Raw genomic sequence first — 72,089 nt, 5'->3', positions numbered from 1 at the left:
ACAGACTCATCTATTAGGAAAATAATTAAATATTGAAATGTAAGGTACATTTATTATTTGTACATTATAATCCTTTAAAGACTAATCTACCAAGTAATCTTCATTAATAAATATGATGTGTGAAAGAATGGATCATCTTTGAAATCAATACATGTAAACTATGAGCCCTCATCATACACTGAAAATGACATAGAAGGAAACATAGGGAAAACCTTAGTTCCTTCATGTGTCAGTCCTTCCTTACTCATCAGTAAGTTGAAGGAAGAGAGTAGGTATAATGTGCATGTGTCAAAAAGCAAAATAAAAACAGGTGAGTTAATTTTGAGCAGTATTTTCATTCACTTGGTAAGAACCAAATATATACTTATATATAAGCTATGAAATATGAATTGTGTAATTTCAGTGATTCTGCAAATGAGTTAAATGCTCTTATATTTACATCTAATCTGGTATTGCATAATCTAATGACGAACGGTAAAATTCTTTCTAATAATTAAAAACATTTTGTTTTCTTTACTTAGAACACCATTACATAGGAAATAAAAAAGACATGATAAGTCAAGGGAGAGAACACAGAAGAAAGTTAAAAACTTTATAGTTTAGTATTGGTAATGGAACTTCTTCCTGCTTTTTGAACAGGAGGCCCACATTTGCATTTTGCATTGGGTTCTGCAAATTATGGAGCTATCTCTGCCCAGTTTAACGAGGCCCTGGAGAGGATACCACAGTGGCACAGATGTCAGTGATTCTGTCTCGCAGGTGCTGCAGCAGGTACTTTGACCACCCTTCCTGGCTCCACTATTGTGGCAAATCTCTCCAGATTCTCTTTGAAAGCTTGCTGGGGCCAACTCACTCAGACCCACACCATTGCCCTGGCCTGCCCTGTTAACTTGCTTTGCCAACCATGGGGCCAGCATTTCTAAAATGTTTTTTTCACAGCATTGCCAAGACAATAGAGCTCTTTTCCTTTGCCTAAGGAGCCTGGCTGAGTCACAGATGGAGAATGTAATTCATCCCCTCAAAGTTCTGAAAGATACAAAGAACCTGCAGTACTTGCTCGGCACCTGGCTCCTCCATTGGACCCCGTGATCTGAATGAACCTGCTGGTTACTTTTCCGGCTGTCTCTGTGCCAATGACTTTGCTGATGGCTCTATCTGTCCTTTTTATTTCTAATCCATGCAGAAGCTCATTATAGAAGCCATGAACTGAGATCTATGGTGTTTGGAGTCTAGAAAAGGAGGCTGAGAAACTGCAGTAGACTCTACTTTCTTACACAGACTTTTAAGACTAAGCCTAATCCATCTGTATATTGTCTCAAATGCATCCCATCCCACTTTTTTTCAAGTGGAGGCTTTATCTTTTGTACTGATTTATTAGTATTCTTTTAATATTAAGGGTATTAATGCTTTGTAGATGATACCCTGTACATATTTTCTCTCAATCTGTATTTCATTTTTCATCATGTAAATGTTTTCTTTTAAATTTTATATAGTTAAAAATTTGTGACTTATTTTGATCTTATTGAATACTCTGGAATTCCTATAGTATTCTGCTGTTAAATATATTTTTTTGTTGTTGCTAGATACCCATAATTATACAAAGAAAGTTTCCTTCTATTCCTTGCTTACAGAAAGTTTTTGGGTTGTTATTATTTTAATAGAAAAATGGATGTTGACTTCTTATCAAATACCTTTTGAGATGTATAGAGATAACTATATAATTTTCTCCATTAATATAAAATAATAAATTACATGAGTAGTTCCCTAAGGTTGAATTATTCTTTCAAAATATACCCCATTTGACCTTGTGGTGTTATTGCTAAATTGCTATTTTGGTATTATTAGTGGTATTGATAAATATTCAGTGTTTACATTATTAGGTCTATATAAAATATTTCACAGCTGATAATTTTAGCGTATTAGGAATATTTTTGTTTTTCCCCCTCCTTTTGTTTTTCTCGTGTGTGTGTGTGTGTGTGTGTGTGTGTGTGTATCTGTTGCTATTTCCCTCCACCGCTTATCAGTAGTAGCCTCTAAATACAATTTCCAACAAGGTCAATCACATAAGGTGAACTTAGACATCTCAATTACTTTCCTGGAAACAACCCTCCTGGAGACCCTCTTTTTCCGGTCTGAGCTGGTTGTACTCTGGGTCTGAAGCACAACGGTCATTCTAGGACTCCCCTTTTCCTTCATACTTTGAATTCTTTGTCTTTTTCTGGCTTGGATCTATTGTTTATGGCTCCCATCTTCCTCTTACTTGATTTGTTGCAGAGGCAGGGGGATGAGAGCCCTCAAAAAGTTACACTACTCTAATCTGAGCTGATGGTGCTCTGTGCCGGTGCTCATTTATCATCCTGGGATCTCCCTTCAATGTCATCCTGATGATTTCTGTTCCTGTATCTCCCCCTTTCATTTGATTTACTCTCTTGATTTTGAGGAGTTCCTTCTTCAGTAGCTTGCTGAGAAAAAGTATGCATGGGAGATAAATTTTTTGAGACAGTTCATACTTTAACATGTGTGTATTTCATTCTCAAATTTAATTGACTTTTCAACAGGGTACAGAATTCTAGGTGGTAAATGTTTTCCTTCAGAATTTTGGAGATATTTCTCTTCTGTTAAGACCATCAAAACTATTCTATTTTCTGACCAGTTCCATATCCCTTCCCCCTTCTATGGAACCTATAGAATTTTCTCCTTTTCCACAGTGTTTTGAAATTTTACAGTGATGTGCCTTGGTGTGGGTCTATTTTCATTCATTTGACAAGGAACGTGGTGGCTCCCTTCAGCCTGCATTTCCTTCAGTTTTAATTTTTGAATTGTTTCATTGTTGATTTCCTCCCTTCTGTTTTCTCTGTTCTATCTTTCTTTTATTTGGATGTTGAGCCTCCTGGACTAATCATTTAATATTATCTTTCTTCTCTTCTTACAGCTATCTTTGTCCTTCTGCTCCACTTGCTGTGGGATTTTTCTTAACTTTATTTTCCAAAACTTTCATTTAGTCTATCATGTTTTAAAATCTGATCACCTTTTTCTTTCTTAAATGTTCATTTACATAATAACTTGTTCTTTTTTTCATAGATGTAAAATTGTCTCTTAATATGAGGGTTTTTATGATAGTTTTCTATTGAAATTTTTTCTCTGTGTATATTTTTTACTCATAAATGATGTTTCTTCTGTTTTGGTTTCTTTTTCCATATTAAATCTTTTCCTTGGGTGTTTGGAAATCTTTAGGTGTTTATTTTGTTTAAGACTGTGGGATTAAAATTTTATTTTAATCATTTTGAGTGTATTGGACTTTTTTGACTTTAAACTTCACTTGAAGATTATCTTAAATAATATGTTTTGAGGGATCCTTGGGCTGGTCATATACACTTGAAAATATTCTTTCAATCTCTTATCTGGAGAGTAAAGGTAATGGCCCATTAGTAAAGGCTTCTCAGTGTTCAGCATACACTACGTGTGTGGACACTGACCCTCCTATCTTCAGTAAAGTACTATGTAGCCAATTATATGGGGGCAGAACCAAATTGTACAGTCACATTGAGCCCTGAGAAGAGCCCCACATTTGATTTGTCTATTGTAATTATCTTGAAATTAGTAATTTTTGAATAATGAACCCAGCAAGTTATGTATCCAGTCCTGGGTATCCACACCCTCAAGTCTGCAGATCTAAGGCCAAAGACCGTCAGTTTTATCTTCTCCAGTTCTCTTTAAGGGTGGAAGAAGGGCATTTGCCCAGCAACGTATAATTCAAGTGGGCATCTAGGGATCTAACTGTTTCTAAATTGGACTTCACAGAATTCTCTAGCACTGCCTTTCATCCTCCTCCCTCCCTCAAAAAGTAGCTATGCCTAAATCTAGCTTTCCATGGGCACCAAGGTCACAGACTGCTAGTAGCTGATTTTTCTCTGCCACTCCTACATGTGGCTAGCTACCCAAATCCAGAATGCCTGTTGATAAGTAATCTCTTATTCCTCCACCAAAAAGGTTGCTCTTTATTAACCGTGGGGTAGGGTCCTTCCTGTGAATGCTAACCCTCCCTCTGTGTCCAGTAGAGCACCCTGGCCCTAGAATACTTCTCTGTGTGATAAGGGGACATACTGGAGGACCTGTGCATTTCTTTCCGGTGATCATGCACTTTATGCTTTGCCAATAAAATCTGTTTCTTAACCCATTAGAGTGACTTGGTAGCGACTTCAACAAAACACAGCTCCAAACGGATGCATTCGACACTGTGGGGGAGCAAAATTTGCCACCCCAAAATGTGTCTCTTTGGAATAAGGATTAATTTAGGCTGCTTATTTTTAAGAAACAGAGGACTCAGAAGTCTTTCTTTTTACCTCCCCCTTAACTGCAGAATGTATATAAAGGGCCTGTTTAATAGCGCTATCGCTAGAGATATCTGCAAAGAATATGGGCTAGGTGTGGTGGGCAGACTCAGCAAGGCCTGCAGATCAGAGTCCACTCTGTTTCCCATTGTGTCTGTTTGGCTCAGAAACCATTTATTTACCAAACATTTGCTTTTTCATCTCCATGTCAGTTGCCTTCCTCCCCTTTGAAGTCCCAAACCAGTACCCCCAACAACCTCTTTTGTCTTTAGCTAAGGATGGTATTAAAGATGAGGGTTTTGGCCATTTTGGCTAAGTTACCTAGTTTTCCTGGGTCTCTCCCACGTATAGATGTTCTTAAAATTTTGTTTGATTTTTCTCCTGTTAATCTATCTATCTCATGTCAATTTCATTCTTAGACCAGCCAGAAAAACCCAGAGAGGTAGAGAGAAATGTTTTTTTCCTCCCTGACACCACAAAACTAGAAAAAAATATAACTTTTGTGAAATCTACAATAATAATAGGAACAACAATAAACGTTCACATATTTTGTTTTATCATTTGCAATACTGCCAAAACTGTTTCTTTCACCTTTACGACACTGGCAGATACGTATTATTTTCCTATGTTATGGGAAAAGAAACTGAGGCTTGGAGTGGTTAGGTGATATTCCCAAATTTACAAAAAGATTAAGTGGTATTGCTCAGTCTCCAAACTGCTGCCTCCAAATATCTTCTTAATCAGTGTGAACATGCAAGGCTGTCTCATCCACAGGCTGAGTTTTCTCCTTTTTTATATGGCATCTCCATTTTTGCTAATTTTTTCATTGAGGAAAGCTAGTCTTCCTGTCTTTCCCTCTTAGTCAAGAGCTCCTTAAATAATACCTTAGTTTATTAACTAAACACTTTCCTTAGCAACCATTAATCTTCCAGAATGACTACAAAGCTGCTTTGTATCAGAACGCAAATCAGGGTTACAAACGATAGATCGATTGATTGATTTCTTATGCCACATCTTCAAAGACATTTATAGAGCACCTAACAGCTTGTAAAAACTATGAATATGTTTTCTGGGCAACAGTTTAATGAAAAAAAAGAGGACATCATTACAAACGGCCAAATATCTAGTTGTTGAGATCAATCAGTTTTATTTAATTTCTCAATCTTATTTTTAAAAAATTTTAACAAAACAGTTAAAACGTTATGGGAAATAATATATTGGCTCTATTTTGAGATAAAACTCTCTGCATAAAGTCAAACATTTGGGTAAAAATTGAGAATTTGAAAGCAGTTATAGTGGAAAATGTCCTTTCTCGCCATCCCCTCTTTCACCCCTCACTCCTATTGTAAAGGTTGAAATAAAATTTTATGGATCAGGCTTGACATCTTTGATTTTGCTTTCTGTAAACTGCTTTATCTCTAAAATGTGAACATGAACGGGATCTCTTGAGAATCAGTCCAGCTATGAAATCTTCACTTCCATCAGTCTAAATAATTAGATAACTGGGTATAATCAGGTTATTTAATTTTCCTTTCTCATTCATATATTCGGTTAGCCCTCTTCCCCATAGTTTTAATTAAACATTGTCACTTCCTTGAGCTAGCATGAAGTACGAGAAACAGTTAGGAATATTAAACAAATAATAAATGAATAATTCATTTAAATGAGTGGATTATTTTATTGGCCCAAACGCAGAAGCAAAATGAAATTCTAAAATAAAAGATGACTGGATATGACAGGAAGATGAGTCATAACTGTTGTTTATAAATGCATCAAAAAAATCAAACATAAAAAGAGAAAGCAAAAAATACTAGAAGAATCATAGATATTTTTATATTTTTCTTAAAATAATGAAGGCTTTTTCTAGCTATGACAAAAGCAGAAGTCATTTTTCTTTTTTTCTAAAGACTGGTTAATCTGACTGCATAATACATAATTTTTGGTGATAATGCCGAAGACAAAAGGCATACTGGGAAAAGTTACCACCAGAAGTGAAATAGACAGTGACAAGTGACCCAAGGAGGCTTGGTTTCTCCTGAGGCCTCTTACCTTGACCTGTAGATGGCCACCTTCTCTCTGTGTCCTCACATGACCTTTTCTCTGTATGCACATCCTTGGTGTCTCTTCTATAATCTTGGATTATGTCCAAGATTAGTCATATTAGATTCTGAGACCACCCATATGACCTCATTTAACTTTAATCACCCCTTTAAAGACCTATCTCCAAGTACACTCACATTCTAGGGTACTGGGGGGTTAGTGCTTCAACATATGAATTTTGGGGGAACACAATTCAGACCATAACACTTTGTGCCAAGTGATCATAGGGTATCAGGCTTTGGTCTTCCACTATTCACCTTTATGTTGGGATGCCCAGAATCTCCTCAGTCACAGTGCTGAGTGAGTCCCACAGCAAAAGGTCTGTATACCTTTAAGTCATTTCTAGACTAGGTGGCTAGCAATAACTTGTCTCTATACCAAAGGGACTGCAAAACACAAAATTATATTAGAATAAATCTCTACCAAGTATATCCTTAACTCAACTTCCTTTTAGCAGGACCCCCAAAACAGTCACAGCATGCCATCTGACATGTGGGAAAGTATGACGCAAGAGAAGTTGGAGTAGAAATAAATGGTCATATTGAGTAGTTCCAGTTAAAATAGCTTACTTTAGCAAACTTTACAAAAAATCAGATGGAAAGTGAACATATTACTAGTTCCTGTCCCAGAGCCTTAGAATGCATCTGTACAAGTCATGGATCTGACTTCCCCTTCTAACAAGACTTGCCTATTTCTGGGGTTAGATGGAGTGTCTGCATTTGATATGAGTAGAAGGTATATTAAGTTGAAGGAGTATCTGCTTTTGTTTCAGAGAATAAGTATGAAGAAGGGTTGCCTGTCAACAGTGAATAGGACTGGAGAGAATATTTGACATATTCAGGACTTCTTATATTCTGAAAACGCTTCTGTATTTGGGGAAATTTTCACATTATGAATCCTACCTCCCCCCACTGAGATCAGAAGTCAAATACTAGCCTCTCTTGCAGCTAGCACTCAGGCATGTGCCCTAGCCCTTCACACACCCAGGTGAGTGAGACCAATTCAGAGATGAGCCTGGCGGCACTCCTGTTTATGCAGGGTAGCTCTCCCATTTGGCTGGTGCAGGTGGCAGCAGGAATTGCAGGAGCAAGTTCCTGACACACAGGCAGCATCAGTGATGGAGGCAGTAGTGGATGTGGGGCGCTGAGTCCCTGGCATTTCATGTTTGATGGAGGAGGCATCAGTGGTATCCATTGGTGTTCCTGGAAGTTTATCCTTGAGTTTGTTTCTTCAACAACCCCAAGTAGGACCTAATAAACTTCAAGAGGTTATTTTGCTGGTTAAACTAGCCAGACTGGATTTTGTTGTTTGCAATGTTTGTACATCACATTTTAACATATAAAAAATAAACATCCCGACTTACAACTTCTTATAAAGAAGTACAAATTGTAAATACATGCCATTTTTCAACTGTCAGATTGGCAAAGATCAAGGATTTGATTTCTTGGCATTAATATAGGGAAACAGGCCCTTTCACTGTTGGTGAGAATGTAAACTAATAATTTTGAAGAAAAACAATGGTACAGTATCTATCAAAGTTTAAAACACAAATATCTTTTGATGAGGAAATATTATTTCCATGATTATATTCTATATGTATACCCTTGTATGAACCACTAAAGAAATGTACAATGATATTAATTTTTAAGCTGCTTGTAAATGGAAGTATTTAAAACAATATAAATGCAGTCAAGTGAGACCTGGTAAATACATAGCTGGACATTCACAGAATGGAATGATATTTAGCTGTTGAAAGGGGAAAGCTCTATACAGAGGAAATAGATATATTGTCAAAGTAGAAAAGTTAGGCACGGAATGCCGCCATCCATGTGAAGAGGCATAGGCGTACAGAAATGTTTTGCATAGATTTGGAATATCCGTGAAGAAGGCAGCACAGATAACTATCATCTCCGGGGAGGGAGTCTGGGTGAGGGACATGCCAAGAGATGGTTACTTTTCAGAGAGCATCTGTAGATTTTGAGTTTCATTCTTTATTCATCTCTGTGACAACTGTGTGCTGCTTGCTCTGGCACATGGGACATGAAGGTAAACCAGACACTGTTTCAGCATTTAGGGAGCTAAACGACATAACTACACAGATGATTATAGCATAATGCATTAAGAGCTGGGATAGGTGTGCACACAAGATGCTGTGGAAGCCAGAGAAGAAGCTCCTGAAGTGGCACAAAGAGAACTTTCTGAAGAAAAGGGCACGCAGAAATTGAAGTGAGAATTGGCAGTGGAGCAATAGGCAAAGCTATTCCAAGCATTAAAAAAAGAGAAAAGAAAAGAAAAAGAAAATAATCAGAGGTAAAGTCAGTGAGCAGACAAAACAGTCAACTTTGGGGGAATTCTAAGTATTTCAGGATGAGTATAGTTTGGGTGGGGGAAGATGTCGAAAGGTAAATTAAAGAATTATTTAAGGTCCTTAGATACTGGATATTATCCTCACAGAAAAGGTCAGTAATTAAAGCTAGGAGGTGAAAGCAGAATCCTGTGTGGAGACAGAATGGGAGTTCCAAGGCAAAGTGCAAGGCTTTTAATTTAAACTAAGGAAGTACTCGAACAGATAGGAATGCATTCAACTGCTGTGAACCAAAAAGAGTGCTGTAACCAGTAGTTATTATTTGATACAGGTCTGGAGGGAGGCATCTCAGGGCTGGTACAGTAACTCAGAGATGTACCAAGGACCCAGGTTTCTTTCTTCTTTCTTCTCTGCTATTCTTGGAAAAGTTGCCTGGTCACCACATCATTGCAAAGTTGCCACCGCTGATACTGGTATCATGGTTATATTCAAGGCAGGAAGAAAGAGGCAAAGGGATGGGACAAAAAGCCTTCTCTACTTAAAGCTTTTCTCTCTTTGATGAGGGAAGCCATTCACAGCAGACTTGCTCTTGTATTTCATCAGCTATGCTCCCCTTAGACACACCATTGCTAAGAGGAATGAGATTTTACTCATGGTTTTAGACCAATTATGATTTATCTCCTAGCATGTACTAGAGGACTTCCATCCCTGAGATCAAAGGATCTCCATACATTGCATAAATAATTTAGCAATTATTAAATATATATACATATGTGTATACAGTATATATATACATGCATGTCTATACATGTAATACCCATGTATATATACACACATGTATGTGCATATATATATATATATACACACACCTATATATCAATGTATCTATATATTCTTTTTCTTCCTTCCAGAGAAGGAGAGCAAATGACTGTCAGATGGTCATAGGTCCCAATTTAGAAATGGTATAAACTTCTGAGTAGCTTTGGAACTTTTTCATCGAATTCTTAATATCTAGAGACAACTAATGTGGTTTCTTTTTCCTTTCATATGCATTCCTGACCTTGTTCAAGTATAGGATCATTCTTTTACAATGTAACTAGAATCACATCTGATGGGATGCCCTGTATTAGTTTATTACCAACAACTTAGTGATTTAACACAAATTTATCATCTCATAATTTCCATGGGTCAGAAGAGACAGGCACAGTTAATTGCATCCTCTGCTCAGGGTCTCACCAGGCTGCAAGGTGTTGACTGGGGCTGTGATGTCATCTGAGGCTTGGGGCTTCTTCCTAGCTCACTGGTTGTTGGCAGAATTCAGCTCCCTGGGGTTGTAGGACTGCCATGCTCAGCTCCTGGAGGATGCCCCTCTCCATGGGCAGTTAGTTCACCATGTGGCTGTTTGCTTTTTCCAGACAAGCATGAGGGTATCTGCCTCACTAGGAATGTCTCCCTCCAGCCTGCTGAAATAGAGTCTTATCAAATGTACCCTAATCAAAATAGTGACTACCCCAACATATTCACAAACCTGCCCACATTCCAGGATCACCCCATGTGACCAGGTGTCAAGAATCTTGGGGGGGCCACTGAAGAATTCTGCCTACCATTATCTCATGACTTGAATTTGTATTCTACTAATGGGCAGTAGCAAATTCCCACCTTTATTTTTAGTACTTTACATATTACTGTCTGACATAATGCTTTTTTCTAATAAAATTTTAAAATTAAATATTATTTTCAGTAGGAACTAACCCACTCCACATCCCCATTCTCATTTTCAGAGTTTCCCAGGATCATGTCATACACTTTTCACTCAACAATAGCTTAAGGAAAAAAAAAAAAAGAAAGATTTTATAGCATTATTTTACTATAGAAAAAGGGAAAACAGAGTTTTAGGAAAAACAGAAGAAGAAAAGAGATGGTTTGCCTATACTGAAAAGAGTTGTAATGTAGTCAGGAAAGAAGATATAATCACATAAGTTGAATACCAATAAAATATTTAAATGGGGGTTGAAACCAACCATGAAAGTCAAGTCACAAGGCTGTAAATTGTTAATTGTCAAATTAATCCTAGGGAGATTCAGAGGAGAGTGGTTGGATAATTTATTGTGGTGACACAAGCTACCCTTAACTTCAGTGTCTTAAAACAATAGTGTTCTTACATCTCACAATTGTGTGGGTCAGGAGTACAGGCAGGGCTCAGCTGGACAATTCTTCTGCTTCAAGGAGCATCACGTGGCACTCAGCAGGCCTTGTCTGAGGCTCCAAGAAGGGTCCCTCACAAAACTAGAACACCTTACTGCCCCTCAGCCCCTCTTTCTACATGGCACCTCATCCTTCTAGGCCCCCCATGTAGTTTGGGCTTCTCACAGCACGGTGATCTCAAGGTAGTCATACTTCTTTCCTGGCAGCTGTCTTGTAAGACAAGAAGGAAGGAAATGGACACTCTTGTCGTCTGGATCCGGAAGTAACACAATGTTACTTCAGCGATATTCAATATGTCAACAGGAGTCACCCAGCTCAAGGGGAGGAAATACAGGACCCTCTTTCTTCTTCAACATACCTCATGATGAGGACAGTGTCAAAGCAGATGTGGCCATATTTAATTCACCATGGAGGGAAAGGTCAATCTGGACCAGAAAGGTCAGAAAAATCTGTACATGGAAGGTAGTATATAAATTGGTTTTAAAGGATACGGATCATTTGAAAAAAATGGACTGGGGATAAGGCTAAAAAATATTAAATATATAAATATAAACCAGTACTAATGGGGAAAACTTTCAAAACGCTTAGCAAAACAAGAATTAAATTTCTTCCTCAATTTATTTCGCCCTAACAGCAAGAGAGAAGTGGAAACTTGCCTCAACCTGGCAAGTCACTTTTTTCTGTTCATAAACACGTTGATCTGACTGGGAAGATAATTTTTCCTTAAATGAGATCAGCTTATTTGAAGAAAGGTGAATCTGAGCTTAAGGATTTTATTGGAGTAATTGGGGAAGGTCAGTCAGAGTCCAGTTTGTTTTGAGAAGTGCTTAACTGTTAAAACTCTCCAAAGACATAGGGAAATGCTTGTAGTTAGTCTTGAGACAGGATGCAGGGCAGGAAGACAGGGGTGTGACTTAGCGACAAGTGATCAGGCAGTTTGGGTTTAGCAAGTCCGCTCAAGGTCTTAAGAGGGTCATGATGTAAAATGTTTAGTCCTTCAGGGTCTCTCATAAGGCTTTGTTCAGAAAGGTTTAATCATTATAGCCATAATTTTCTGACTGAGACGAGGCTTTCCTTAGATTTGTAGTTCATAGATAAATAGCTCTCTAGGTGTGTGTGTGTGTGTGTGTGTGTGTGTGTGCGTGCGCGCACGCACGCATGCGGGCACTCCTTGCAATACAAGAAATGAACACATTGCCTGGCACTTGGTGGAAATTTAATATTGCTTAACGAACTGTATTATTCATGTTCTCTCGATACAAATTGAAATAATCTACATTTTCCCTCCAAGTTTTGCCTATGTAACATTAAACTGGAAACAGGAATATTTTAAAAATACACACCAATTAAAAATCATTCCTGTATGAGGTGAGCATAGCTCTTGTCTTGCACTTCAATTTTTAAAATTCGTATCTAACATTTTCTTTCAATCCTTTTTTTGACAGATATATTTTGAATTTATGACTATCAAACCTGACATTGCAAAGACAAAGGCAGAGGGAACAAACTCATGAGAAATACTTTTAAAATATATCTTTTAATGTGTTATAACAGCCTGGAGAATTATCACATCTTACTACTCCTTTATATGGTAATTAGATTCCTCCAACCCTCTCCGATAAAGCAGTAGCTTTTAGCTGTTTTATTTTATTTGGTCAGGAGCACTGAAAAATTCCAAGCTACAGTAAGGGATAACATCTTAAACGGTGTTGGAGTTTGACAAAGGTCTACAGGCTTGTGCATTTTACACAGTTATCTACTTTCCGTAGTTTTGTTTCTTGAGCTCTAAGTGGCTTCTCGGAAACTGCTAGGTTAAGCAAACAAAAGAAAAAGGAAAACAGACTGCGGGACTCTTGAGACTCTGAAACCGTAATCTAGAGCGAACCGGTTAAGCCTTCAGAGACCGGAGAGGAGGCTGCGTGCGATTGGTAGGCAGAGCAAAGACATTAGTCCAGGATGCCGGGCAGCTGGATAGCGCCTTCCACCAGCACACACATAAGCCTTCTTAACCCAGAATGGCCGGGGGAGCTGAAACGCGTTCCCACCCTCTGTCCCACTAAAGTAAATAAGTGAACCTTGCTTCAGATGAACTGCAAAGGATAGTCTGCAGATATATCTATAGATATATAGATATTAGGTGTTTCGACCTCTCTCCCAGGAGATGGGCTAGGCGCCACCTGCCAGCGTCTTCAGCTGTCTCCCTCCCTGACCTGCTGGGGCGGAGAGGAGGCGGGGGAGGATGCGGCGCGGGGGTGGCCACCGCACATCCGGGCGCTCCTGAAGCCGGCCGCTGGCTGCATAATTGATGGAGGGCCGGGCGCAGCTCTGGGTGTGCTGCTGGCGCGGTCAGAGTGTATCAGGGGAGGAGGGCAGGGCGGCCGGCCCCTCCCACTCCGCCTTTTCTCGAGTGTCCTGCCCCCGGGCCTGGCAGCGGGCGCCGGGCCGCCGGCGAGTGTGCGCAGCGACTCCGGGCACCGACGGCGGTGGGTGCGCGAGGACCGCGGCGGACCTGCTGGCGCCATGCGCTCCCTCCCCAGTCTGCGGGGGCCCCGGGCGCCGCCCCTGCCGCTGCTCCTCCTGTGCCTCCTCGCCCCGGTGCGCCGGAGCTCGGAGGACGGCCGTACCCCAGGTGTGATGGTTTCTGGGCCAAGGAGGGGGCGGAGAGCGCGCGGGGATGCTGGCTACCGCGGGTGGGGAACGGCGTCCGCCTCCTCCCGTTTGCCACGCTAGGGTTATCTAAACTGGCCGAGAGGTCGGTGCGGTTCGGGCTCCTCCGCTGGAACGAACAGCGCCCTACGAGACGGGGTCGTGGGCAGTAGGGCAGTGTCTGGGTGTTCCTAGGAAAAGGGCGTGAGGGTACGGGCAGGAACAAGGCAGCGACTTGGCCTCCGCTAAAGTGGCAGGATTTCTGAAAGCCACATTTCCCAAGGCCCTTCACTTAAATCGATAGTGAGGCTTAAATATCCCCTCCTCCCTTCCTGGCAGGTGGGTTGGCTTTGATGATGTTTTTTAGAGCTGAGCTGAAATAACACAACAACAACCAAACAAAGCCCCACGACTTAAGGATAATAATGTGTGTATCTTCTCTTCTACCTTGGTCTTTGAAAACAAAGACCATGGGTTTTTCTTTGTTTGTATTTTTGGTTGTATTATTAAGACACTGAAAGAGGGATTTTGGTGCAAAGCATCAGGGAAACGAACACCAGATTTGCCATTTTAGCTTCACCTGTTTATAATTACTTTTTATGGTGAAAGTAGTCCATCTAACGTACTTTCTAATGCAAGTTCCTGTGTTATAAATTTCAAAGTATTAGCGGCTGATTAGGATAACAGACCACCTCCAAGTTTGCAAATATTGCCCATCAGTAACTAAAATCAGGATATTATTCTACACAAGGTTTCGAACCTTTAATAGGAATTCATTTTTTATGAGCTTATAGCATGTAGATTTTTTGTAACATACTTTGAAGATGGAAAGATAATCAAATAATAAGATTACTCATTTTTAAATAAATGTCCTTTAACAGGCCTAGCTGTTAACAACTTGGACAAAACATTTTGGGTTGCCTCAGTTTCTAAATTTCCTCACCCCGCTTTGCAGCCACCTTTCTCTTTTTCATTCACACCACTTATAAAGAATGGTCAAGGACGTTTTCTACACCCTGGGCTATCCCTGATTCACCTATCATTCACCTGAGAGTACTACACTTCTGAGGACCAACGCATTCTAGGTGTGTCCTAGAACTTTGGTTCTCGAGTTGGCTGTATGTTGGAATTACCAGCGAGCATTAAAAATGCTGATAAGTGGATCCTGCCCTCAAAAATTCTGATTCGGTTGGCCTGGGATTCAGCCTACACGTGAGGAGTTTTAAAAGCTCCCATGTGATTTTAATCATATGATCCTAAGCAGGTTGAAAACCACTGCTTTGAAATGATATGGCCTAGAGAGTGCACTGTTGGATAGGTATTCCATTGGTATCAGGGAGTCAGGTTTAAATTGACACTTAGAGCAGACTTCCAAAGAGAAAAGTAGGAAACAAATGAAGGTGGGATAAATTAACAAATAAAGTTTTAAATAAATAGAATGATGTATGTATGTACGGCAGATGTCTGTGTGTGTATGTAGCACAAGTCCTGTCCTTTAAGCTCCACTTAAGCTAAAATTATGGAAGAATGTGACATATAAAAGGCATGAAGTTACTTAACATTTCATTTCAAGGCAGAATTAAAACTTGTGAGGCAGCCTCATCTCACTTTATAGATACTGTATCGATCTCGGTGAGGTTCAGTTTCCTCCTTGCTAAAGACTGGCTATTTTTTACCTAGGTGCTTTTGAACTACTTGGAAGTAGGTGTTCTATAAACCTAAGATTTGGGGCCAAATTTTAAAAATAAAAATGTTTATCATTTTTTATCATAAATATATCATATCTACTATGTAACAACTGTGTGCGAGGCATTGCACCATATAGTTTATAGCTCTATGGGTTAGTTTTTATTATCCCTGACTTTCAGATGAGGAAATTGGAATTTAGAGAGGCTAAATAGTTGCCTAAGTACAAATGATTAAGCAGTAGAGCAGGAAATTTAGCATGTTCAGTCCGATTCCAAATACTGTGTTCTTAAACTCAGTTGTCTCTCTGAGATGAGTGGGTATGTTTATGAAAGTTTGGAATCACTGACAGCAGAGTGTGGATACAAATGCTAGATTTGGGTTGTAGGGCTTCCTGACTCAGTTTGAGTCCTGGAATAAAGTTGGCACAAGGACTCACCTTAACTCTTTTAGACTGTTTTAATTAAATAAGAAATGTAGAATATCTTTATGAAGGAGAAATATTACATAAATGGGAATATTTAAAAATCATTATTATTACTCTTATGGGGGAACAAATTGAAGGAAAGGGTCATGCTTATCTTTTGAAAAATGTTTGCAGGGGAGTCATTTGAAAGGATCATTTTTAACTTCTAAAGGATGTTGCTTACATGCTTCCTTGATCAATGCCTCCTTCCTTTCTAGAGACACACAGAGCAACTGCCCGGTAGTAAATATTTGTTGGAACAAATATTCGAGTACCTACATATGCCTTACATTGTTAGTCTATATCTAAGCAGAAAACTTTAGCAGTTTTTACCTTTCATGGCATTTAAACTTTAAAGGAACGGATGGGATATAAGCCTGTCTTTAATAGGGTTATATCTGAGGCATCAAAATTTTGACCCTAAATTACCATCACATTTGAAATTACATTATATACACTTTTGTTAAGAATTAGTTCAACTGGCTCTTCCTCGTCCTGGTCTTTTATCCCCACCTCTCATCCCCATCTCCTTCCCTTCCTTCTGGGAATGAGTCCTGTAGTCATTAGGTGGGGAAATGCGGAAGCATCTCCCCCGTTGAAGGGACCCAAACTGTTTCAGATCAGGGAATTAGAAGCTGAGCCCAGTCAGGATGGCATCCAGGTAGGAGGGCAGCCCCGTGTAGAGTGTTAGAGCCGAAGCACATGAGGTGGGCGTTCCTGCAGAAGGGTGGTCTGGCGAGAGGCCTCAGCGCTGAGCAGAGTGACAAGGGCTTCTACACAGCTATGGCATGCAGGTCTGATCCTGATCACAGGATGGAGGTAAAGCATGCAGGAGCAGACAGTGCAGGATGCTGGAGCCTAAGTGGGTGAGGAAGACATCTCTTTGGGGCCAACAGGAGATTAGTTATATATGGGGGGATTGATCAAATAAGTAAAGCTGGTGAGGATAATAGAATCTAGGTTTTTCTCTAGAGAAGAAGGAAATAAACGGGGAAAACTAAAATGAACCTTGTGGTGTTGGACTGCAATTGGCAGCATTAGCGTGAATTCATGACTTTAAATATCTATCTCTATCCATGTCTTATGTCTATATATATCTATATAAATAGATGCATAAATATAAATGTGTATGTGTAAATATATGTATAATGCATATATGTGTCATATATATTGACAAGTGATCCCTGAACACAAAGGTTAATCTATGTATAATTTATAGTCAGCCTTCTGTATCAGTGCATCTGAAGATTGAACCAACCATAGACCATGCAGTAACGTAGTATTTACTCTTGAAAAAAATATGCGTATAAGTGGACCCTTGAAGTTCAAACCCTCATTGTTCAAGGGCCAACTGTATATATGTATGTATATTATACCCATTATATATATGTTGTGTGTGTGTGTATGAATATGTACACATGTATTCTTAGGTCTGCCCACTGCGATGGAGCAGTGATGAACATACTTAGTACCCAAATCTTGACTCTAAATACATTTTTTTTCACTAATAATAACTTGGACTTTTTATAGAAATGGCTGATATCAGGACTGGAGTGGGGAAAGGATAGGATAAGCCTGGAACATCTTATGCCAGAAAGCAGTGAAGTGTTCAAAGAATAATGGGTGATGTCAAAAGGATACAGAAGCCAAAATGAAGTGGGTACGAATGGACAAATAGAGCGGAAAGTAAATAATAACACTAATGGACTAGTATCCATATGCACTGAATAATGTCCATTGAATTATATAGGTATTCATGAGTACATACTGAACTTAATTAATTAAATGAGTCAGTTGAAAATCTGATGAGGCACAAAATATTATATAGTTTCAAAGTAACTTCCCACAAAATTGGCATTAATGAAAAGGGAGAAAGAATAACTTCTAAGTGGAGAAGCCTGGCAGACACCACTTTAATCAAATGATCAGAGTGTAAATCAATAAAGAAAGAAATAAAATTGTGTGTCATCTGATAGGATGCAGTGAGAAGAACACAACATCTCCTCTGTGATTTTCCTGCCAAAGATGTCTACTCTGAATGTAATCGTATTACAACTTAACTATCCTGGAACTTTCATAAGCACCAAGGTCATAAAAGTCAGGAGAGACTAAAGCTGTTTAGAGTGAAGAGAATAGAGGGACATGGCTCATGACAGCTCATGTGATCCTGAGCTGAAACCTTTGACTAAAAAAGTACATTATAAAGACTTTTGTTGAAACTTAGATAAGATGTGGGATGAGATGATAGTGCATAAATGCTAATTTCCTGATTTTAACAGCAGTATTGGGGTGAAGTGGACTATGTCCTTTGTAGGAAATAATGTTGTAATGTTTCCGAGGTCGAATGGGTCATCAGGTGACCAACTTGTTCCCCAGTGGTTCAGGGGAAACATTCTTTACTCTGTACGGAAAACTTTTCTGTTAGTTTGAGATTGCTTGAAAAGCAAAAAGAATTTCAACTCTGAGAAAGCTTGAATTAACAGACAAACTACAAGGATAGCTGAGAAACAGTCATCAGTTTATGTAATTAGGTACGATTTTCCAAAGGGGTATTTGCCCTCAAACAGATACAGATTGTAAGTGTTGAGGCCGTCTGTCCTAGATTGTAATCTTTTCAAGTTACTTTTGTATAGCTGGCCTCACATATTTCACAATATTAGGTGAACCTCGGAAATAACTTAGGACACACACATTGACATAGAAGGAAAAAACCTCACAATGGTTTACTAAAATTAAACTCTCTACTCCTAATAAAACATAGTCACTATTCGTGCACAACAAAATATCTCAAATAATATATTGTTAGTATAGAATTAATAGATGTTATATTTAAAAATGGTGTTTCTCTTTTAATTGAAAATAATATTTTTCTGGTATTTTTAAAGTTACTGTGGTCATATCATTACTGATGTATCCCTACTCTCAAGATAGAATCTTTTTTACTATTGCCTTATAATTATATAGTTCTGAGATCCTGAAAGAGAATTTAGATGTCTCATCTGATTGATCTTGAAGCCCGGAGTGCTTTTGTGATGTAGCCAAGAGCCTGGAGCTAGCTAACAGCTGTAACTGGTTTCCTAGTTTGCATTTTAAAACTCCATCCAGCACTTGGTGCCTCTTTGGGAAAGGTCCTCAAAATAGGTAGGGTTGCAAATGTTCATGCTTTAAAATATCTGCACCTAAACCATGTAAAACAGGACCTCAGGGCTATAGGGCCACTTGAAGATTTTTAAAAATCATCACTTTGAGGAATGAGGGTTGAAGATGTACCTGTTTTGAAATCAGGATTTCTCAACTTTGGCATTATTGACATTTTGGGCTGGATAATTCTCTGCTATGGGGGGCTGTCCTGTAGAATGCTTAGCAGCCTCACTGGCCTCTACCTTTGTAGTGGGTGAGTTGTGTCACCCGCCAAAAGATGTTCAAGTCCTGATGCTTGGTATCTGTGAAAGTGACCTTATTTGAGAGTAGGGTCTTTGCAGATGTAATCAAGGTAAAATGAGGTCATGTTACATGAGGTCATGTTACATTAGGATAGACCCTTAACCCAATGACTGTGTCTTTATGAAAGAAGTGAGAGGGAGATTTGGATCTAGAGACACAGACACACAGAGGGAAGATGGATGTGTAAAAATGGAGCCAGAGATTGGAGTGACGGATCTACAAACCAGGGAATGCCAAGGATTGCTGGCAACCACCAGAAGCTAGGAAGAGGCAGGAACAATTCTTACTTGGCACCTTTAGAGGGAGCAAGGCCCTGCACCTTGATTTCAGGCTTCTAGCCTCTAGAACTCTGAGCAAATAAACTTATGTTGTTTTAAGTCACCGTATTTGTGGTAATTTGGTATGATAACACTACGAAACTAATATAACCTACCAGGTACAAGTAGTAACCTCCAAGTTGTGATAACCTGAATGTCTCCAGACATTGTTAAATATCCCCTGGGCAGGGTGCAGGGAAGAAGAGAATCACCTCTAGTTGAGAACCATTAAACAAAATCTAAGTCCTATAAAAGAATAACCTAGTGGGTGAAACATTTAAAAAACCTACAGTCTCTAGAAAGAGCAGAAATCCTAGTTTTATTTGGCGTAAGTTTCACTGTTAAAATATCTTAATGACCCAGATGGAGGTAGTTTGAAACATTAGTTTCCACACTGCCCTTCAAAATATATTTTATTGCAAAAATCATATTTTAAAGAAAAGGTCAATTTATTTGCATTTCTATGTGACCAAGTTTTAAAAATAGTTTTACAAGGCTGTGTAAAAGTACACATTGCTTTTGTCATTAGGCTTTTTAATTGTTCTTTAATTTTTTTTAAACTAATCTAAAAATGACCTTCTTGTCCAATAGTTCCCATGTATATAAAAAAATATAAGTTCCCTATCTAGACTGTTACCTGTCCCTGACTTAGAAAGTCTGACTTATAAATGTTCCCATCAGGAATTTATTTTCTTGCCAAAACTTCTTTCCTCTTCTTTTCTTGACAAACTCTCTCTGGGGTATAGTGTCTAGGAATCAAGGTAGCCGTATTCCCCTTCTCTTCTTTTACTACTGCCGCTAGGGACAGGGGATAGGGATCCTATATTCCTAGAGCCCAGCGGTAGAACTCTAAATGTAGTATTGGTAATTAGATATTTTAATGCTATAGTTCAGCTATATCATGGCTTAAATGGCTTTTACAATTTGGTGTGGGATCTCATGGTTATGTATAATGATAGTGTTGCTTCCACGGGGAAATATATTCTGAGTTTGAAACCTCTGTTTTATAATATATGTTATCCATTCCTAGGTTGTGTTTCTGTCATTGGGTTGCACATTTATGTTGCTATTTATCAGAACGCTAAAACTAAGACTTATTAAAATAATTTTAATTATACATGTTGATAGCAATCAATACATTAGGTGGATGAGAGAAAGGCAGGGAATGGTATTTATCCTAATAACTGTTTCTTATACCTTTCTTTAAATGATGTCCAGACCCTTCCAAGATTTTAAAATATAAGAGATTTGCGGGGGGTATGTTAGAGAAAATGCTTTTTTTTAAAAAAATTAATTAATTTATTTATGGCTGTGTTGGGTCTTCATTTCTGTGCGAGGGCTTTCTTTAGTTGTGGCAAGCGGGGGCCACTCTTCATCGCAGTGCGCAGGCCTCTCGCTGTCGCGGCCTCTGTTGTTGCGGAGCACAGGCTCCGGATGCGCAGGTTCAGCGGCCATGGCGCACGGGCCCAGTTGCTCCGCGGTATGTGGTATCCTCCCATACCAGGGCTCGAACCCGTGTCCCCTGCACTGGCAGGCAGACTCTGAACCACTGTGCCACCAGGGAAGCCCCAAAATGCTTATTCTTAAACAGAGGTATAGTTGAACTGATTTTCTGACTTAAATAAAAGCAAATCTTAAAACCCAATGCAGTTTTTTAGTGTTTATCTTTTTTTTTCTTCCCAATTTACTTCAATTTAATAGGGCCCCATTTAAACTAGTGAAAATGTTACCTTAATATTAAATAGAAATTATAGCATGTTTATTTCATTTAAAATGTTAATAGCATAAATTATAAACCCTTCTAGGAATGTTTGTTTTAAAATGTAATATGTTAAAGATATCTAAGTGGAGATCATTTTGCAATTTCCCATGAAACAATATAGGTGAAAATTAGAATGTTACACAGTTCTTTGATGCAACACCCTCATGCCCCATCGCCCAAGTAGAGGGAGAAAAATCTTTTAATCTCTGTCACAACTACTAAAAGCTACTCTTTTATGCTGGCATTTTGGCCACTACCTGTAAAAGAATGCTGAGTGGAAAATTTCCAGCAATGATTAATAGAGGAGTGAGTATGATAACTTAAGGAATGCGTGTTATGATCTTGGCACCATCACTCAATATTATCCAGCTTTTCTGATCCTCCCTTCTCTATGAAATGAAACCCCAGGTAACAAGTCATTGGCAGAACTTGGACCAGGATACAAATCCCTGACTCTCCATTCTGTACTTCTTTTTGTGACCCAGCCTAATCCTTTCAGGGAAACATTCAAACCACATCTGCCTGAATCTCCTGCCAATTTCCTTTAAACACTAACATCAGCTGCATCAGCCTCCTGCCAGCTGTCCTCCTACTGAAAGCAATAAGGTTTACATTCTCACTTTTTTGATTAAAAAATATCTTGGCTAAACAATGAACTTCTCACTTTAATATTCTAACATCTTCTGCAGACTGCCCTGCTCTTGTACTCAAGACTCTCAGAGGAACTTTTCCCAAGACAAAAGTCACAACAGTTATACATGCCCTTTTGCACTTGGGGCTTCTTCAGTGGAGTCTGGAGCCTGATCATGAATGCTTTAAAGGCAATAGGAAGTTAGGATACAGGCGGTGGCTGGATTATAGATGTCTGTTTGTATTTTTAATATATGAGTTGGCAATTGGAAGTGGTCACAACAGTTACTATATTCTGGAACTATCCAAATTTTCCTACTCTTGAAGCTTGGTTTTTCCTTTTCCTCCTATTCCTTCAACTTTCATAAGCTTATATTTTGCCCAAGCCAAGCCTAGACCCCTTTTCTCTCCTTGTTCTAATGTAGGTCCTAGGGGGACCCATCCATCCACATCCTGTTGATGCAAAATGGGAAGATAACCCCAGCCTCAGAGCTCATCTCCTTGGCATTATCTCCAGCTCTAGTCTACCTCCAGAGTCCTTCAAAGATGTAAATCACACTTCATACTCCGTAGCTCACATACCAACTTGTATACACCACATAGGCTAGTTACAGTCAATACTATAAATGGGTGCTACTCTGACATTTTAATGACTCTCAATCACAAATTGTTGGCCTAAACCAACATTATTATGATCCATGCAGCCCTCCAGGAACCAAATTTACTCAGCTTCATATTCCTTACTGGCATCAAGCATGTATGCTGTATGTGTTCACGTATTTAAGTGAAATGAGAATCAGAATGACAGCATTTTTCCAGCTTACGTCATCCTTACTATTGCTGATACTGTGACTATGAATAATGATGATAATAATAATAGTCAGACCATCTCAAAAGGGTTATGAGCTTGTTTCGGGGATAAAAAGTGTGGTGAAGATCTTCATGATGGCATTCTGCTCTGCAATAGGCTAGGCCAAGAAAAAAGGTCTCCCTAGCAAAGGAAGCAAAGATATCAAAGCTTATGTTTGCAAGCTTCACAGAACAGATGATAGAGTAGAACAGTTCTTTCTTTCCCATCTGCTGTTCCCAGATGCTGCTCCCTCCTGGCTTCCTGCAACCTGTAAGTGAGCTATGCCCAATAATAGAGAAAAAGAATTTTCATATTGATAGATGACTTTTTGGCAATGTGTGTGTGTGCTTGAGAGAGAGTGACAGAGAGAGAGAATAGGAATGAATGAATATTAGGTGTGGGTGGAGGAGAAGTTTTGTATTTCTGACAGCCTAGTGAGAAACTCAGGGCATATTTTCCTAAATAATCACTGTCAGAGGGTGGTATGATTTAGGTATGTTATTTGTTAAAGGATTATTTTATGGGAAAGTGCATCCCACCTTCCAAGACTGTATTAGAAGTGATAAAAGCTCTGGAATATGGCTAATTGGAGAGCTAGGTTCTGCGAGGTAGGTTTTTTTTATTAGGCAATATTGAAAAGCTGTGTGTAAGCTGAAGCAACAAAAATGATCACTTGCTTTGATAACATTTTTCATACATGTAAGAAAAAGAACTAGAAATCTAATCTTGCACTAGGAATAACTTTCTGAGCACAGTATTAAAAATGTGGTGTAAAAAAGGCCCAGGTTTAATTTAAAGTGAATGAAGGGTCTTAAGAATGCAGCCAAGTTTACAATAATGAGCCTTTCTCCTCTGACTTGTTTGGTAAAGTTGGGGTAGTTTTCGTGGGAGGTAAGGTCTGTGTCCTAAAGTCAAAAAAACAGTAGCTAGTGTTAAAAAAAAAAAAAAAAAGAATCTTTGAGGAGAGTGGGACAGGTGGAAATGGAAACCTTGTTTCTTCGATGAACGTTTTTGAAAGAAGACATAAGTGACAGAAAAATGGAAAGTTGGTTTGGTAGAGGACACACTGGACCATCACCATAGCTGGAAAACAGAGCAGCATAGACTCTCCCTGTCCATCCATTTATGTTCTCTGTCCTCTAGCGCCCGGTGCACTCTCTCTTATTCCTTTTTTATGCCCTTTATTTTGGTCTCTCTGTCCCTTTTTGTGCTCTCATCTTCTCTCTGCCTTTCTATGTCCTTTTTCTCCCCTGGCACTCTTATCTAATTTCTCCATATCTTCATTTATGTTTTATAAAGAAACTATGAATTTTAGGATAAGGAAATTTTTTTTAAAAGCCATTTGATGTAATCAATAGGGATTTTTCAGTAAGAAAAGAACATAGAAAAATTGGAAATTTTGTTATATTTAATAGCTCAGTGTGTTTCTGAATGTCTGTGGAGCGTGTAAGACCTAGTGAATCAGAGCTTTCTGAAAACATTACTTTTCATTAATAGTATACAATATACCATTTTAGCTGCTGTGAACTAGCTTTTAGACAGTCACTTAACCTTGATAATAATATGTAATCACATGTTCTTATTCTTACAGCTGCATCTTTCACAAGCCTACCTGTCCGGGAAGAAATGATGGCAAAATACTCTAACCTTTCCTTGGAGAGTCATAACATATCACTGACTGGTAAGTGTATTGTGTTTCAAATAATATAATGCCAGATAATTTTTCATTTTTAATTAAGCTACTGTATGAATTATGAAGTACTAAAGCCTGCCAGACTGGCAGGAGAGACACACCAGTACCTTATACAGTCATAATACAGTGTGATGGGGTCCCGTGCGACCAGGCTGACGTGCCCTGTGTGAGGGAGGAGGCAGCCTTTCCAGGCATGGGGGTTAAATGCTCTCTAGAAGGAGGGCACCTGGGACGAGAGGAGGGCTCATTTTGATGTGCAGATGCTCTTCGGTTTTCATCACACCTTGCTGGTACATCTGTTCAAACCACTGTTCACTGAGAGGAGAATTCATGTATCTGCTGGAAGGCCTTTAGGCAAAAAATTAAAGATGTTATCTATGACTGCTATGGAAAATCAAGCGAAGAATCCTGACATAAAACTCAAGTCTGCTTTCTCTTTTCACAGTTTTGGATTCCAGTATTTTAAAAGTAATCTCAGAGTTCTTTAAATGAGCAAGAGTAGTTATGTTTTAGCAACAATATCAAAAGTATAATTAGAATTTTAATCCTATTTTTTAAGTCACTAATAAGTTTCATCCAATTATATGTCCAGGCTTTAACTGTCCTCTAGTTTAAGAACGGTTTCTCTATTTCTGTTTAATATGAATTAAAGGTGTGCCCCTCCCCCCAATCTGATACCAGTGGAATATTTGCAGTGAGTTTTCTGGTAGGAGAACATTTTTATGACTTTGTGCAACTCCTGTTTGTTCCCAGATGTCCCCATCCTAGTATTTGGAGCTTATTCCTACTTGTAAAGAGTAATTACAACACTCCTGTGTTGCTACTTCTTCTTTTACTTTTTGCGCGTTCTAGTTGTTGGTTTCCTTTGTTAGGATGGAATGTTTCTTTAAGAGAGATTTATGTGAAAACGTAAGTTTGCAAATCCTTTGATTGGCCTGGTAATGCTGGCAGCAGCACACCCCTCACTTATCCTGTGTAGCTGGAGCCTGGGAAAAAAAGGGTCAGGTGCCCAAAGGGAGAGCAAAAATTGGGCTTTTTAGTTGATGTCAGGTTGGTTATTTACTTAACCCGTTTGGAGGGTTTCACTCCTAACCACTCTTTTATTCTGGTACCAGTATTCCTACAGTATTCATGAGAGCAGGTGTTCACAATTGTCCATCACTCACCTTCAGCTTTGGCCTGATCAAACTTTAGCCAGGCTTTTCTCTTCCTCCCAGACCCCTGAACTTGGCATGCCCCAAGTCTGAGCAAGCAGTAAATGCATGACCACAGCCCAATTGTGCTGTCTGCTTCTACCCAACAGTTGCCTCATTTCTTCTCAAAAGTTCCTGCTAGCCTGCTTACCCCTCCCTATAAAAGTCTTTTCCTATTTGACAGTGAGATACTTGTAGATCCAAAGCTTGGAGCATTTTTCCCTATTGCAATAGACTTCTGGAATAAAGTCTCTCCTTATTTAAGTCTAGGTTTGTTTTTATTTGACAAAAGAAAAGATTTGACATTAATTTCGAAACACAGGATCTCTGAACTGTGACCCTTGTTGTTCTGTTTGCCTTCCCATCAAGAAGTTTGGTCTTAGGAACTGCCTTTATTGAAATATAGAATTTAAATCTGAAGACATACTTATGCTTATTAGGAACCATAGGCTTTCTTCTTATTGTTACCATCAGGATTTTTAATCTACTTCATAAATAGAATGTTTTCATATTTTGTCATATCATTGTTTACTTGAATTGCGCTTAACATTTCTGTGTTGTTACTTATTTTCTCTTCCCCTCTGGCCATTTTAGAAGTTGATCTCTCTGTTGGGATAAAAGTTTTTTTTTACAGAGATGCAAATGTAGTACATTAGTTGCAGATTCTGGACCAGCATGACAACTTTTGGCCCAGTTCATAGCACATTTCCTCAAAGATGCTTGAGACTGGGAAACAGGTCCTGTGCCTTGGAGAGTGAAAAACATGACCTTTGGTTCATGAAAGCCTAATTGTTTACTTGTTTTATGTTTTAAAAATACTGCTAATCATTTACTTAACAGACATATGGTATCGACTATGTACCATGTATGTATTTCTACATATAACTTAGTTTAAACCTCATAAGAACCCTAAGCAATGGGTACTATTACTATTTGCAATTTGCAGATGAGGAAAAAGAGGCACAAAGAGATCAAGTGAACTGACCATGGTCACAGGTGGTAAGTTGGGTGTTTGATTTTGAACCCAGACTGTCTGACACCAGGCGCCACGCTATTAGCCACGCTATTAACCATCATACTTTGCAGCCTTTCTTAATGCCCAGTTACTCATTTCTTTCAGCAGTGTTATTAATACAATTATACCTATTTTAAGGAAACTTAGATTCGCTATGAGACTATGGAAAGAAGTTTCAAAAACAATGAAAACAAAGGTATTTTGATTGCCCTTTGCTAAATAGGTTTGTCTTGGAAATTGCATTTGCTGAGATGATGGATATCTTTGTAAAAGTATAACTGACTTCACTAAGCATGAAGTGTTTTTTTTTTTTTCCAGTTGTCTGAGGTCACTGTGTTTCAAAAATTGATCTTTTAATAATGGACTATTTTAACATGACTGTGCTAGGTTTCCCAATGTCAATATTCAGAAGTCATTGTATTATGGCAATTAGAGTATTTCTTTATTGTTTTATTTTTTTCTTTCTCTGTGCATATTATAGTGTTTGGTGCCTCCATTAGTGTGTTATAGTTTAACCCAAGAGGTTAAAACCAAAGCATCAGCTGGGAGCTTTCTTGACTACCCTGGTAATGTTGGCATAGGCTCTCCCCACGGGCACATTTTATTTATCATTTTGAGATGTGAGCAGCTGGCCTGGCAAGGACCTCGTGAGACAGGGAGGTAGACAAAGCAGGCATTGGAGCTACAGATACGTATATTAAGGCATGGAGTAAAATTTGGGAAGATTAGTCAAGGTCAGGAAAGGCAGCTATGTTGCTTAGACCAGCTAGACAAGAAGTTGTATTAGGACCATTCAGATTCCTGGTTCAAGTGCCTGGTCAATCAGATTGAAAAAAGAAAAGAAGCGAGAGTCCCTTACATTTGGCTGCTCAGACACTTTGTTGCAGGGAAGATCCCAGAATGACTCCAATGAGGTGCACATGTTTAGGATGTTTCTCAGAAGCAGACCACCAGTTATCAAATCTTATGTAGACTGTAGATGTACAGAAGAAAAAAAATGTGAATCCTAATATACACAGAGAGTGAAAGAGAAGGTAGAAGAGGGATCGCCCATAGTAACACAATTGGTAGTGGCTGTTAGCAACTTTTGTTTTACACTAGGGTTTCTCATTAGCATAAATATTGACACTTTGGGTTGGATAACTCTTTGTTGCTGGAGTTGGGGGGAGCATGTTCAGGGCACTGTAGGATGTTTAGCAGCATCCTTGGCCTCTACCCACTAGATCTGAGTTTGTTTAAATTTTTTTCTATTGTAAACCATGAGCAATGAACACTTCTACATATCTCTTTCTGGGCATGGTTGTGTGTGTTCCTCTAGAATAATTGCCACAAGTAGAATTGCTGAGTTAGAAACTATGCACATTTTAATTTTAATACATACTTGCAAACTGCCCTCCAAAGTAGCCTGACAATTTACCCCTTCCCCCATCTGCATATTTGAGTATAATTTTCTCTAGATCCTGACCAACCTTGACAGTATTAAACTCTTCGCTTTTCTGAGTGTGAAAAACTGTACTATTATTGTTTTAATTTGCATCTTGGAGTTAGGCATACTTATATCTGTGTATGTTTATCTGTTAATACCCTTTATTCATTTTCCTATTGGGCTTATAAATTCTTCAATTTATGTAAATGAGACAGCTATACATTTTGAGTACTAATCTGTACTTTTTATAAAAGTTGCAAATGTTCTTTCTTGTCTTTAAAATTTTACATGGTGTTTTTTATTGTGTAGAAATTTCATTTACACATTTCTCCTAATATTTTCATAGGAGTTCTTAATAGGAGTTTTTAACCTTCAGTTTTTAAACCATTTAAAATATGGTTTTACGTATTGTGTGCGATAGAGCACTAACTTTATTACTATTTTATATAGATAGCTAATGTCCCCACACCCTTTACTGAACAGTTCTTTTTCCTACTGCTATGAAATAGCACACTAATTGTATTCCAAATTCCCACATGCTATTCTGTGTCTCTACTGTTTCAATGTTTTTCAGACTTTTTATAGTGCTACACTAAGGAACAACTTACCTTGTAAACTGATGCACTACCATGCATGCACCCACACGTCAAGCAACACCCACACCTAATAGATGTGTTACACTTGATAATTTCTCTTTCCTTACAACCCATTAAAAAACAAATCTGGTGGTAACTACCAAATTGATTTCCTGATCCACTAATAGTTTCCAACTTGCTTCTGAAAAATTCTGCTTATTTATTCCATTAATTTTCTAGGTGTTATCTAGCAGCACTAACAAATATTAATTTTTGAAACATTATACTTTATACTTCTGTTCTTTTTTTTTTGGCGGTACGCGGGCCTCTCTCTGTTGTGGCCTCTCCTGTTGCGGAGCACAGGCTCCGGATGCGCAGGCTCAGCGGCCATGGCTCACAGGCCCAGCTGCTCCGCGGCATGTGGGATCTTCCCGGGCCGGGGCACGAACCCGTGTCCCCTGCATCGGCAGGCGGACTCTCAACCACTGCGCCACCAGGGAAGCCCCTGTTCTTTTTTTAAAAGATAACTTTTCCTATTTCCTGGACTTTTACTCTTTCATGTGGGTTTTTTGTTTGTAATCAAGTTCCATAAAAAATACTTTTTGGATTTTGACTGATTTTTCACTGAATCTATAGATTAATTTGGGGGAGAATTAGTATTTTTATGATACTCTATTATCACCTGTGATGATTTAGATCTCATTTGACTTAGGTTATCTATTATAGTTAAAATTTTCCATATATATATAATTTTTAATAGACACTATATAATTAAGATGTACAACATGACTATATGGATATATATATTACTACAGTCAAGCAAACTAATTAACATACCATCTCACAGTTACCATTTTTTGTATGTGTAGAATGCACTTGAAATCTACTGTCTTAGCATATTTCCAGCGTTCAGTACAGTATTAACATGACATACAGCAGGTGTTAATCATATTTCTCATATTGTACATTACATCCCTAGTACTTATTTATCTTGTAACTGGAAGTTTGTACCTTTTGGCCACCATCCAGTTTCCCTTCCCCTCACCCCTGCCTCTGGTAACCACAGATCTGATCTCTTTTTCTATGAGTTTCTTTTTGAAGTATAATTGATTCCACAACACTATGTTAGTTCCTGGAGAACATTTTAGTGATTAGATATTGCTATATATTTCAAAATGATCACCACTATAAGTATAGCTAAGTCTATACCATCTGTCACCAAATATGTTACATTATTATTGGCTATATTCCCAACACTGTACATTTCACATTTGTGACTTACTCATTTTGTAACTAGAAGTTTATACCTCCTGATCTCCCTCACCTATTTCTCTCAACCCTATACGCACCTCCCCTCTGGCAGCCACCTGTTTGTTCTCTGTATCTGTGACTCTGTTTCTGTTTGGTTATGTTTGTTCGTTTGTTTTTTAGATTCCACATATAGGTGAAATCATACAGTAATTATCTTTCTCTGTCTGACTTATTTCAGTTTGCATGATACCCTCTAGGTCATTCATGTTGTTGCAAATGGCAAGATTTCATTCTTTTTTTATGGCTGAGTAATATTCCATTGTGTGTGTGTGTGTGTGTGTGTGTGTGTGTGTGTGTGTGTACGTACACCACATCTTCTTTATCCATTTATCTATTAATGGGCACTTAGGTTACTTCCATATCTTGGCAATTGTAAATAATGCTGCAGTGGACATAGGGGTACGTATATCTTTTTGAATTAGTGTTTTTGTTTTCTTCGGATAGATACCCAGGAGTGGAATTGCTGGATCGTATGGTAATTCTAATTTTTTGAGAAACTTCCATAGTGTTTTCTGTAAGGGCTGCACCAATTCACATTCCCACCAATAGTGCACAAGGGTTCCCTTTTCTCCACATCCTCACCGGTACTTGCTATTTGTTGTCTTTTTGGCAATAGCCATTCTGACAGGTGTGAGGTGCTATCTCATTGTGCTTTTGATTTGCATTTCTCTGATGATTAGTGATGTTGAGCATCTTTTCACATGCTTGTTGGCCATCTGTATGTCTCTCTGGAAGAATGTCTGTTCAGGTCCTCTGCCAATTTTTTAATCAGGTTGCTTGTGTTTTTTTAAGAAGATGTTGGGGGTAGGAGTTTATTAATTAATTAATTAATTTTTGCTGTGTTGGGTCTTCATTTCTGTGCGAGGGCTTTCTCTAGTTGTGGCAAGCGGGGGCCACTCTTCATCACGGTGCGCTGGGCTCTCACTGTCGCGGCCTCTCTTGTTGCGGAGCACAGGCTCCAGATGCGCAGGCTCAGTAGTTGTGGCTCATGGGCCTAGTTGCTCCGTGGCATGTGGGATCCTCCCAGACCAGGGCTCCAACCCGTGTCCCCTGCATTAGCAGGCAGATTCTCAACCACTGCACCACCAGGGAAGCCCCTGGTTTGTGTTAAGAAAGGTCCATATACTTTTTTTTTTAACATCTTTATTCGAGTATAACTGCTTTACAATTATGTGTTAGTTTCTGCTTTACAACAAAGTGAATCAGTTATACATATACATATATCCCCATATCTCTTCCCTCTTGCATCTCCCTCCCTCGCACCCTCCCTATCCCACCCCTCTAGGTGGTCACAAAGCACCGAGCTGATCTCCCTGTGCTATGCGGCTGCTTCCCACTAGCTATCTATTTTACATTTGGTAGTGTATATATGTCCATGCCACTCTCTTTGTCCCAGCTTACCCTTAAATTTTTAAGAGAGTATTTAGACAGAGGTAAATTACTGTATGATTTAAAGAACATTCTTTTTAAAAGTGTAGTTCAGAAACCGAGCAAATGGGTATGGTCTTGGAAATGTCGATGTCATGGATGTTTTTATAACATTCTAAAACAGCAGAAATGCATTGCAGTTGTGGAGTTTTGGGGAAGTTGAAACATTGTCCATTGAGTTAAATGGACACATTAGTTTTCTGGCTAACCAAAAAATATTTTAGTATTAGGGATAAAACTTTCTACGTATTTTTGATGCTTGTGATTTCCTGACAGGAAGGAAATCAGGCTGCAGAAGCATCAGCGAAGTATAAAAAACAGTGAGATAACAATTAGGGCTTGGAGGATGGCTTGGCAAGAAGAAAGGTTACATTGCGGTTTTAATAGAAGCATTTAGTTGAAAGTATGAATGTTTAAAATATGTTGATCAAGGAAAAAATATGTTTTCTTTTTCATTTATTTTGTATCTCTATGAAGTGATGGATGGTCCCTAAACTTACTGTGGTAATCATTTCATAAGGTAGGTAAATCACAACATTATTCTGTACACCTTAAACTTATATAGTGCTGTATGCCAATTATATCTCAAACTGGAAGAGAAAAATTTTTTTTAATTAAAAAAAGTTGATGACATCATCTATCATCACATTGCTAAATTATAAATTTGTTTCATCTTCTTTTAATGTTTTCTTTCATTTGAAACCTTGGTTCAGTAGTTTGAAAGTGATGAAGAAGTTAATTTCACTGTCATGAGCATTTCATATCTTTGAGAGTTGGTTGTGAGAATCTGGACTCAGTCACACCTAAATTTGAGATTCTCTTCTGTTATTATCTTGATGCATGGTTTTGGGCAAGATAGTCGACCTCTCTTTGCCTCAATTTTCTCATCTATGAAATAGTGATGAGAATAATGGTACTTACCCCGTAGAACTTCGGTGAAGATTAAATGATATAATCAATGTATAACTTTTAGCAACATACATGATAACTTTTGTTATACTACCCAAATGAGAAATGGTGATAGGGAGGAAGTGTGTAATTATTCAGCAATTACTATACTACTAATACTTTTCTTATGATAGTTCATTTAATCCTTTCTACTATCTTATGAAATATGTATTGTCCCATTTTATAAATGGGGAAACTGAGATGTTCAATATAAATATACTTTGTTTTGCCCTGTAAGTAACCTCAGGCACAGAGCCCCTGACATTGGGCTGCTCTCTTGTGAAATGGGGTAATAATTCATATTCTAACTTAGGAGGCTCCAGTGAACCACATCACCAAGAAGAGCACAGTGCCCTGGAATCACCTTCTGGAATGTTAATATCTCTATACTGTTTCCTGCTAGGGGTGATAATGCAGCTACATCTCCCTGCCAGTTCTCCCCAGGAAAGTTTGTCATCAGCCTCACGAGGTGCCAAAGAAATAATGCGAGGGTCAAACAGCCTTTTCTGGGTGCTCTGACTGCCGGAGCCTCTTACAGCTCCATGCCCTGGAGCGAGGCCTGGGCCTCCTCGTTCTGAGCAGGGGAACCCTGCACGAGTTAGACTTGGGTTGAGCAGCATCCAGCAGGAATCAGCTCAGCTCAGACCTAGGGAGGAAACTCACAGACGTCTACAAAGATTTTATTCCTAAAGCAGAGTTTTGCCAGATGTGAAAGAGTCTTTTGTAGAGTTGAGTGATGGTCCACCTACCACGCGTCCTAGGCATTTTGACCTCCTGAGGCCTCTTCTTTATTTATAAGCTAAGCTTTCCTTTCATACACAAAGCAGGAAGATAAACCAAACCAGTTCAGTCTTCAAAGGAGGCATGCAGTACCAAAAAAAGGCTGTAACTACTATGAGCAGAGACTGCCAAAATGCAGACCCCTCCACATGCGTGGAATCGTGCAGTGTTTGTCCTTCTCTGGATGCCTTATTTCATTGGGCCTGGTGTCCTTGGGGTTCATCCATGTTGTGGCATATTGCCAAATGAATTTCCTTCTTTTTAAAGGATGAGGGATGTTCCATTGTTTGTATACACCACATTGTTTTTGTCCATTCATCCATTGACGTTTGGGTTGTTTCCACATCTTGGCTATTGTGACATGATGTATCTAAAACAGTCAAATTCACAGAAGCAAAGAATAGAGTGGTGGTTGCCAGGGGTTGGGGAGGGGTGGGAAATGGGGAGGTATTAGTCAAATGTCTAAGTTTTAGTTAAGCAAGGTGAATAAGTTCTAGAGAGCTACTGTACAACATTGTGCCTACAGATAAGAGGGTAGGTCTTGTGTTACTACCACGAATTAAAAACAAAAAAAAAGTATAATTTTTTTGGCAAATTAAAGGTACCTAATCAGAGTAGAATAATAATCTGAGTTTTACTTTAGAAGGACAACTTTGGTGTTGTTAAAAAAAACATGTAGAGGAGGAGAAACTGTAGCCAAGAGAAGTTAGGAAGTCATTTTTCTCATCCTGGTGAAAGGTAATGAAGGTGTAGGGGAGGAAAAAGTTTTCCTTGACCCTCTTAGGGTCCCTAACTGGATCTGAAAATTAAACTGACAAACATAGTTTAACAGGATTAAAGCATACAAATTAATTTAAGTTTTATGTGACACAGCATCCTTCATAAGGAGAGGAGGACCCAAAGAAACAGTTAAATCTGAGTATTTTTATGCTAGGCTTGATGAAGAGTGGAGAGTTGTGGGAGAATATGATAGATCAGAGAGTATGAGATAAGTGTAATAAACTGGTGGAAATTTAGCAAATCCTATTTGTTAGAATTCTCTATGTGTCCCTTTGTCTGTGGAGATAAGGATGCTCCTTTCCCCCAGCTATAGAGAAGGCACCTCTCCCATGAAGGTTTTATGACCTGTTTCAAGGGAGAAGCACAGGGGGAATGTCAGAGTGACCTTTCTGCTTCTGCTATTTTCACAAACTCCTTCAGCTTAAGACATTTAGTATACCAAGGTGCCATATTTTAGGGATAGCATGTTCTCAACCCCATCAAAGCCCTACAGTAAGAAGAGTTGGAGACAACTGAGCAAATTTGATTGACATTTCAGAGGTAAGAATCGACTGAATTCTACTGGATGTGATTTAATCTTAGGGGTCAGGAGAAGAGAAGGCTAATGCATCTCCCTCGGATATTTTGAGTTTGAAGAACCTTTGGGATATCTAGGTTTAGATGCTCAGTAGGCAACTGGAGCTGTGGGCCTGGGGATCAAGAAGGAAGTCTTGAAAGGAGCCAAGAGTTTCACAAATAAAGGATATTAGAAATAATAGTTGAATCCAACATGGGAGTGTCAAACAGAAAAGTAAGGAGACCAGAGAGCAAAGTCCCAAGGGAGACCAACATTTAGGGGTAGTTGGAAGAATTGGTGTGGCTAGCAGAATGTTAGGATCATGAAATAGGAGTGAAGTAAAGGGAATTTCTAGGAGTAGGTAGTCTCTGGCAACATCTGATATTTCAGAGACATCAAACAAAACATGAGCTCTGAAAAGAGGTCATCAGGTTAAATAGGCCGTTTTTAACCCAAGAGAAAGCACTTTCTGTAATGTGGTAAGATACTAGAATATGCTATATTGAAATGAGAACATGGATGAGGACAGAGACTGTGTGTAGAAAACTCTTAAGAAATTGGCTAACGAAGTAAATTTCTTTGACAGACAGGACTAAGTTTTAAGGCTGTCATAGAGCTAAAGATGAAGTGAGGAAAATTTATAGAAAACAGAAGCTCAGAACCAAATACAGCAGATCTTGAAACATTTTCTCCTATTACTAGTACCTAGTATAATTTCTGCATGTACATATGCTGAAATGTATAAATCCCTTCAGTTTTACTGACTCAATTTTTTTCCCTGTATAATTGAATTTTGTTAAGGTCTTCCCATAGCTAGGGTTTTTGTTTTGTTTTGTTTTACTTTTTGGGCATAAAATTGAATTCAGCAATTTTAGAATTACACGAGCAGTTATTTCAAGCATGTGCTCACAAAGCACGTCACACTAGTTGTACTTCACTGTTGGCAAAACTTTGCACGTAGTCATTGCTTAAGGAAGCACTTTTGTGAAGTTTTAAATGTAATTAAAAGTGATGTTATGCTATTTTAAGTTCTATTTTTTTTCTTTCTACAGTTTGGCTCTGCATTCTACTTTTAATGATACTATACTATTGAGCGTGAGATGGAGAAATGTTTATATAATGCAGTGCCCTCTCCCAAACACAGCCCTTTCCTTCCCATTAAAAGTAACCATCACTGTTCTGACTTTTGTATAGTCACTTCCTTGCTTTTTAAAATTGTTTTATTACATAGGTGTACATTCCTGGGGCGCAGTGGTTAAGAATCCGCCTGCCAATGCAGGGGACACAGGTTCAAGCCCTGGTGTGGGAAGATCCCACATGCCGTGGAGCAACTAAGCCCGTGTGCCACAACTACTGAGCCTGTGCTCTACAGCCTGCAAGCCACAACTACTGAGCCCGCGTGCCACAACTACTGCCTGAGTGCCTAGAGCCCATGCTCTGCCCCCTTCCACTTTACTTTTTTTTTTTGGACAAGATTACTTCTTAGGTAGTGGGGTGTTCCTCCTCAGGAGACACACAATTCTGTTTTTGAGATGATTGCAGTAGTTGATGCAAAATGACTGGATTCATGATTCACCAGGGTTTCCTGCATCATTGTACTGTATTTCTATGATTTCTTCATTTATTTGCTGGAATTCTATAAAGAGAAAGTTATCTTCCTTTATTATTTGGTTACCAGTGGTACATTTAGTATAGGAAGAGCAGTGTGCTTACTTGATATTTTTTTCTTTATTTACCACTGTTCAAAATTTTAAACAGCTGGCTCTAAGTTGGATATATATATCAATATCTATACCTACATATTTATATATAGATATATCACCTAATGGCTTTGTACTGATATTTCAAATGCAGTGAAAATTCAGAACTGCAAGATGTTTATTTAAATTCTTCTGTCTCACGACTGTATCTTTATCCCCTCCCTACAAATTCTTAAGGAGTAAGAAGACTGGGAATGATAGAATTAGTATATCACACAAACCCACATTACACACAAAACTTTCTTGTAGTAACTACCAATAACATGATTACTGAAAGGAGCTGAAACAGTCACTCCTTTCTCTCCTTACTAGTTTCTGTTTGTTTCTACAGTTGTACTGTTTCTACACTGTCAGAGCACATGGCACTTCTTTCAGCAGTACTCTTCCCCCTGTATCCTTGTCAGCTAGTGAGTTTAAGCAGATTAAGATCACAGCGTTAGGCTTTTGTGATTCCATTACTGTTGTAACAAAACTTTTCTTCAGCTGTGCCTATGAAAGAAAATAATAAAGGGAACTAAATATATGTTACAGAGGAATAATTCTTCAAAGGAATATTACATTAGGAAACTGTTGATATAGCACTGTTGTTACATTAGGAAACTGCTGATATAGCCCTATTGTTGATTATTTAAACTTTTTTATATCTTGGATTTCCCCTAAATGTAACTTTTACAACATCTTTTTGTTTGTTTGTTTTCTTTTGTGGTAAACAGAACATTCCGATATGCCAGTCGAAAAAAATATCACTTTAGAAAGACCTTCTAATATAGAACTCACATGCCAATTCATGACATCTGGAGATTTGAATTCAGTAAATGTGACTTGGAAAAAAGGTGATGAACTACTTGAGAATAACTATCTCATCAATGCAACAGGAAGCATCCTGTATACCCAATACATGTGAGTAAACAAAATTTTAACCTGTATGGCTAGATGAAATTAAATATTTTCCTGAATGAGCATCCTTTCCTTTGCTGTCACTTGAATGTTATGCTAATATTCTAATTTGCACATTTACAAATTATTTTCATCTTTAAATTTTGATTAATGGCTGAGTCTTTCATTTTCATTAAGGAGAGTTTTTTGAGAACTAAGCCTGCATTAATAACTTAAATTATCTTTAGGTTCACCATCGTTAATAGCGAACAAATGGGAAGTTATTCTTGTTTCTTTGAGGAGAAAAAGGAACAAAGGGGCACATTTAATTTCAAAGGTCAGTACTAATAATTTGTAGAGTAATAACTTTAACATTATATTCTTAGAATTCTAAATCCTCAAATTTGTCGGGAAGAAAATATCTAGTTTTTGGGCTGAGATAAATCTTTACCATTATGTAAAGGTCTTGGATCTTATGCCATCATCTAAAATCCTGTTGTGTTCACAAAATAATTGTTGTGGTAGAAAATAAACAAATAAATCCTCAATTTTTAAAATTATTATTACAATACTAAAAATAGAGCTAAAAAAAAGGCATCATGTGCTTTCTATTGAATCATAAGTGGTGACCTTGAAAATGGAGCTTCACAGTGTCTTCCCAGTGCTCCCTCCCCCAGTTTAAAACACAGGTTTTAGTTTGAAAGATCAGGCTGCCAGGTTATTTGTACCTCTCTTGTGGCAGTCTCTTGAATTTATTTATTTATTTAGCCCTCCCAACTCAGACCTTTTATGATACTCCTCTAGGTGTCTGACTTATTGCATTCCTAGACTGTGAGAATATACTTTGGTGTTCTGTATCAGTGGCTCCAGGACTTGGGATTTTAGGAACCCATAAATTTAAAAATAATTTGGAGACGCACAAAGGTTGCCTGCTTTTGATTTCATCAAGTAAGGACAAACCCCAGAATGTAATCCACAGTTCTCCCCCACAGGAGAAAATAAACTCAAAGTATTTTACTCTTACCATCATTAAACCAAAACTTTAAAGGTCTCAATCTCATAATAGAGACTAGTTGTTCAAGTTGGGTAATTATCTTCATGAAAAACCCATATTCTCTGATAGATAAGTGAATGTCACTGTCCCTGATGGTATTTGGGAAATGCAGTCTGTTGCCATATTACCTATCTTAGGCTTTGCTTCACATTAATTTACCAGCACACATGAGAAATTGTTTACTTTTTCCCAAAAATTGTGAAATCCAGCTAGCTGCTATGACAAAATACGAATTCTATCCCCAAAGTCCCATCAGTAGCAGAATGGCCTGACTCATCACTGCCATGATTTCAGATGGTCCCCTCCTTCATCCCTCCCTATAGTCCCTCTGCACTCAGACTCATTTCCTTCCTGTGGTTTTATAAATATTCCTACTGGGTAAATATAATAAATCCTTGTATTTATGCACTTTGGTCTCTGCAAAGGCAGAAACTATTATCATCTTTTGATTATTTTGATCATGTACGTGCTCTTTTAACCTTCTTTCCTCCATTTGCCAAATTTAACCTAGTGAAGGATAGATATATCATATACATTTCCTTCCCTTATTCCTTTTCTTACCTTCCCTTTTCTTTTTCTTTCCTCAGTCTTTTTCTCTTGCCCCCGCCTTTCTATCCTAATGAACTAACAGCTACTAAACACATGGACACACATACACACACACAAACACACAATCCTAGTACACATTTTATGTGTCTCCTTTAAATGTGTAAAGAAGGCCTACAGGTCTTGAGGAAATACTCATCAAATCTTGAGGCTCAAAGTGCCTCCAGGAGATTCAACTTTAAAAATTGCTTTGGGCTTCCCTGGTGGCGCAGTGGTTGGGAGTCTGCCTGCCGATGCGGGGGACACGGGTTCGTGTCCCAGTCTGGGAGGATCCCACGTGCCGCGGAACGGCTGGGCCCGTGAGCCATGGCCGCTGAGCCTGCTCGTTCGGAGTCTGTGCTCCGCGATGGGAGAGGCCACGGCGGTGATAGGCCCGCGTACAGAAAAAAAAAAAAAAAAATTGCTTTTTCCCCTCTTCTAAATACCACTGTTTTCTAGAAATATGTACTAGTCATGCCTGTTCAAAGTTTAAATATCGAATATATTACATTTTTTCTTATTAGCACTGTTATGATAAATTAAATTATTACTTGTAAGTGATCATTCTAGGCTCTAATGTGAAGATTAACAGAAGCATTTTAGTTTTCAGTGTACTAATAAATTTAATGCCAAGTAGTCTTAAAGAAGGCCTCTTGATCTGTATCTATTTTGAGTAACTAGGTTGATGCTGGCTGGTGTCAGAAGCACCTACACAAGGTCTAGGTTTGAAATCAAGTGCTTGAGGAATGCAAAGAGCCACTGAATATTTACTTTTTTTCTTTTTATAGTTTTCTTAAAGCAGTTTAGTTCAGATTATTTGTTTTAAATGCCCACTTAACAATGTAACTTTTAAGTATGTACTATATCTTAAAGATTTTTATACAATTAGTAAGTTGGGCCCTTCCAGATTTTCTTTGGTAAAATAATAATTCTCTTTAATTTATCGAAGTTGAATATTGCTTGGAGGAATCATTTCAGTTGAGTACAATTTAAAGGCATCTGCAGAACAATTCATATTACAGTTATTATTTACTTAGATCTTGTAAGGCTTCTAGAATGGTGTATGTTTTTATTTTTACAAATATCCTATTTTACTCTTTTCCACATGGATTGCTTATGGCTTTTCCTAAGAAGAGGATTATCTGTTCAACTGAGTGTGGATGAAAAGCCTGTTTTATCCTCCCTTTAAAATTGAGCCAAAAAAAAAAAAAAATTCTGCTATCGATCACATGAGTCAACTAAAGTGCATGAGCCTGAGTCCTCAGAACAATTTATCAGCAAAGTCCCTCCTTCTGCCTTTATGGGAACTGGTTGATTTATTACTACAAGATTATAAAAGGGCCTCAACATCACTGATTAGTGCAGTGTGGAAAAACCTGCTGACTTTGTGTGTTTGGCTGTTGATGACAGTACAGGGGAGAAAGCCAAAGTCACACTGGAAGCTTGCAACTGCTAATGTCACTGACTGCCTTTCACCAAGAAAGATGGGTGGTGGTCTGCAATGTTTTTTAGTAGTAGGTCAAATATTCTGAGGTAGATGCTGAAAATTTCTATAATAACCATCAATGTTAAAATCTCTTAGTAAAAAGATGCAGAAACTTAGTTGGTAAAGCATAAGTAATAGGACATAGAACTTCTTGGAAGACATGGTGAGATTCTGATAGTACCAAGTGCTATGAAACCTGCCTTGGCCCAGCCATCTGTCCTCACTGGGAAGCATCCAAGGAGTCAAATGGAAGAGCACAGTAATAGAATCAGTTTGAACTTAAGCTTCAAACCCCAGTGCTAAAACCTAGTTCGCTGTCTTTGACTATACGGAAGAATCTTTTTCCCAATTTGATAACACCTAAACATCCTTGAGCCAAAAATGACACAGGCTAATGTTTTCTAGTCCATAAATATGCAAATATAAATCTCTAAGATTTACAACTCCATAGGGTTTTCACTTTCACTGAGTAGTTCCTAGACCTCATCTTCCTAGACACTAGTCTGAATCAGCAATTTCACCATCTTTTACTTGAATTCTTTCAACCCCAAGATTTTGTGTGTCCTACTTTATCCAGAGTTCCCGCAGCAGTGAATTCCACCATTCTGTCTTCCTGGTCACTTATCTATTCTCCTGCCTCAGTTATTCTGCTATTGATTCCTTCTAGTGTAGTTTTCATTTCAGTTATTGTATTGTTCATCTCTCTTTGTTCGTTCTTTAATTCTTCTAGGTCTTTGTTAACCATTTCTTGCATCTTCTCGATCTTTGCTTCCATTCTTTTTCCAAGGTCCTGGATCATCTTCACTCTCATTATTCTGAATTCCTTTTCTGAAAGGTTGCCCATCTCTACTTCATTTAGTTGTTTATCTGGGGTTTTATCTTGTTCCTTCATCTGGTCCATAGCTCTCTGCCTTTTCATCTTGTCTTTCTGTGAATGTGGTTTTTGTTCCACAGGCTGCAGGATTGTAGTTCTTCTTGCTTCTGCTGTCTGCCCTCTGGTGGATGAGCCTACCTAAGTGGCTTGATGGGAGGGACTGGTGGTGGGTAGAGTTGACTGTTGCTCTGGTGGGCAGAGCTCAGTAAAACTTTAATCCACTTGACTGTTGATGGGTGGGGGCTGGGTTCCCTCCCTGTTGGTGGTTTGGCCTGAGGCAACCGAACACTGGAGACTACCTGGGCTCTATGGTGGGGCTAATGACAGACTCTGGGAGGGCTCATGCTGCCAGTGTCCTTGTCCCCATGGTGAGCCACAGCCCCCACCCCCCACCCCCACCTCTGCAGGAGATCCTCCAACGCTAGCAGGTAGGTCTGGTTCAGTCTCCCCTGGGGTCACTGCTCCTTCCCCTGGGTCCCGACGCGCACACTACTTTGTGTGTGCCCTCCAAGAGTGGAGTCTCTGTTTCCCCCACTCCTGTCGAAGTCCTGTAATCAATTCCCACTAGGCTTCAAAGTCTGATTCTTTAGGAATTCCTCCTCCCATTGCCAGAGCCCCAGGTTGGGAAGCCTGATGTGGGGCTCAGAACCTTCACTCCAGTGGGTGGACTTCTGTGGTATAAGTGTTCGCCAGTCTGTGAGTCACCCATCCGACAGTTATGGGATTTGATTTTACTGTGATTTTTATTTTTTAATTTTTCTTTTTACATCTTTATTGGAGTATAATTGCTTTACAATGGTCTGTTAGTTTCCGCTTTACAACAAAGTGAATCCGTTATACATATACATATGTTCTCATATCTCTTACCTCTTGTGTCTCCCTCCCTCCCACCCTCCCTTATCCCACCCCTCCAGGCGGTCACAAAGCACCAAGCTGATCTCCTTGTGCTATGCGGCTGCTTCCCACTAGCTATCCACCTTATGTTTGGTAGTGTATCTATGTCCATGCCTCTCTCTCGCTTTGTCACAGCTTACCCTTCCCCCTCCCCATATCCTCAAGTCCATTCTCTAGTAGGTCTGTGTCTTTATTGCTGTCTTAGCCCTAGGTTCTTCGTGACATTTTTTTCCCTTAAATTCCATATATATGTGTTAGCATACGGTATTTGTCTTTCTCTTTCTGACTTACTTCACTCTGTATGACAGACTCTAGGTCTATCCACATCACTACAAATAGCTTAATTTCATTTCTTTTTATGGCTGAGTAATATTCCATTGCATATATGTGCCACATCTTCCTTATCTATTCATCCGAAGATGGACACTTAGGTCTCCGGGCTATTGTAAATAGAGCTGCAATGAACATTTTGGTACATGACTCTTTTTGAATTATGGTTTTCTTAGGGTATATGCCCAATAGTGGGATTGCTGGGTCATAAGGTAGTTCTATTTGTAGTTTTTTTAAGGAACCTCCATATTGTTCTCCATAGTGGCTGTACCAATTCACATTCCCACCAGCAGTGCAAGAGTGTTCCCTTTTCTCCACACCCTCTCCAACATTTATTGTTTCTAGATTTTTTGATGATGGCCATTCTGACCGGTGTGAGATGATATCTCATTGTAGTTTTGATTTGAATTTCTCTAATGATTAGTGAGGTTGAGCATCCTTTCATGTGTTTATTGGCAATCTGTATATCTTCTTTGGAGAAATGTCTATTTAGGTCTTCTGCCCATTTTTGTATTGGGTTGTTTGTTTTTTTGCTATTGAGCTGCATGAGCTGCTTGTAAATTTTGGAGATTAATCCTTTGTCAGTTGCTTCATTTGCAAATATTTTTCTCCCATTCTGAGGGTTGTCTTTTGGTCTTGTTTATGGTTTCCTTTGCTGTGCAAAAGCTTTGAAGTTTCATTAGGTCCCATTTGTTTATTTTTGATTTTATTTCCATTTCTCTAGGAGGTGGGTCAAAAGGGATCTTGCTGTGATTTATGTTATAGAGTGTTCTGCCTATGTTTTCCTATAAGACTTTGATAGTTTCTGGCCTTACATTTAGGTCTTTACTCCATTTTGAGCTTATTTTTGTGTATGGTGTTAGGGAGTGTTCTAATCTCATACTTTTACATGTACCTGTCCAGTTTTCCCAGCACCACTTATTGAGGCTTTCCTTTTTCCACTGCACATTCCTGCCTCCTTTATCAAAGATAAGGTGACCATATGTGCATGGGTTTATCTCTGGGCTTTCTATCCTGTTCCATTGATCTATATTTCTGTTTTTGTGCCAGTACCATACTGTCTTGATTACTGTAGCTTTGTAGTATAGTCTGAAGTCAGGGAGCCTGATTCCTCCAGCTCCGTTTTTCATTCTCAAGATTGCTTTGGCTATTCGGGGTCTTTTGTGTTTCCATACAAATTGTGAAATTTTTTGTTCTAGTTCTGTGAAAAATGCCAGTGGTAGTTTGATAGGGATTGCATTGAATCTGTAGATTGCTGTGGGTAGTAGAGTCATTTTCACAATGTTGATTCTTCCAGTCCAAGAACATGGTATATCTCTGCATCTGTTTGTATCATCTTTAATTTCTTTCATCAGTGTCTTATAATTTTCTGCATACAGGTCTTTTGTCTCCTTAGGTAGGTTTATTCCTAGATATTTTATTCTTTTTGTTGCAATTGTAAATGGGAGTGTTTTCTTAATTTCACTTTCAGATTTTTCATCATTAGTGTATAGGAATGCCAGAGATTTCTATGCATTAATTTTGTATCCTGCTACTTCACCAAATTCATTGATTAGGTCTAGTAGTTTTCTGGTAGCATCTTTAGGATTCTCTATGTATAGTATCATGTCATCTGCAAACAGTGACAGCTTTACTTCTTTTCTGATTTGGATTCCTTTTATTTCCTTTTCTTCTCTGATTGCTGTGGCTAAAACTTCCAAAACTATGTTGAATAAGAGTGGTGAGAGTGGGCAACCTTGCGTCCCTCCTACCGTCTCATTGTGGCTTCTCCTTTATCTTTGGATGTGGGGTATATTTTTTTCGTGAGTTCCAGTGTCTTCCTGTTGATGATTGTCCAGCAGCTAGTTGTGATTCTGGTGTTCTCGCAAGAGGGAGTGAGAGCACGTCCTTCTACTCTGCCATCTTGGTTTCTCTCCACAAACTCTTATTCATCTGCTTTAGCCAAGGAATTGCATAAGTGTTTTAAGCAGCAGAATTTTACAGCTTCACTGAAAAGTTTTTAAATATATGTTATTAAAGGATGGATTGGTGCCACCTCCAGCATCTCAAAGCTACTGTTTCTTCATTCTTCTGGGCCTTGTCTCCTGTGAATTCATCTTTTATTTTTCATCATTTTAATCTCTTTTAATCGCCTTTCTCAGATGGGCTGGGTGTTCTGTAAATGGCTCAGTTTGGACCCTTTTCCACATTTGGGGGTGTTTTTATACATTCCTATGGTTCTGAGATGAATTCAGGTGAATTTCCAGTTCTCCTTTTATTCTGTGTCTTATTTCTTCTCTGTTCCACATGGCCAACTGGCCTAGAAATCATTCTTGCACGTGACAATAATCCATGCCATTAAGCTGGCTAATGTAGGAAGGCTGTGGGCATTACAAATTGTACGAAAACTCAATTAAGAAAAGCAATACCAGTACATGATGACAACAAAAGTTCGAATTTTGTGGTGTTTGCTCTACACCAAGCCCTTTATATATTGTGTTCTTGTACTTAATTCTTTACAGTAACATTGTAGAAGGGTATGACCAACCTATGTCCTCAACACTAGTAACACTGAAGCTATAATTCTAATATTTCCTGGACCCAAATCTTATATGTTTGTCACATCATTGTCTCATTGTGCTGACTACTTCAAACGCTCATTGAGCTTTGAAATGGATACATATTAACCACATTTCCCTTAGTGTCCCTCAGCCTAATGGTAACCAATAAGGAGTGTGGGACACTAGTAGCCATTCAAAAGGAGTGTTCAGAATATCCTCTGGCAAGGTCAACTCACCAATTTCTTCTGGCTGGGATGACTTCAGTCATGCCAATCACATGTGTTCACTTCTCTCCTACCTCAGAAGTACCCTAGTGGTACCTTACTAGGTGCTCATAAACTATTAGTGGGGTGATTATAAATTCTGATTGGCAGTTCACATCTTTGGGTAATGTAAAATTGTAGATCATTCAGTTTTATCAAAACATATTTCCTTGGTTATGAAAAGTATGAGAACCGTTGACTTATAGATTGCTCTGTCATCTTATGATTTACACTTTCAGTGGTGATATACCTTCCTTATTTGCATCTCTTTATTAATAGCAGTGCCTCATTCAACACTCTGCTGGTCAGCACTGCTGATGAAGGAGGGGGTGATATGTGCAATTGTATTTAGGCCCACGTTAAACCATAAGGAAAACTGAAGACTTCCGACACTCATCACTGTAACATTAATCACCTAAAGACAGAACCTGTGAAGAAATCCAACCCTATGTTTACCCCTATACAAGTGGTTATAGAAGTCAGAATTTCTTTTCCACTTATTACCAATTATTTCCCCCTTCCTCATCTTTACAGTTCATACATCCAGCAAATGTCCAATATTATTCTGGTAGTAGAAAGCCAAGAGAGTTTAGAAAATGTATTTAATCTGTAAACCTAATTTTAGCAATTAAAATTAATCTTTCCATTTTCCACCCTGACCCTCCCCAAAATAAAATCTAAAAATAAGATAACAAGTGAATAGCAAACAGTATCTATAAAATTTGTCAACACAGTATTAAAAATTTAGACATTGTCTCTCTGCTGGCAAACCAAAAAAACAAAAAGGAAAAACAAAACACAAAACCTGCTAAAATTAGTAAAAGAAAAAAAAATCAACAAAAGTCATCTTTGTTGATAAGTCTGTCTTTCATAAAAGTGTACATTTTATATCTTTTGAGGTCAATCAGAAGGAACTGATTTCACCATGGAAGCTGCTAGTTGGCTTTTTATTGCTTTGCTTATGTTCTTATGCTTTAATTTTCTTTACCAAGTTATTCATAGCCTTAAAACTTAATTTTTCTAAATTCAGTGCTCATTTTTATTGTTACTAATGGCATCTGCTTCAAACTTTAAGAAATTTATCACAATGAATATTAGTTTTTGTTTTTTTCCTACAAAACCACATGAAAGTGGGTTTTGTTTTGTTTGTTTGTTTTTTTGGTATGCGGGCCTGCCTCTCACTGTTGTGGCCTCTCCCATTGCGGAGCACAGGCTCTGGACACGCAGACTCAGTGGCGATGGCTCACGGGCCCAGCCACTCCACGGCATGTAGGATCTTCCCGGACCGGGGCACAAACCCGTGTCCCCTGCATCGGCAGGCGGACTCTCAAACACTGCACCACCAGGGAAGCCCGAAAGTGTTTTTTAATCTCATTTTCTTTCCTATTCTTTTCTCTTTCTCTTAAATTTCCTTTGCTCCTTTCTCATCTTCCCATCTTCTCCAACTCTTTTCACAAATCTGTGTCAAATAAAAATTTTAAATCCTGAAAATTTTGTCTCTTCACTAGAGTGCCATTTAAGGGTAAACTTTGAAAAAATATTTGCTCTAACGTAACTTAGTAGGTGGGAAGAAAGAACAGTCTTGAAAACATGAAGATTCTTTCTTATCCAAAGCATGTAACAAACAGTCTATTACAATACTTGTAATTGTTATTGGCTCAATAATAGAAGACCTTCCTTCTGTTTCTATATTACTGACAATTATATTGCACCACCTACCTACTACAACTATATGTCTATTCAACTTGAATACATTCCCCCTATTCAGACTCTTTCAGTAACATATGTTTCTCTCCATTTTTCTTAGTCCCTGAACTTCATGAGAAAAAGAAACCATTGATCACTTATGTAGGGGATTCAGTTGTCTTGATGTGTAAATGTCAAGACTGTTTTCCTTTAAATTGGACCTGGTACCGTAGTAATGGGAGTGTACAGGTAAGATCATATTTCTTTGACTTGAAGAAAACAAAAGAAAAACTTTTATTTGATAAATAATAAGATTATAATATACTCACAGTTCTTAGGACTATTTATACTTCTGTTATCTTGTTCCTTACTACGTGTTCATGAAGAAAGAACAGTGATGAATGGAGCTGTCATTTGGCGTTTTTAGCATATTACATTATACATCTGAAGATACTCTTAATGTTTCATTAAGTGGTACTTTGTTTTTTAGATTTAGCCATTTATTAAAATTCTATGAAAGGAAGTTACAGTTCATTTTTAGTTGACAAGTTTAGATATAACCCCAACAAAAAAGATTCTTTTTTTCCTTATCATTTCATGAGAGTAACTAGAAAAAAAGAAAGGGAGTTTTCTTTTCCTGCTTCTGTCTCTGGAAACATTTGTGATAGAATGCAATACACTGGCAGCATCTGAGAAAAGAATGAAAATTTGGTAACTTAAACTCAGGTTTTAGGTTCTTTTAGTGTCACTGACCTCTTTTGGACTTCCAGAGACCTAAGGGAAGCCAAATACTTTAAATTCCTATTAAAGAATTAATGGCTTTTCAAAGAGCTGATATTAAGAAAAACATGAGTACTTAAGAAATCATTTCTGGTTTTTTTCCTCCCCAATAGCCTCTAATAGCAGGGAAATTTAGGACATTGTCCTTTAGGGGACACCCTTTTATTGCCCTGGTGCTAATGAGCATTGAAATTGAAGTCTTGTAAAGGCAATTCTAGAAGGAACGGTATGAGACAGGGTAGATCTTAGTGAAATATTAAATTCCTTCTTAGACAATATTGATGCTATTGTAGACTGTTGATGACAGAGGGAATGACTTAAAAGGGTGAGTTACCGATTCTGTGATTGGTTTGAGTTTTCAAAGAGATAGCTCCAAATCACTTAGGAGTAGATTTAAACAATTAATATTTGTACTTATCTTGTTATTGATGATTAGGAAAGGCAATCATTTTGTGTATAGAAATATTTTTAAAGAGCATGTAAAAACAAGTAACAGACATAGTTTCTGAATTACATAGCCTAATTTATTTATGCATATGTGATACTAGACAGAAAAAGCTTGTCTAATTATATTAAACTTTTAGAATGTAGTCTGTACTTCTCTCCATTTGCTATACTAAGTTTCTCTCAATTTGGCCCTAAGCATGGGTTATGTTAGGATATGAGAAAAGTGCAGGGAAGAGGGTGCAAGTCAAAACTTTAGGTCAAGTGTTTTTTCAAAAAGTAGGCGAACCATCATCTTCATCAGACTCACCTGGGGCACCTATTAAACATGCAGTACTTTGATTTATCAGCTCTGAGTTAGAGTACATTTGTAACAAGCATCATAGGCAATGCTGTGCACAGTAAGCCAGGTTGCTATAATTTTTTGGGCAAATAATAAACTCACAGACAGTTCTTCATCAGGTAACCTCCAAGAATATTTGTATGCAAATTAGCATTTACTGAGCAGTGCAGTTGAGTGATAGAGCAATGAAGGCATCAAATGGCCTGAGAATAAAATTTAATTTAAATGGATTAAATAAATTAGCCACCAAATAGCTTAGTATGGATCTTAAAAGGCTGAGGAAAACCCAGTGAATCTCAGAAGCCAACATGTCAGAAAGAGAGAGAAATTCAGCTATGAGAGAAGACAGAAGGTGCACAGACCACCATGTATACCAGGCTTAGAGGGATTTCTACCATTTCTTCTACATCAGTTTCAAAGGCCTGAAGATTTCATCTTCAGTTCCAGTTTGAGGAACTCCCAATGCCATGAGCCAGTGAACTTCCTTTACAGGAATGATCAGATATAATAGCTTCATTAATTTAATAGTTGATTTAATGAATGTATGCCTGCAATTGTGAAGGAGGAAGTATTCTGAACTAGTCAGGGATTGTAACATGAAACCCAGATGGCAGGAAAATTTCTGTATTTCTAATTTGCATAGAATATTTACCCACGATGACTTGCACACTGTAGTTTCAAACATTCAGTGCTAAGTAGTTAAAGCAAAAGTGTACTTTTCCTTTGTTTGCTACCTTTGAAAGATCAAACTATGGTAAGACTTGAGCTCTGTATGTATAACTTCTCACATACTTTAATGTGCTCCCTTCTTTAATAAATTTATTTTTTTTTTTGGCTGCATTGGATCTTCGTTGCTGCGCTCGTGGTTTCTCTAGTTGCGGCAAGCGGGTTCTACTCTTCGTTGCGGTGCGCGGGCTTCTCATTGCGGTGGCTTCTGTTGTTGTGGAGCACGGGCTCTAGGTGCGCGGGCTTCAGTAGTCATGGCTCGCGGGCTCAGCAGGTGTGGCTAGCAGGCTCTAGAGCACAGGCTCAGTAACTGAGGCATACAGGCTTAGTTGCCCTGGCCCAGGCTCGAACCCCTGTCCTCTGCATTGGCAGGCGGATTCTTAACCACTGCGCCACCAGGGAAGTCCCTAATGCCCTTCTTCTGGTAAGCAGTTTTCTTGGTACTATCTTGTAGCTTTCACTCAAAACTAGATCATTCAGGACATGTATCTTTTATGCAATATGATAGGAATGGATTTTAATGTCTCCTTCTATTAGGTTCCTGTTGGTGTTCCAATGAACAATAAGTATGTGATCAATGGAAAAAATGCTAATGAAACAAGGCTCAAGATAATGCAACTTTCAGAGGAAGATCAGGGATCTTACTGGTGCCATGCAATATTCCAATTAGGCGAGAGTGAAGAACGCATTGAACTTGTCGTGCTGAGTTATTGGGTGCCTCTCAAAGCATTTCTTGGAATAGCTGTTGAGGTGGTTCTTTTAGTGGCTATTATTCTGCTTTTTGAAATGTACACCCAAAAGAAAAAGAAGCACTCAGGTAGGATTTCTTTTTTTTAGATAATTCTCATGTTATGACTTAATCCATTATGGTAGCTTTAGAAAAAAATCTAACTTTTGTTTTTTGTAGTGGTATTTATGTTAATAACAATGGTGACAGTGAGCTATGAGCTTATATTGATGGTCTTCCTGTATCAACTTCCTAAAAATTTTAATGTTAAAATATACCTTTTTTCCCTTTTCTTTGGTGTTACTGGGACCAGCACACCAATTAAGTGATATGTGCACTGGTACTGGAATATTAGAAAATTCTGCATTAGCTTAATATAAAAGATCTCAAAGACAATTATACTTTCATTTAGATAACTCATTTTTAAAAATGTTTTATCAAACATTCTGAAATTCTCATAAAAGACACTGCCTGCCAGCTTTCTGCCTGTGCCTGATGGATAACAGACTGAGAAACCAATAGTCCCCTAAGAAAATTTATTTTATATTCTATATTTTTTCCTGATTTTGTACTAAATTTTTCATAACTTAAATAATTACAAATCAGTCAGTTCTATTTTTGATGATCCCAGGCACCAGAATGCTTGATCAAAACTGCAGGCAATTTTGCAAGTCGGGAGAGCAGGGAAGGAGTGGACATGATGGAGGGGCAGCTGTCTGATGGGGCCCATCTCTCTCATTCCAGAGCGGGAAAACAGCACAGGCAGTCAGGGGATGTTGAATTCAGGGGAGAGTAGAATTGAGCATATATGCTTTGTAAGAATAATAAAGCAATCTTAAGAGTTAAATTCTTCTTTTGTTACACAGATGATGGGAAGGAATTTGAACAAATTGAACAGCTGTAAGTATTATTTTTTATAGGTTAATTTTCACATGCGTAAAATACAAATAAATATGAAATTAAATAAAATGTTTGCAGTTAGAGGAAAAAAGTACAAGAGTATATAACGTGTGTGTTATTTTCTATAGATGTCCATGTTGTGGTGAAGAATGGCATTTGGCATTTACCTGCATGCAACAGAATCCCCCTCCACCACTTACTTTCACCTCTCTGTGCTTCAGTTTTCTCTTCAACAAAATGGGTTTAATGATATTACTTACCACATAAGGTTTCTGGATTAAATGACTTTCTATGTGTAAAAATCCTTAGCATAGGCTTTGATGCACAGGAGGCACTCAAGAACCATGAGGAAGTATTATTTGTGTAAAGCAATGATTCTCAACCCTGGCTATATTTTTGATCACTTAGGATGCTCCTTAAAATTACAGTTACTCAGACCTAACTGGATATCTTAGATCAGAACCTCTGGAATGGGTGCCTGGGCATCTGTATTTCTTTAAAGTGCCTATCACTGATTCTGATTCTCAGAATTCAGTGTTGAAAATCACTGGGCTAGAATTGTGTGTCATTAGTTTTGAAGGAACACAAATTGTGGCATATTTCTGTTACAGTCTCCTTTGTTTGGAGTTGAAGCGGAGCATGAGGAGAACTAGGAAGAAAATTACCAGGGATATCATTTGGTTTGGTGAACATGGGAGTTACTGGGCCCACCAAGCCAGAGAACTGACAGTGGAGCCTAGTGAGAGAGGTGCTTAAAGTCCAAGTAACACTGCCAAGGGCTGGGGACCAAGAAAATGAGACCAGATTAAAGGAGCCGAAAGAAACCTAGGAAATGGGAGGGCTGAGCAACTATTACCAACCCAAAATGACACGTGAAGTTTATCTTTTTCAGTCAACAAGGGCTCTGAGGTGTGAGTGCTATAGCCACGGTTAAAGAGCAGGAGTGGGGCGGACAGCTGTCATGCAGATTCGTAGACATTATTCAAATAGTTATTTTTTACTCAGTTCACACATGGCAGGTAACTTAAATCAACAGGATATGAACTTCTAAATTAAGAGCATAAAATAATAATTAAGGGCATAAAATAATTATTTTATGGGTCAGGAGTTCCATAACCCCAGATAGGAAAAAAGTGTTGTCTTAGAATCAGAGACTCTCATGGTTAGAAGGAATTTGAATCTCTTTCCGGAGAACTTGGACATCTTGTTTGTATTGATTTGAACATTTTATCTTTCTGGTTCCCATGTATTGATTACCTTTCTTATACTCAGAGTCATATAAAAAACATGACCGTCATTCAGGTATTTGAAACAACTACTCCCTTGCCTGGATTCTTTTGTTCTCCCAGCTCAGCCTCCCCAGTGTTTCTATCCAGTCCCTTGCAGTCACATTTCTCACCTTTAGGTTATTTCAGTATCTTTAGATTTAAATCAAGTATCAAGGGCACTTGTACTCATTTAGAGCAACTTTTCACCAATGCTGTTTTTAGAATTTTTAGTTTAGGAGATAAATTTTTCTTTACAGAGAATATTGTTTATCAATACATTTTATATTTGATGCTTATATATGTGTTTAGATACCAGCGATTCATAGAATTTCTTGGTGAAAATGACTTTTAAAAATAGTACACTACTAAATAAGCATATAACATCAAAACAAGCGAGTCATTTCAAACAGCGTTTATCTGATCCACCCAGATATTTAACCCACACAATTTCACACAATATTTAACCTACCTGCCCCATCCGCCAAATTTTTAGACAGCCGATTAGGTTGTTGAATTTATTATCTGGTGGTACTAGTTTAATGAGCTCAAGCCTGCCAATAACATCTAGAAGGGTATTTATTATATACCCTTGTAACCTAGTTTAGTTTTCCTTAAGAATCTGGAGCCCACATTGTGGTCTTACTCTGATGCACATTGGGTAGATAAAGAACCATGTTTAACCTCTAATTCAATGTAATAAACATGCTGAATTACAGCACCTGTATTGCACATACTGGCTGAGCTCCTGATTGGCTATTATCTTGCATGTGTCAAAGCAACATATAAGTTAGGCTATATACCCAAGCCTCCACTCATGCTTGGGGAGAAGCAATTCTCCCTCTGCATAAAAGAAACAGGCCTCTGTCACTGTCATCTGTGGCAACAGTTCCTCTCCAAGCAATGGCATACAAATAAAATCAACACTATGAGTAAAACATTTTTAGGAAGAATAAATTCTGTCTGTATTGACCTTTTAAATTTTAACCTGATGGCCATGATATAAGTGGTGTACTGACCTTAGTTTTATGCAATGTAAACATCTAGTAATTTTCTTTCTTGTTTTCTCTACAGGAAATCAGATGATAGCAATGGTATAGAAAATAATGCCCCCAGGCACAGAAAAAATGTAAGTTGCTTCAAAATGGTATTCCAAATAAAATTCAATATGCATAGGCCATTAATCCATCTACATTTTTTAGTTTTAAAAAGACCTAGTCATTCACTATGTGCTTGGATATGCTTTTTTAAACAATATTATAGGAGAATATACATAGTTACACAAAAATAAGCATCTTTTTTCCACCAGAGAACATGTAACAACTAATCTAAAAGTGAATCTATTACACTGCAGATATATATTGTTTCCTTTGTCACCACAGGCTAGTTTCTTTTACAATTTTTTATGTAGTCTTATTTTTTTTCCCTCTCTGTTTTTCTGGATTCTCCTATTTTATTGTCACATATTCCCATATACTTGGTGCTATGAATGAATCAATATTAGCTTATTTTCTTCACTGATTAGAATCAAAATTTTCACAGTTCATAAACATTTTTTTCCTTGAGTATTTAGAATAGGAACTGTTGGTTTTGGCAGTAGTTTGCATCACCTCTTCCAGACATTTTTGCTTTGCTAAAGTGATAATAAGTTATTATAGAATAACCAGGTTATGCTAATTATGTTTCATTATGCTTTATGTAACTCAGGAATCTGTGGGCCAGTGAATGAGAAACATCATGTCAAGAGTCACAGGAAGATGTCAAAGAGTTTGGATTTCAGTTTTGTTTCTGCTTCCTGTTAAGAACACGTGAATTTTTATTTTTAAAAGGATGAAAAGTTTATGCAAGATGCTCAGCAGTAGCTTTGTAAATAATATATGCTATTTCAGATCTAAAGATATATTTTCATTCTATTATTATTTTACATTAAAGCAAGGTAAATTGTATTAAGTATGTTCTATGAGCTGTAACCCAGGACAATTAATTTCATTCTAGTCCTCAAGTGACCCACAGAACAGACACCAGCAAAACCAAATACTACACAGAGCGAATGTCACTCAAGACCTGTTTATAACCAAAGAATTCATTAAAGACAAACCCTTTGCCATTTGTCTTAAAAAGCTTTTTTTCCCAATCATGTTTACTAGGTGTAGAAGTATTTGTAATAATTTTCATGTAAAGTTCATCCTTCAGTCATATTGAAAAACATTGTCCTCAAGGGGAAATTAGCACTTTCTACCTTTGTTAATAATGGTTACTGTACAATGTCCATAAGAAAAACGTACTTTTCCTACAAAAATATTGGTTTAAGGCAAGGAAATAAAACCATACACTTGCCCCAAATCTCCATCACCACGAAAGCAGGTTTCCTAATCTCATTCCACTCATCGCCACTGTTTTCCCACACCAGGCTAAAGTGATATTTAGTCTTTCTGGAGAACGTTTTTTTATTTTTTTTCTTTGTGGTACGTGGGCCTCTCACCGCCGTGGCCTCTCCCGTTGCGGAGCACAGGCTCCGGACGCACAGGCTCAGTGGCCGTGGCTCACAGGCCCAGCCGCTCCGCGGCATGTGGGATCCTCCTGGACCGGGGCACGAACCCGTGTCCCCTGCATCAGCAGGCGGACCCTCAACCACTGCGCCACCAGGGAAGCCCCCTGGAGAACATTTTTTTAAAGCTATGGGTTTTGGATTTCTTAAGTGACAGCTGGTGTTGATGTTGTAGGGTACAGGTTCACACAGACGGGATGTAGCACTGCTACTGACATGCTTCCGTGCTTCATGATTTCCTGGTATCCATGGCTGGCTAAATATCTAAAAATGAATTACTACTGGTTTATAATACTAATGCCTTTGTCTGAAATCAAGAAGTACTAAAGCAGTTCTACGTTGCTGCCAGTAACTTAGACTTTTCTTTAAAATAGAATACTTTGTTTCTATTGCATATATAACTGAACTATTTTATAAAAATCACTATAAGTCCAATGAAATCTGAATAGACATGAAAAGTTGTTAATGGTTTTGAATGTAACATTAACATCATATGGCAGGATACTAGGTTAGGTTGAAGACAGTGATGTGAAACCTGCTGGGGGGCCCTTGGTTCTGATGTCCCCCTGCTCACAGTGCAGCAGGGTTCCGAACAATCACAGGCAAAGAGGGAAGGATTTGGGATGGGGGCAAAGAACCCATGATCTTGGTGACTAGGGGATTAAAGCTTGAAAAAGAGGTGTTCAATTATTTGAAAAAAATACTTTTTAGACATTTATATGATGTTCTGGCTGAGAAAATTATAATAAAATTCAGGTAGTGAAAAATTATACTTTATATGGCATCTTAACTAATGATGAAAATATTACTAGTATAAATAATACACATAAAGTGTCACTTGGAAGCTACTCATTTTGTTGCAGCAGTGTTTTGTGTAAAGCATGTTAACTGTTGACACAAGTTTTGTTGAATAGACTACATCATTTAAGTAATGGCAAGTTTCATCTTATTCTTGTTTTAAAGCAATAAGCCAGGCATTTGTTTTGGTTTAATTAATTATTAATTTGATAAAATGATCTTGGGTGGTATCTATATGATGGCAGACAACCAAGCAGTTCACTTATTAATCTAAACAATTTGAATTCAGTGAAAAATTATTCAGACCTGCTATTTGACTAAGTCCAATTCAAAACAATGTATTTGTGACTGGACATATACAAATCCCCAATTGTAGCTCATATGCAGTACACATTCTTCTCTTGTGCCATCACAAAATGGTTCTCAAGCAAGAAAAATTGCTACCCCAATGTAAAATAATCTGAAATATTTATGTAGTAAATTGAATTTTTAAGTGTTAATGCTTGCTATTTTTCTTAGCAAAGACAATTCACTTCAGTAACTTTAAGCAGAAAAGGTACTCAGAAAATTAAAGTTGAACTTTGGCTTTTCAGAGTCTCTCTGGAGAACTTCCAGAAAATTATTCCACCACTGTTAGGTTAAAAATGGAATGCTTCCATTAACTAACCTCACGGAGATGAATGGATTAACCAAAAATGACCAATTGTAAATTGAAATGACCAACTGAAAATACTAAGCAAGCAGAAAAGCTGAAGTAGGAAAACTACTCCACGTTTATATATTAGACACCTTGGGAAATTCTATCAATCTTTCTAGCTAACAGAGTTTTGCAGCATAATAAGTAGATTTAATGATGTCTTAAAATTCCCAGATATTTTCATATTCAGTTTATGCTCTAATGTAAATCTTCTCTTTGCAGTCTTTCCCTTTTTTCTCAGCATCTAGTTACCCAGGCCAAAACCTAGAGCTCACTGTGCTATTTTCTTCTCTGTTAACTAATGTTTATTAGTCATGAGTCTCTATTCCTTTGGCCTTTTTAATAGCTCATTAATCCACCCACTGCTTCCCCTACCCTATGCTCGCCAGCTGCAACAGCTAAGGTCTTGATTTTCCTACCTCAGTCTCATCTTCGGTTAATCATTTTTTGCATTGCTGCTGGGCCATATTTCTGAAACACAAATCTCACTATGTAGCTTAATGTGGCAGCTTCCATGACAAAGCTCTACAGGCTCACCTTTGCCATATCTTAGTATTGCAGTTTTCCAAATTGTGAATCCTTTCCCACTGTCTTGATTTAGCCTTGACATAGAGAGTCTGTCCAGAATGCTGCCCCCTGTGCTCCTCCCTTTTGATGAACTCAAGTTCAGCTTTCAAGACTTTAATCTGATGTTACTTCCTGGCAGATCCCTCATACCCAGCTGAGTATGTGCCATCTTATGGGCTCAAATAACTCCATGTTTCTTTGTGCTTATTACCCTGTATTATAAATATGCACTTATATGTCTCCTTCCTGGATTCTGCTTTTATTTCTGTATCCCATACCTACCACAGAGAGGGTACATTGGAGATGCCATGAAGTGTGTGGTGCATTGGATAAATGTACAGGTAAACATCAAATTTCATAAAGTTATACTTATTTTTAGAAAAGTCTAAATTATGACTTCAGAATTGAAACAAAATAACAGAGATAAACAAGCCTTTAAAACTTCATTGTTTGCTTCTACTTCTTTGAAAAACAGTAATAATAGAATAAAACGTCCTGTCAGATTTTAATAACGTGTAATAATCAAATGAGCAAAGGGAGTTCTGATTCCTAAACTATTATACAGGGTATGTTGCTTTCAACTTATCTAAATTCCTATTGGGACTTCCCTGGCAGTCCAGAGGTTAAGACTTCGCCTACCAATGGAGGGGGTGCGGGTTTGATCCCTGATCCCTGGTCAGGAAGCTAAGATCCATATGCCTCCCGGCCAAAAAACCAAAACATAAAACAGAAGCAATATTGTAACAAATTCAATAAAGACTTAAAAAATGGTCCACATCAAAAAAACTTAAAAGAAGAAGTTTCTATTGTCCTTTATTTTTCATAGGCAGTGCAAATGTTAACCTTATTTTTTTCCTTTATTTTATTTTTATTTATTATTTTTTTTTTTTTGCGGTATGCGGGCCTCTCACTGCTGTGGCCTCCCCCACCGCGGAGCACAGGCTCCGGACATGCAGCCCCAGCGGCCATGGCTCACGGGCCCAGCCGCTCCACGTCATGTAGGATTCTCCCGGACCGGGGCACGAACCTGTGTCCCCTGTATCGGCAGACGGACTCCCAACCACTGCACCACCAGGGAAGCCCAATCTTTATTTTAATAATACAGTGTATTGACTTTATATACATAAAGAATTTTAGTAATTGTAGTTCTTTGCATGGTACTGTAGATATTAGTGTCCACTCCACTAATTTTCTCTTTCCTCCTCCCTGCCAATACCTCAAGAATATCTCAGAGTACCTCAAGAGTACCTCAGAATCCAATTCAAAATTTGTATTAAATATATTTTTTAGAAAGCTTTCGTTGGTTAGTTTTGGTCACTGAAAGTTTGTCGTTAATTAAATTCATCAAAAGAAAAAGAATGTCAGTTCTGCTCACTTATTCCCTGGGTTTTCATCTTTGAGGCATTTAAATAGATTTATGCAAATTATTTACTGAATATCTACTTCTTTATAGAAAATGAATCTTCTCTAACTGAACAAGTTATGCAATGAATTAGGGACTTGCTTCCCGTTAGCATGTTTAGGTGGCAGCAAGTTCAAGTGTGTGTTCCAGTATTAATTAAAAGGCACACTGACCTATTATAGCTTTCTCTGAATTTATATATATTGAATGACTGAAAAATAAATGAATGACTCAATTATTTTGGAATCTTAAATTATACATATTTATGTACTGTCTACTTTGATTTTGATTAATTGCGGGTTTATCTTCTCTAGCATAGATAGAAAGAAAACTGGAACTATCTATGTGCATTTCTTTCATGTGATATTTAGGAACGTATTTGCAGTATACCTGAAAGGTCAGTTACATGCTCAGTTTATCAGCTGAGTTCTTTATTGAGGGTATATCATATTATTAAATAGTAATAAACACATTTGTTGAGTGCTTAGCATGTGACAGGTACTGTGCTAAATACTTTGAAATGTGTTATCTCATTTAATTTCCACATCATCTTATGCTACAGAAACTATTAACTACTTTTTTATAGATGAGGAAAGTGAAGCTTGAGAGATTAGGTATTTGGATCTGGGATTGAAATCCAAGGAGTCCTCCTCAAGAGTCTAGGTTTAACTACGTTGAACAGCTTTGGCCTGCTACTTAGGTGCTTCTTAGAAAAATGAGGCCATTATCTATTAACTGTCTTTCTTTAAAAAAAATTTCACTCCTTTCGATGGTCAGTTAAATAATAAGTTCCATAATTTTATTCTTAAGGCCTACAGAACCTATTCTGTGGCATACTTGTGTTCCTGCAGTGGTGCTGGGGAATCAATATACTTCTGTTTGAGAGTCTTTATTGTTTTCTCAATAACTAGTGTGATAAAATTTATCATCCAAACACTGAGAATGAAATAAAGTGCTATTTGTAATTCTACCAGGACAAACAGAAAACAGACTGTAAGTCACATTTTTAGCCTGTAGGTAGGAGCTAAGTATTTTATGGATGATCTAGCCTAGGCACAGCAGTAATATCTGCAATTTTGAGTAATAAACACTTTGAAATTTACCTCCAAGGAATGACCTATCTTTAGCAAATGCCAGGTGAGTTTCACTATAGAGATGTGCCTATAATGAGACAATTTAGTAAGCTTAAAGATTTATTACTTTTCAAAAGTAGTATGATTAAACTGTATCAGCATTTGAAAATGTGATTCACAAGTTGTAAGAGAAGCTGGGAAAGAAAGTCCTGTTTTTGATGGCCTGTGAAACGAACTAGACAATTCTTTGGACTTGCTTACCTTCATGATTAATGTGTCATAATGATAATATCTATATAATTCTCAATAAATCAGGAATGCCTGATTATGCCCTTATAATAAAATTTACTTATGAAATCAGTGAACATCACTCATGACTAACATTGTCAAAATTACTTTTAATCACATGATTAACCTGTAACATTTGTATTTCATTATTTCTCATGTCCCAAATGGGAGAATGCTAGTGAAACTTGTTTAGGGTATTGGTTAAAATCTATATATTATTTTGGTGTGTTATCTATTAAGAACTTTTGCTTATAAAAATTGATTTTGCTATTTAATTTGTAATTTACCTCAGAAAATAATTAGCACAAATTCTTATTTTTCTAAAGTTTGATAAACAAATGAAAATATTAGACTTATTACATATATAATTATCATGCTATGTAATGGTTTAAAAATACCACAAAATATGATGACATGAACTGCTTTTGTGTCTCTTAAGATAGAAATTTGACCATAAACTTTACTTTTTTTTTTTTTTTAAATCAAGGACCATGGGTTTATTATGACATATTTCCTAGTAGTTGTAATTTTTTTTTAGCATGTGTGTCTAAATTCTCATTAATGTCTTTCTGTATTTATGTAAACAGCACAGAAAATGTTTGTATTAGAATGTTTAAAAATGTTTTTGTTGCATTAACTCAAAGGATATGCCTAATATGTATTTAAATTCAATAAAATGTACTCTGAATTAAAAATTTAAGTATTATAAAAGGTATTTTAAATTTTTAATAATCACTTAAATGTGAATTTAAAGACACTAGATAATAGAAAACACTGACTTTTTGATTTTTGATTATACACCCAGGAAATTCAAGTTTTGTAAAACAATTCGTGCTTCTCAAGTCCAACAAAAAAATCTGCCTACAGCTGGGATTCTGTATTTTGACACATCAGATAGGAAGTTAGAAAGGAATTTTCAAAACATATCAGGGTATGTTTAGAAAATTTAAAAGACAACTGTTGCCTTGACAAAAATGGACATTTAAAATGAAATTAATGTATAGAATATATTTGCTTGTTGTCCTGGGTGATTTTTTTTTCCAACATTGCAATGTCATTTTCAATTAGTTTAGCAAAAACAGTTACAAAATATTTCAAAATCTGTATTCTATGAAAATGTCTACTGCTACAAAAGAGAATCAATATTCCAAACAGAGCATTTTAATGGTCCTGCCAGTCAGTCAAGGTAAAAAGAAAAACACATTAGGGAGAATAATAGCATATTTCACTATGTATTACACTTGACTCTTACTTTAATTGAAATAATTAAATATATATATTAAAATGATGAACGGCTAATAAAGAAGTGTTTGTGTTGTAAAGCATATGAGGCCAATTTAAAAGGAGTGAGTAATTGTATTTGGGCAGTGACTAGATTAAAAAAAGAAGAAATGATTGGGGAGATCCATGTCTGGAAAGACATAGTTGACAAATTTTCCTCTATTTCTCCATCCAAGTATAGCTAACAATCTATGCCTTATTAAATAAGTAAATATTTAATATTTACAGTAAAATATTCTGAGAAGTGAGGACAAGAATGCAGATCAACTAGGAACTTTGGGAAACAAGTTATGACACACCAATGAGATTCCTGATTCTAGGTGCTAGAGAAGCCAACAGCCTGGAAAAACCAATGGGTTCAGGTACAGAAAGCTCTCCTCTCTTTAGCCAAAGAACCAGGAAAGGAAAAATCTAGCGAGGCAGAAAGACATTTAGAAAATAACTATTCTTCTCCAGCCAAACACCACCATTGTGGCTCCCCCATGCACAACCAGCAGCAAAAGTTGAGTGGGGAGCTGAGACTTTTAACCCACCTGGTGGTAATAAGGCATCTCTCCCACTCCCAGTGGAAGGCTGAATTCCCACTTCCATCCTAGAGGGACAAGGTACCCCTCCTTCCCTGGATGTCAATGGAGGCAAAAGAACTCGGATTTCCAACTCTACCTGACAGTAACCAGGTGAAGTACCCCTTTTCCCACCAAAGTGTCTCACAATACCTAAAGTATCCAGGTTTCAAAAAAAACCTCACTCGTTTTACCATAAATCATGAAAATGTCTCGCTGAGTAAGAAAAAACAATCAACAGATGCCAATACCATGATGAAAAGAGAATTATCTGATGATGATTTTAAAATAGCCATCATCAAAATGCTTCAGTGAGCATTTATGAACAAATGAAAAAAAAGCAAATAAATAAAAAGTATCAGAAAATAAATAGAAGGTATAAGGAAGACCCAAATAGAAATTTTAGAACTGAAAAATACAATAACTGAAAAATTTAAAAAAACTCAGTAGATAAGCTCAACAGCAGGATGGAGATGATAGAAGAATAAATCAGTCATACTTAAGACAACAATAGAAATTGCCCAATCTACAACATAGATCATCTAGACTAAAAAATATGACAGAGCCTTAGGGACCTGTAGGATAACAACAAAAGATAAACATTTGTATTACTGGAGCCCCAGAAGGAGAAGGGAAATGGCAGCACTGAAGATGTACTCCGAGAAATAAATAATGGCTGAAACTTTCCCCAAATTTGGCAAGTGACATAAACCTACAGATTCAAGAAGCTGTGCAAATAACACACCATAAACCCAAAGAAATCTATGCCAAGACACACTGTAATCCATGTTGTGAAAACTAAAAATAAGTAATCTTGAAAGCAGCAATACAGAAACACCTTACCTGCTGGGACAAAAACAAACTGAATGACAGTGGGTTTCTTATCAAAAACCATGAAGCACAGAAAGTAGAGTCACAGCATTTTTCAAATGCTCAAAGTACTGTAAATCCAAAGTTCTATATCTGGTGAAATGATCCTTCAATAATGAAGTAGAAATCAAGACATTCTCAATGAGGGACAGCTAAAAAAACTTTGTCACCATCAGACCTACCCTAAAAGAATGGCTAAAGAAAGTTCTCTGCAGGGGGTAAGCAGGTGGGGCTCATACCTATGGGGCCAGGTGGGGAGCCCAGGGGATGGGGGAATGAGGAGGCGGGGCAGGTCTTGCAACGCCCTGCTTCGGCTCACATGGGCATTGGGTGCACGGATGTAGCTGCCTCGTGGCAGGAGAAGTGGCACTCGAGTGCAACTGCCCTCGCGTGGTCATGGAGGCTCTGCAGCGGCTACCGGCAACCACTTCGGCCCCTGGCTGGAGCCGAAAGCTACTGCTGCTGCTGCTGCTGCTGCTGCTGTTCCTGCTGCCGGGCAAAGCTCTGTGGGGCTTGGAGGTGGAGGAGAGTTCCCCAACCCATGAAGAGGAGTGCCACTTCTATGCGTGTAGACAAGTGTACCTGGTGGGTAGGCGTCCCAGGTTTCGGTTGCCAACCACTCCCTGCACCTCAGCAAAGCCAAGATTTCCAAGCCAGCACCTTATTAGGAAGGAACAGCTGTGATAAATGGAGAATTTAAGCAGCTGGAAGTTAACTGACTATTGTGGGAAATACCTGTTTTTTTTCTTCTACCCACTTGATTTCACTTTGTGTGTCCAACTGAAATCAGTTATTCTTTGGTAATAGAACTGAGGAATTCAGATCCATAAACACTGAAGTGGTAGCATGCTCTGTCGATTCACAGTTTACCCATTTGGCCTGGATTAATACCCCTCGAAGACAAGGAGGACTTGGGCCAGTAAGGATTCCACTTCTTTCAGATTTGAACCATCAGATCTCAAAGGACTAGAGCGTATATCTGGAAGACTCGGGCCATACTCTTAGAGGTCTCTTCATTACTGATGACAAAGGAATCCTAAAACAGATTACTCTGAATGACCTTCCTGGGAGTAGATGTGAACCAAATCTACTGCGTTTGGTTCAAGCATTCCTGTACACCGATAAACATGGAGAAGTCTGCCCTGGTGGTTGGAAACCTGGTGGTGAAACAGTAATCCCAGATCCAGCTGGAAAACTGAAGTATTTTGATAAACTGAACTAAAAAATACTTCTTCAGTTCTTGATGCTTGAAACTTCTCAATAAAGTTCAGTATTTTATTACCAAAAAAAAAAAAAAGTTATCTGAAGAGAAAGCAATTATAAAAGAAGAAATTTTGGAACATCATGAAGAGAGAAATAACAATGGAAAAGAATAAAAATATCAGTGAATACAATAGACTTTCTTCTCTTGATTTTCTCTATTATTTTTTACCGTTAAAGCAAAAATTACAACATTGATCTGGTTGTCAGTATAATGTAAATGTAAAGGAAATATTTAATATGTGTACATAATAAACGGGAGTGTAAAGGGACATAAAAGAATATAAAGTTTCTACACTCAAACTGGTAAAATGTCTACATCAGTAAATTGTAATAAGTTATGCATTTTGATACCTAGAGAAACCACTAACAAAGATATACAAAGCTATTATAGATAAATCAAAATGGAATGTAAAAAAATGTTCTAGTAACCCACAGGAATGCAAGAAAAAGAAAGCAATGATAAAACAGTAAAGTAAAAGGATGGAAATATATGCCATGTAAACTTTAATCAAAAGGAAACAGGAGTGGAGACTATTACTATCCAATGAAGTGGTTGTCAGAGCAAAGATAATTACCATTAACAGAAAAGGACAATTCATAATGGTAAAAGAATCAACCCACCAAGCAAATGTAGACCAAACAGCAGAGTTGCAAAATATGTGAAGCAAAACTAATAGAACTGAAAGAAGAAATAGACAAACCCACAATTACAGTTGGAGACTGCAATATCCTTCTCTCAACTGATAGAACAACTAGACAGAAAAAATGGCAAGCATGTAAAATAACAACACTGTTACCAAATACAAGTTCTTGTGCCCCACACACAGTGAGGACAAACAAACTGAAACATGAAACATCAGAGTTTGGAGCAGAGAAATGTTTATTACAGAGCCATACAAGGAGACAGGTGGCTTGTGTCCAAAAAGCCCTGAACTCCTTGAATGGCTGCAGCAAAGCACTTTTAAAGGCAAGGTGGGGGTGGGGGGGAGAGTGGTTAGTTGCTACAAACTTCTTGGTGTTGAAACCCTTTGTTCTTGAAGCTGTCCACGAAGGTCAGGTCAAGATGTTCCTGTAAAGCTCCAACACATGCTATACTCTGTTCTGCAACATTTTATCTCTATGTGAATGGACTCTTACAGGTCAGAGCCCTGAGAATAGGGCTCCTATATATTTCAGGCTATAGGCAACATTCTTTTTTTTTTTTTTTTTTAGGCAACGTTCTTTTACAAAAGCTGCAGAGCCAGCATGACTAACCACAGGCAACAAAGCACAAGGTTAAAGTAAAAGGAACAGATCCAATATGGAGTCGGATTTGTTCTTCCCTATTACAACACCATCAACAAATAGTATCTAATTTACATATATGGAACACTAACACAAAACAGCAGAACATGTGCCCATGGAACACATACCAAGATAGATCATATCTTGGATCATAACCCAAACATCAACAAATTAAAAAAAAACCCAAAAACTAATATCAGAGTATTTTTTCATCCAAATGGAATCAAAGTAGAAATCAGTAACAGAAAGCAAACAGGAAATCTCTAAACTTGAAAGTTAAACAATACACTTGTAAATAACCTATGAGTCAAAGAGGAAATCTCAAGGGAAATTTAAAAAATACACTGAACAGAAAGAAAATGAAGATACAACATCAAATTTATGGGATACAGCTATTGCAATGCTGACAGGGACATTCATAACATTAAATTCTTACAATTAGAAAAGAGGAAAAGTCTCAAATCAATCTAAGCTTTCACCCCAAGAAACTAGAAGAAGAAAAAATAAATCCAAAGCAAGCAGAAGGAAAATAATAATATATATAAGAACATAAATCAACGAAATTGAAAGTACAAATAATAGACAAAATCAATGAAACAAAAATCTGGTCCTTTGAAAAGGTCAATAAAATTGACAAACCTCCAGCAAGACTGACAAAGCAAAAAGAAGACAGAAATTACCAATATCAGGAAGGAAACAAGGCAATATCATTAGAGAACCTGCAGACATTAAAAAGATAATAAAGATATAGCATGAACAACTCTGCCCACATAAATTTTGACAATTTAGATGGAACAAACTACACAATTACCGCACAAACAAATCACACAATGTACAAAAGTTAATAGAATTGCTCTACAATTATTAGGGAAATTAAATTGATAATTTAAAAAATATCAAAAAGGAAATCTCCAGGCCCAAATGATTTCACTGGTGAATACTACCAAACATTTAAAGAGAAAATAACACCAATTCTTCATAATTTGTTTCAGAAAATAAAAGAGGAACAAACATTTCCCAATAATTTTTATGAAATCAGTGTTACCCTTACACTAAAACCAAAGATAGTACAAAAGAAAACTATAGACCAATACCCCTTGTGAATATAGAGCAAAAATCCTTAAAAATATATTACCAAATAGAACTTAGCAATATATAAAAAGAGTTATATACCATGACCAAGTGGAATTTATTCCAGGGATGTAAACTGGCTCAATATTTTAAAACCAATCCTTGTAATCCACCATATTATCAGTGTAAAGGAGATAAATCACAATTATCAACAATTGGTGCAAAATAAGCCTTTGACAAAATGCAACACCCAATCATGATAAAAACTCAGAAAACAAGGAACAGAGGGGAACATCCTCAACTTGATGAAGAACATCTACACAATCCAATAACTAACATCATACTTAATGGTGGAAGTGGAAAGCTTTCTTTTTATGTTTGGGAACAATGCAATGGTGTCTCCTATCCCCACTGCTAGTCTACATATTACAGGAAGTTCCAGGAAGCTCAATAAGGTAAGAAAAAGAAATAAAAGACACACAGATTGGAAAGGAAGATATAAATCTGTACATATTTGCAGATGACATGATGGTCTACATAAAAAATCCTAAGAAATATACCAAAAACTTCTAGAACTGATATTTAACAGTTTACAGTTCAGTAATGTCTTAAGATCCAAGTAAAACATACAAAGATTAATTGTATTTCTATATAAAAGCAATGACCACTCAAACTGAAGTTAAGAATATGATACCGCGGCTTCCCTAGTGGCGCAGTGGTTGAGAGTCCGCCTGCCGATGCAGGGGACACAGGTTCGTGCCCCAGTCTGGGAAGATCCCACATGCCGCGGAGCGGCTGGTCCCATGAGCTATGGCCGCTGAACCTGCGCGTCCGAAGCCTGTGCTCCGCAACGGGACTGGCGACAACAGTGAGAAGCCCGCGAACCGAGAAAAAAAAAAAAGAATATGATACTGTGTATAATCTCTAGAAATCAAAAAGATTAAAGACATGTATAAATCTAACAAGACATGCACAGGACTCCTATGCTGAAATCCACAAAACAGAAAGAAACCAAAGGAGATCTAAATGAATAGACATTTGGTGTTTGTAAATTGGAAGACTCAACAAAGTAGAGATGTCAGTTTTCCCCAGAGTGATATACAGATTTAATTATCATAATCCAGTAAGGTTTTTTCCTGAAGATAATTATTAAATAATAAATAAATAAATAAAGCAAAATTATTCTAAAATTTATTTGGAAAGGAAAAAAGAAATAGAATAGCTGAAACAATTTTGAAAAATCAGAATAAAGGAGTAATCGCTTCATTCAATTTCAAGATTATACAACTGTTACACAAGATTGTGTGGTACTGACAGAAGGATAGACATACAGAACAATGGAACAGAATAAAGAATTCAGAAATACTCCCACACAAGTACTGCCAAAGAGTCTTTTCAACAAATGTTGCTGCAGGAATTGGTTATCCAAAAAGATGACCCTCATCTTAAACCTCACATGTTATGCAAAAAATATCTCAAAATGGATCACAAATTTCATTACAAGGCTTAAAGCTAAATCTTCCACATCCATGTTCATATAGCACTATTCACAATAGCCAAGAGGTGGAAGCAAAGCAAACATCTGTTAAGAGATGAATGGATAAACAAAATGCAGTAGAGTCATACAATGGAATTTATTCAGCTTTAAAAGAGAAGGAAATCCTGTTACCTGCTACAACATAGATGAACCTTGAGGAATTATGCTAAGTGAAATAAACCAATCACAAAAAAGACAAACATTGTATGATTTCACTTCTGTGAGGTATCTAAAGTTGTCAAATCCACAGAAATAAAGGAGAATGGTGGTTACCAGGGGCTGGGGAGGAGGGGAAAAAAGAAGTTATTTAGAGGGTACAGAGTTTTAGTCCTGCAAGATGAAAAAGTTCAGAAGATCTCTTTAACAACAATGTGAATATATCTAATACTACTAAGCTGTACACTTAAAAATGGTTAAGGTGGTGAGTTTACGTACTTTTTTTAAACCACAAGAAAAAAAAGAATGACAGGGTACAAAAATAACCTATATATCCTTTGGGAGAAAAGTAGGAGAAAATCTTCAGAAACTAGGGCTTGGTAAAGAGTACATAGGAATGACATCAAAAGAACAATCCATAAAAGAAAAAACTCGTAAATTATAAACCATCAAAATTATAAACCTTTACTCTGCAAAAGACATTCTTAAAAGGATATAAAGACAAACTACACACTGGGTGAAAATATTTGCAAGTCACATATCTGACAAAGGACTCATATTTAGAATATATAAAGAATTCTCAAAACTCCACACTAAAAACAAAACAATCGAACTAGAAAATGAGCAAAAGGCATGAAGAAACATTTCACCGAAGAGGATATATAGATGGCAAATAAGTACATACAAAGGTGTTCAACATCACTAGTTATTGGAAATCCGTATCACTAGTTATATGGAAATACAAATTAAGATCACAATGAGCTATCACTACATACACATGTGTACAGCTAAAATAAAGAATATCAAAAACACCAAATGCTGACAAGGATGCACAGAATGAAATCTCTCATATATTGTTTGTGGAAATGTATAGACACTCTGAAAGATGGTGTAAGAGTTTCTTAAAAATAATAAATATGACCCAGCAATCACATTCCTAGGAATTTATCTCAGAGAAATTAAAACTTAGGTTCACACAAAAAACCTGTACATGATTGTACACAGCAGCTTTAATTATAGTATTAGTTTTTGCTATGACTATAAAGAGGTAGCACTGGATATGACTATAAAGAGATAGCATTAAGAAGATCTTTGCAATGAGGTGTTAGTTTTGTATCTTAGTGGTTACATGAACCTACATATGTGATAAAAAACAACTGAACATTATACCAATGTCAATTTCCTGCTCTTGATATTGTGCTATAATTATTTAATTTGTAACCACTGGGAGAAATGGGATTAGGATAAATGGAACCTCTCTGTACTATCTTTGCAATTTCCTATGAATCTATAATTTTTTCAAAATAAAATGTTTAAAAAATGTTTGAATCAACTTAGTCTAAGCATTAAGTGATTAGAATTAGAAAAGAATATGGTAGAGATTTTTTCCTTTTTTATTTTAAATTCACTTAAAAAATCAACCTAAAAGGTCCGCTAAAATCACTGACAAAAAAGCAAAGTATAGGATTAGTTACAAGCCCCTAGACTCACATTATAATACCTTATCATTTAGTACTTGCCAAAAAGAAGAGAAAATCTATTTTTATTCTTATTTAAATGACAATAAATGTTTATAAGTTCCTCCCCATCACTGAATTGACAATATTTATGTACAAACTTGAGAAAGATCATCTGAGCATAAGAATCTTTATTCTGTGCTATTGTAGTGCAGATAAAAAAATGCTGCCTGCCATTCTAGTAGACAATGAATGTTGCTGTCCATCAAGCTATCAAGCCATCAAGTCATCAGCCACTGTGGCTGCCCCCAAGGGTGCTCCCTGAGGGGAATACAGGATGGAGAAAAACAGGATATTGGACCTAGATAGTTAAGATGCATATCTAAGGAATAATTTCAACAGCCCAGACTCTTACATCATATAGGAAAGCACTAAAATCATTAACTTGAGAGGTCTGTATTTTTTGTGATCAGCAGTAATCTTTTGATGTTTGACTACACGTTTTTGTTTTTTTCAGGAAAGACTCCTATATATCCTGGCTCCTCCCTTACTTCTTTGGAATAGTTCCTCACAGCTACGGGAGAGGCTGTCTCCCAGCCTTTAATTCTCCTAAGGTCCTCGAATAAACGTAACTCACAACTTTTAGGTTGTGCGTTTTTCTTCAATTGACAGTAGTTATAAAAGGGATGGAAATTATTTATATTAAATCTTTCATCTTTCCTAACCATAGCTACAAGAGCCACATTAGCTTTCTGCTGACCAAAAAAAAAAAAAAAAAAAAAAAAAATTGTTTTATTTTGGAAATAAATCCATAATCAAGGTTGAATCAAAACCTTGCCCATTTATAAAAATATATCTGTATACACAAAATACCAGAGTATATATATATATATCCCCATTCATATCACCTCCCTATCCTAACTATACTCATATATTTGTTTATTTGAACAGGGGTTCTGGAGCCATTATAGTTGTTACCGTTTGGAACAGGAGATAAGAGTGATCAATCAGTGTCAGTGTTCACAGTGATTGCAGTGGCAGGAGACAATACAAGTTCACAAGTGAGAGAGACATCTGTTGATGACACTCTTCTAGGTCAGTTAGCTCAGAAAGCATTAATATTCTGTGTTACAAAATATTCTATGTTTTAAAAACTTCTCCTGAAATTCTGAAAACAATGATCAAATTATAGTCTAATTTTGCTCTCAGTGATGCCCTGAAGGTTCCTTAGTTGGTGCAAACAAAAATCTTTAGTTAAATAAAAAAAAAAAAAAAAGTTAGTTTAAAGCACTATAAAAAATAAGTATATTTTACCTAAAGAGAAATCAAAGCTTTGCGTTTTTTTTAAATGTTATAAAAGTATACGAAGAAATGACAGAAACAATACAAATTTATATGGGCAAAACCACAATTAAGAAAATTAATCCTCAGTCATGGATATTAGATTTCTGTTTTCACACCTATTAAGTGGTGCCTTGCTATTTTCAATGGTATTGTTTGAGCTTAACAATTCATGGTGAAATTACAGTTTGAGTTCATGATGCAAAAATGTGTCCATTAAAGTCAGTTGTAGAAAGAAATGATGACATTCCCTTTTGAAATGGCAGTAAACATCATATCATTTTGGGCTCGTAATCTGGCTTTAAACCATGTGAAATTTATCTGTCATTCTTACTTTTCTGTTTTAATCATAGAAGTTTGCCAAAGTGCTAATTCTTTTGTATCTGTGTCCCTACCATTGTGCACACAGACTAAATGGGCCCCAGTTACTGTAATAATATGTTTCAGAAAAGCAATCAGTATCCATAGGATTAAGCTTAGGCTGGAAACTTCTCAGCCCAAATGAGAGTCTGGGCTGAGAAGAGAATGAGCCCAAAAGACAGGAGCTGAAAGCCCTTGCACTGGGCTGACTTGAGAAAGAATGTGGCCAAATGAGTGGATTATGACACAGTTGAATTTTGCAAAATCCTGGGAGCTGTGGCAAATGAGCTTTGAACCACTGAGATCATAAATAAAAACATGCTCATTTTTTTATCAATTTTCCTTTTATGCCACACATAATAGAATGTGGTAGAGTTATATTTAAGTTATACCTGGCAAAATTGTTGCTAACCAGTATCTAGTGAGGGAGAAAGCCAGGCATCAACCAGCACTTTGCTTTAGCCTTAGAAACCCCAAGAACTTACCTTTGGGGAAGGAAGTTAAGGTATTTAAGAGAGATCATAATTTGAAGCTAGCTTGTTTTCTTGGAATTAGGTCACAGTTGGGCTGACAGGAAAGCATCTGTTTACTCACATGTTTCTTCCCAGGCTCTTTCCCACCTCAAATCCTAGTTTTGGGTGTCTTGAAAGACAGAATAGGAATTGCAAGAATGTGGTAATTAAATTCTTGAATTTAAATTGTACAGAGCATTCTTTTCACTTCATTTCATATCCTCTTCTGTGACAATACCAAGAGCATTTTTGCAATAAGTGTTATTGAAATTTTCCTTGCTCAGTTTTTTAGTGTGTGTTTGTAAAAAGCCCTTAGCACCACTTAAGATTCAATTAACACTGTTATGACAAAAGATTCAATTAACACTGTTATGACAAAAGATTCAATTAACACTGTTATGACAAATATTTTATATACGTTATTTCATTCAAATCATGGGAATGACTGTAAATGCTCTTAGAAAGGCTGGTTTATGCCTTTCACAAGCAACTGCTGAGGATTTACTTTGCTCAGCAGTGTGCTGGCCACTGGGAATACACGGATGAAGGAAGCAGGTCCTAAAGAATTTACAGGCTAGTGCTGGGGAAAAAAGTAAACAGCAATTTTCAGTACAATGTGAAAAATGCTTTCTTCTTTGCAGAATACTTTCTGGACTAGAAACAGAAAATACAGAAGAGATCTTCGTTAAAATGGAATGACCTTCCCACAGGCTTTAGTGCAGAAAAGAACACCTTCTCAAAAATTCTCAATTTTAACAATTCCTGACAGTTTTCCAGAGTCTGGGCTCTTAAATGTCAGGTCCCTCTAGTTTGTGCCTACAACTTCCTTAGGCTATGATGCTGCTGCCGCAGCTATACTGCCTGGGTTAATTGCCACTATTTTGGACACAGCCCTGGTGCCCTGAATTTTGGAAGAGGCCTCTGCTTTCTTTCTGCTTCATTCTTAGATGTGGAATAGGTCCTTTCTATTTATTCATCATGACATAGAGAATATTTATCCAGATGTTACTGAAGGCTTGACCATACTGGATGAGAAGTACA

General features: G+C 37.5%; 1 protein-coding gene and 1 pseudogene across 1 annotated transcript; both read left to right on the top strand.

Moving 5' to 3' along the window:
* The first annotated feature begins 13,246 nt into the window (after positions 1–13,246).
* Positions 13,247–54,100, top strand: EMB (embigin). The gene is made up of 9 exons (XM_065875166.1): positions 13,247–13,570; positions 24,334–24,423; positions 36,921–37,107; positions 37,332–37,420; positions 46,917–47,044; positions 49,626–49,905; positions 50,682–50,715; positions 53,055–53,109; positions 53,688–54,100. The coding sequence occupies exons 1-9, from the start codon at positions 13,462–13,464 to the stop codon at positions 53,703–53,705; spliced, it is 990 nt and encodes a 329-aa protein (XP_065731238.1). The 5' UTR covers positions 13,247–13,461; the 3' UTR covers positions 53,706–54,100.
* An 8,363-nt stretch (positions 54,101–62,463) lies between these two features.
* LOC136120790 (peroxiredoxin-4 pseudogene) lies at positions 62,464–63,289 on the top strand (annotated as a pseudogene).
* The last annotated feature ends 8,800 nt before the right edge of the window (positions 63,290–72,089 follow it).

This window comes from Phocoena phocoena, chromosome 3 (genome assembly GCF_963924675.1).
Source record: "Phocoena phocoena chromosome 3, mPhoPho1.1, whole genome shotgun sequence".
Classification (NCBI taxonomy): domain Eukaryota; kingdom Metazoa; phylum Chordata; class Mammalia; order Artiodactyla; family Phocoenidae; genus Phocoena; species Phocoena phocoena.
The sequence above is the reverse complement of the archived record's forward strand: the minus strand, read 5'-3'. Positions and strand labels throughout refer to the sequence as shown.

Excerpts from the sequence above, each read along its gene's own strand:
- EMB (XM_065875166.1), top strand. The coding sequence starts at position 13,462 with ATGCGCTCCCTCCCCAGTCTGCGGGGGCCCCGGGCGCCGCCCCTGCCG. Across the intron at positions 37,421-46,916 it reads GGGCACATTTAATTTCAAAG|TCCCTGAACTTCATGAGAAA; the intron begins GTCAGTACTAAT and ends CATTTTTCTTAG. Across the intron at positions 50,716-53,054 it reads TTTGAACAAATTGAACAGCT|GAAATCAGATGATAGCAATG; the intron begins GTAAGTATTATT and ends TTTTCTCTACAG.